Source organism: Aegilops tauschii, chromosome 7, assembly GCF_002575655.3.
Source record: "Aegilops tauschii subsp. strangulata cultivar AL8/78 chromosome 7, Aet v6.0, whole genome shotgun sequence".
NCBI classification, from domain to species: domain Eukaryota; kingdom Viridiplantae; phylum Streptophyta; class Magnoliopsida; order Poales; family Poaceae; genus Aegilops; species Aegilops tauschii.
The window spans coordinates 171,826,441-171,898,297 of NC_053041.3; the positions used below are offsets into that span (position 1 = coordinate 171,826,441).

Consider the following 71,857-nt stretch of genomic DNA (forward strand, 5'->3'; position numbering starts at 1 on the left):
GGATCTCTGCTGCAGTGAACGCTTCTGTCGATGGTGCACCTCAGGTGGGGTGGATGACGGCACGACAGGAGCAGGACATAACACACAGAGTTTTTTTGATGCCTATCTGAAAATGAAGTAAATCTATAAGGGCTCCTTAGAATTGGAGGATTCTATAAACACAGGGACAGGAAAAACACAGGAATAGGATAGGAATGCACGTGCAAAACAGAGCATTTGGAAACATAGGATTTCAGTCAACCTGGGTGTTTGGCTCACATGAATTGGAAGAACAGAGGAATGGAGAAACAAAGTGATGTGACGAGTGTACAACCGGCATAGCCTTGTGGACCTCAGCATCATTGGGTTGGACGTGGAGGATGGTGACGATGCTGGTGTGACTGTCGGAGGCGCGGAAGAAGATCCGAGGCCTCTGGAAATGGCGCCGAGGGTACTGCTCCGCTGTGATGGACGGTTCCGTCGTTGGAGCAGCTCCGCTAAGGTGTACGGCGACGAGGCTGAAGCATGACAAGACAGACAACGTTAATCTGAAGTGGGACCCTAATATCATCTGCAATAGATGATGTAAAATACATCACCAAAAAGTGCTAGATGTAAAACACATCAGCCATGCCACGGCCGCTCCGACAGATGCTATAAGTACTGTTCACTCTGATCTTAACTGAAGAAAATGAACTTCACAGTCGAAATTGAATTTTACTGTCAAAACTGATTGAACTAGTAACAGAGCATTGCAATAGATGTTTAGGGCGTTCGAGCACTAGTAGCAGAGAAGTAGTGATCTAAATCAGCAGACGCTCGAGCAGGGAACGCACTAGCAGAGAGCAAGTCGTGCAGTAGCACCGCGAGCGAGTGCTAAAGCAGCAACTCCTATAGCTGCCGGAGGTCGTGCAGCAGCAGCAGTGCAAGAGCAGAGCAGCAGCACGAACGAAAGCAGGAGCAGTGCAGCAGCGCGACCGACAGCAAGAACAGAGCCGCAACGCGAGCGAGAGCCGGAGCAGCTGCAGCTAGTGCCGTTGTGGAAGTCGCCGCCGAGGAAGCAACGACATGGGGGAGAGACGCCGTGGATGATGTGGCCGGCGATGGCGCCATCGATGGAGACACGCCATGTCTGCTCGGTATCGAGCACCGGCAGCCCCATGAGATTGAATAAAAGATAAAATGCAGCGGTGAGTGCAGAACCTCCTTGGTGGCGCCGAGTTGGCCTCGGCTTCATCGGAGGAATTGGTGAGGGTGATGCGGTTCCGGTGGGGCAGGTCAAGACGACGCTGTGGGGATTGAGGTGGCGCGATAGACGAGGCGAACGTCGGGGCAGCTCCTTGGAGGTGGAGGACGGGGCGGCTGATCCGGCGGGACGACGAGATCGACAACGGATCCTCATCCGGTGCGGTGGATGAGGGACGGCGAGCTGTTGCGGTGGACGACGTAGTCGGGGAAGAGTTTCCGGCTGGGCGGCGGTCGGGAGGCCGACGGAGGAGCGTGGGGTTTCGCGGGTTTTGGCGGCCTCGGTGTACGAATGGGGGCGAAGGGGGAGGGGGATCCAAGCTTAGGGACGCGCTTGTCCGAAATGTAGGGTAAGTTACCAGCGTACCCCCACCGATTTTGACACCGCGACGTGGAGCTTCATTTCCGGCTGAGGGGTAGAAGGGGGATTTCGCGTGTCTGGGCTGCGGGAGCGATTTCGGATGAGGAGGGAGTTCTCGCGCGCGTCCAAATTTCGGGATAACAAGGCGCGGCGCGGGTTGAAGAAGTGGGAGTTTCAAAGCAGGTGAGACAAAAGATACTCGAGCTTGAAAATTTCGGGATAACAAGGTGCGGATTCCTTGTTCGGCAGAACAAACTTAACGTGTAAAAAAACAATTCATACAAGACACAAGAGAGTCATGTCCCCTTTTACTATATTGCTATAGATGCCATTGAAAAAACTACAAGAAAAATGTAAAAAAAATCGGGAGAACAAGATTACCCTGCACAGTACCAAATCGATTCGCACTTCCCTCAACAACAACAAAAAACAAATCAATTCCCACCAAAGAAAGAGTAATGTCCCTTTTTATATGATTACAGATGCCATGATCTCGAATTTCAATTTTTGAATCCACGTTATGTTCAATTTGAATATATCGTTAGGTGACCTTGCGGTTTATAATTGATGTAGTCGTACATTTTGATCTTCCATCATAAATGAACATTTTACTCCACCATGTGAACATATATATTGTCGTCTACCATATGGACTAAATTTGAATCAATTTTCCTTATTTGAATACGATTGTTGTCAAGTTATACAATAATTTAAATATTATCTTGATAACAAAAAACATACATATAGCAGTAATCATATTTCACTATGAACTACATGTACCATACGCTCTCCAATTCAAATATTTGTATCCATTTTATGTTGAATTCAAATCATAGTACATTATTGGTCTAGGTAGCGAGATGTTTGGGATAATCTAAACACTGTTTTCATACGTATAATTTTTGGCTGAATTGGGACAAGTTTTGGTATAAGCCTCTTGCAAAACCGGAGATTCTCTCAACAAGCCTCGTGGTTCCGAGAGGGAACGTGTCACCTTTGTGTGCGAAACGATATACGCTGCCTCCCCCCTGATTTTATTTACAGAGGCAACATAGAACTATATGAGTGCCCTATTAAATTTTGGAATTATTTCGGGTTCATTTGGCCTTTTTATACATTAATTGAGTTTCTGGACTTTTAATGTGCATAATCTAAATATGAATTGCATGCACATGCTCCGGTGCACCAAAGTGGGTTGAAAAATCACATGTGTGTCCTTGGTTGAATTTCTAGGTCCCATGGAAGAAATGAGAATGAAATTCAAACATCTGGGCGTCATGACTCGGCCGAGAACATCGAGAAACTTTGATTTTAAATTCATGTAAATCCAAAACTCGCCTGGAAATCATGAAACTTGGCATGGTGTCATGTCATGGCACTAACATGTAGTGGTAAAAAATTGGGCCGATTTGGAAGCTCGTGGTTCTAAGAGGGAACGTGCCACCTTTGAGTGTGAAACGATATACGCTGCCCCCCCCTTGAGTTTCTTAACAAAGGCAACATAGAACTACATTAGTGCCCTGTTAAATTTTGGAATTATTCCGGGTTCGTTTGTCGTTTTTTATACATTAATTGAGTTTCTGGTCATTTAATGTGCATAAGTCAAATTTGAACTACAAGCACATGCTCTCGTGCACCAAAGTTGGTTGAAAAATCACATTTGTGTCCTCGGGTGAATTTCTAGGTCCCATGCAAGAAATGAGAATAAAATTAAAACATCTGGGCATCGTGGCTCGGCCGAGAACATTGAGAAACTTGGTTTTAAAGTTCTTGTAAATCCAAAACACGTCTGGAAATCATGAAACTTGGCATGGATGTCATGTCATGGTACTACCATGTTGTGGTAAAAAAATTGGCCGAATAGGAACAGATTTTGGTATAAGCTTCTTGCAAACCGAAGCTTCTCTCAAGAAGGCTCGTGGTTCTGAGAGGGAACGTGCCACCTTTGAGTGCGAAACGATATACGTTGTCCCCCTTGAGTTTATTTACAAAGGCAACATAGAACTACATGAGTGCCCTGTTAAATTTTGGAATTATTCCGGCTTCGTTTGGCCTTATTTACACATTAATTGAGTTTTGGTCATTTAATGTGCATAGTACAAATTTGAACTACAAGCACATGCTCCCGTGCACCAAAGTTGGTTGAAAAATCACATTTGTGTCCTCGGGTGAATTTCTACTCCCTCCTTCCATCTATATAGGTCCTAATGCGTTTTTCGAGGCTAACTTTGACCAAACGTTAGAGCAATAATATATGACATGCAACTTACACAAAGCATACCTTCAAATTTGTATGTCAAAGGAGCTTCCAATAATATAATTTTCATAGTATACATCTCATGTGCTATTAATCTTGTCAATAGTCAAAAGTTGTCTTGAAAAACACATTAGGCCCTATATAGATGGAAGGAGGGAGTAGGTCCCATGCAAAAAATGAGAATAAAATTCAAACATCTGGGCATCGTGGCTCGGTCGAGAACATTGAGAAACTTTGTTTTAAAATCATGAAACTTGGCATGGTGTCATGTCATGGTAGTACCATGCCGTGGTAAAGAAATTGGCCGAATAGGAACAATTTTTGGTATAAGCTTCTTGCAAATCGGAGCTTCTCTCAAGAAGGCTCGTGGTTCTGGGAGGGAACGTGTCACCTTTGTGTGCATAATTCAAATTTGAAATACAAGCACATGTTCCAGTGCACCAAAGTTGGTTGAAAAATCACATGTGTGTCCTCGGGTAAATTTCTAGGTTCCATGCAAGAAATGGGAATGAAATTCAAAATTCTGGGCGTCGTGGCTGGGTTGGAAACATTGAGAAACTTAGTTTTTTAATTCCTGTAAATCCAAAACACGCATGAAAATAATGAAACTTGGCTTGGTGCCATGACATGGCACCAACATGTTGTGGTAAATTTGTAGTCCGATTTGCGAAGGCGCACACATTAACAATCAACAAAGTTATTTTGGAACAAGTGCTGTCACGTTACAATCGGAAACACAAGTATTATTGAAACCGTGGGCGTTCTACTTACTAGTACCATTTACGTGCCGCCACACGTCCCCATTTTTTATTAGCTAGGAGGCGCCGTGTAGGGTAGCTATTTGAGTACGAGAGGCGTGCGATCAGACCCCTGCGCGTGCTTATCGGGAGGAGAGCCCTTTGACCTCCATCTGCCGTCCACCTCTCTCCCAAGGTCTCCATTAATGGCGCCCGAGCCTCTGTTTAATGGTGTGGCTATGTCTCACTCGACTGAGATTTAAGAGAGAAAAAAGAAAATCTGAAAGCACGGATCTTGATGTAAGATCCGACGGACCTATATAGCATCTACTTCGACTTATAGCAAGACTGATGAATATATAAGGACGATTAAATTTTTTTCGATCAAAGAAGGGCTTGCCCCTTCCGATTTTCACTACTGAAAACCACCACAATTCACAAGAAGTTCAGCACAACTCCAGCCTAACACGAAGGACTAAAAGCTACCAGATTGAAATCGCAACATCCCAAGAGGCCAACAAAGGCCAAACATCCGCGCTAGAACCCAACATTTCACAATCGACGACACAATCCACATCCTAAACCGATTATTACATCAAAAGAAACCAGGAAACTGAAGGAAGCCCAGCAGCAACTAGAAGAACAGCAATGCCAGGGTCGCCACAGCAAGAGTTTTCTTCATTCCAGCCTCGCAACATTGATCTTCCACAGAAAGATAAGGACGATTAATTGTCTTACATAATTAGAAAGATAATTAAAAAATCCACATGCGGCTATGCCCAAAATACACAAGAGCAAAAGAAGAAGGAATACAAGGATCTGGCTCGCTGATCTCTACTTTCTTGATGTGTTGCTGCAGGCCACGGGAACTAGTCTCCGCGGCGAGCGGTGATGAGCTCTTTCGTGTCCTCAAGACGCTGCTTGAGAACATCCACGGATTCCTCCACCAGCCTTTGGCGCTCGTTGCGGAGCATGTCATTCTCGTCCATAAGTTTCTTGACGATGACGCTGGTCCTCTTCAACGAGGCACTGGTTTCCTCCTGCTGGTCTGCACTTCGGACGATCTTCTCCCTCAGCAGGTCGCGCTCGGCCCGGAGCCTCTCATTGCCCTCCCTTAGTTGCCGGATGACGCCGGTAGCCTGTTCAAACGAGGCTTTCATGTCGTCCTAGAACCTCGCCCAGCCGGAGATCTGATCCATCTGGCTATGGACGATCGCATGCATGCGCTTGTAACAGTCGTCGCCTGCCCGTGAGAAATTTTCCCAGGCCGCCGCGGCGCGGCGGGACATCTCTGCTGCATTCATGGCGCGGCGGGACATCTTTGCTGCTTCCGCGGCACGGCCAGACCAGTTAGCTGCATCGACAGCGCGGCGGGACCTCCGTGCTGCTTCAGCGACGCGGCAGGACCTCTGTGCTGCTACTTCCGTGCGGCGGGACATGTCGGCTGCTCTTGCAGCAAGGCGGGACATCTCTCGTGCTTCCGCTTCCATGCTCGCCTCTCCCAGGTGGCAATCTCTCGACCCAGAACTCACGCTGGCCATGGCAGACGCAAGGGAAGGATGCTGAATGACTTGTTTGTTTTTGTGGATGAGGAGTTGAGGAGGAATGTGCAGTCATCTTGGCATACTAGTATTTATAACCGAGTACTAATACGCTCCTAAGTGGGAAACCGTTTAGGTTGTGATCTGTGTGAACAGGTTTGCAATTCAATATAGCGTGGTACTAATACGCTCCTAAGTGGGAAACCGTTTAGGTTGTGATCGGTGTGAACAGGTTTGCAATTCAATATAGCATGGAGTGATTTGGAATGTGACGAGACGCAAGCTCAAAATTTATTGACGGTTCTAGTTTCGAAGTGCGGCACTATTCCCGGATGGAGTACTTCTTTTTCTACTCCCTCCTTTCCGGTTTTATAGGGCTTATCTCAAAATTTTAGTTTTTCCATTTTATAAGGCTCAATTTGGTTGTTCCCCAACACATGTTCAGATTCCAAGGTGCATTAAATCATTGCATGCAAGTATTAAGAGAAAATTGACCAATGCATGTACTTTATGCATGCATGCATTGCAATTAATGCATTGATAAACATAATTTTTTGAGAAAAACAAGAGCATTAATTAGGTGCTTTTGCAAACTACAAAAAATATTCCACCATTCACCATCTTGGTTGGTGAGATTTTTGAATTAAGCCCTATAAACCGGAAAGGAGGGAGTACTGCTGTGTACGTGCAATAACTGGCACCGTCGTATACATATCTTACGGTTAATGGGGCGTTCGACAGGAATAGCCGCGTGGTGAGCTCTAGGCTAGTCTTTTTTTCAGACGCATTAAACCTATCTCTCGGGACTTCTCGCACGCACCATCGTGCCACCCATAAAAACTTGTACTCTGAGTTTAGTAGTACGTTATACAGGAACAGAAGAGGTGCATGCACGCACTCGTCCTCTCACACACGCATCTGTTTTTTCTTGAAAAGGAGGATGATGACCCCTGGCCTCTGCATCTGGGAGTCACACACGCATCTGTAGCTACGAATTGTAGTGTTCTCAACCATCTGATTGGCTCTATCATGGATGTACCTATATACTAAAACATGTCTAGATACATCCATATTTTGACAAATGGAAGGTATGTATTGTGGAACGGAGGGAGTGCTTGTCATCAAAATGGATAAAAAGGGACGTATCTAGAACTAAAATACGTCTACATACATCTCCTTTTATCCATTTTGATGACAAGTAGTACTTCTTACCCAAAGGAACTTTATATCCAAAAAACACAAAATATTCGTTCGACTGTTGGAAATTACTGATCTGATGTCGAAGTAATTGCTGCATCGCCACCAAAACCCACCATTTCTTAAGCTAAAGTAGACCAAGGTAATCCCTATATTAGCATATTACTAAGATAAACAGAAGGCACTGTAGAAACATTTAGGACGTGAGCTTGTCAATCTGAATGTGGAGGGACACAAGCTTAGCCCTGGCCAGCAGCTTGGGCGGAACTGTCAAGAAGGTCAGCTCCTGCACGTCGATGTCGCCGGGATCCTTGCTGCTTGCCACCTCCATTTCCACCTTGACGGCGTCGGTCGTGCCTTTGGGCTCCCCTGGCGGGCCGTTCGCCCACAGCTTGGCCACGTAGTGCGGCAGTGGCGACGCCCCCACTCTGATGTAGACGACCGACACGGCGATAGGCGCGCCGATGTCGAGCATGCCGCCGACCAAGAAAAACGCGCGGCGGTCCTCCTCCGCGAACAGCAAGAGTCGTGGCTCCGATAGTGGCACTTGCAGCTGGAGCACCTTGCCGTACTGGATCCTGTGCACGGGCATGGGATGCGCGGTGCTGATGTGGTGGTAGAGCGCCAGCGGCGGGCCTTCGTAGCCGCAGACGGGCACGGGGCATTTGCAGGGCGCGAGCGGACACACACTCTGGTGATCGGCGAGCTTGTGGTAAGTGACGTAGAGCCCACAGCCTTCATGCGGGCACTCCACCCTCACCGACGAAAGGACGGAGTCCACCGTCGTGTTCCGCACGTCGAAGCCACCGCCGCGCTCGCACTTCTGGCACTGCCGCTGGTTCCCGGGGCGCTCGACGCGGCAGTCCGCGCAGGCCAGGTGCCCTCCCTTGCACTGCAGAAATCAATCGAACAGCACATCAATCAAGAAACCTGCACCTTGCTCAATCAGCCGAACGGACGAGGTGTATTCGAACCTCATACACTGGAGGCGTCAAGGGGCGGAGGCACAAGGGGCAGTGGAGCACGGTGAGGTCCATCGAGACCTTAGAGAGCTCCATCGTCGGGTCCTGTTCGGTCTGCATGATCTCGCCCTCCTCGTGCACAACCATCTCTCGACTTGGGCCGGGGTATTACAAAGCTTTACCGTCACATATTTTATACTACTTCAAGGTGCATTAAATCAACACATGCAAGTATCGAAAGGAGAGTCACGGCATGCATGCATGCGTTGTAATTAATGCATCGATAAACGCAAATTATTGAAATATATCGAGTGCGGTGCTTTGATGTGTCGCGTCAACTCGTACATCAACGAGAAGTTTGATTATCCTCTCCCTCGCGGACTTAACTACACCCGCCTTTGGCTGTATGACAGGTTGGCCACACACCTGTCGGGCCCACCTGTCATACACGCAAAGGCAGGAGCGTCCCTCCCTCGCCCATGAGCGTGGTGGCTGGCAAGACTAGGAGAAGCTTTCGCTACACGCTCTCCCTCCCGCACGCGGTGGACATGCAGCAGTTCAATCAGTGTCAGATGGCCAGAAGCGTACTGTAGTACTCCTCCAGTGCAGTAGTACTCCATCATTGTTCGACTTCCTGAAGAGGCGAAGAGCCAAGCGCAGCCCGGACGCTCGTGTGGCAGTTTCATGTGTAGAGTAGTCTAGGATAGCGTGTACCGTGCCTGTAAGCTTAAAATCGTTGGGGTCGGCTCCATGCTATGTGGCCGTCTCGAAGTTTTTAAAAAAATTAAAATAGTCTTCTGGCCCTACCTGACACCCTGGTGATTGTAGTTCACACGCTCATCTAGTTAAGACAAGAATATATATTTTAATTTGTTTTTTTCGAAAAGGGGGGACTCCCCGGCCTCTGCATCAGAACGATGCATACGGCCACATATATTTTAATTTGTGGTGGGTAAATGTTAGAGGTTGCAGCAAATATATTGTACGCTGCGGGTCTTTCAGCCAAGTTTAGAGGCAAGCATGTGGGGCCAGTGCTATGATGTGTCGCATCAACTCGTACAACGAGGAGAAGCTTGATTTTACTACACACCTTCTCCCTCACCCATGCGCGCGGTTGCTCACAAACGAGGACAGGCTTTTGCTTAGTAGTACTTCTACAACAAGCTATCCGTCCCGCTCGCTGTGGACGGACATGCAGCAGTGGATTCGACACTATAGAAGCAGTAGTAGTAACATCATTGTTCGTCTTCTCGAAGAGGCGAAGAGCCAAGCGCAAACCGAATGTTGCAGTTGCGAACATTGGAGCACACATATAGCCAGGCTCTTGCATGAGACAAAATTGCTATGTGACTCCACTATTGTACTAGTACGTACAACTACTTGCTAGTATAGCCCTGTAAACCAGAAAGGAGTATTTGCCCTTCTAGAGATTTCAACAAGTGACTAGACTACACCGAGACGGAGTACATATGGAGCAAAATGAGTGAATCTGCACCGTAAATAAATACGTACTAGTTCTATCGTTTTCCTCTCCGAGGTGCACAATATTGAGTATACTGACTAGTCTCTTTTTGACACGCATTTACGTTTTTTTACACAGTACAGACGCAAGCGCTCATATACACGCGCATACACTCACCCCTATGAATGCACACACGCACGGCACTATCATCTTGAAATTTACGAAGTCACCATAGGCACCTCGTCGTCGACGGGTCCATAGGTGCTTGAATGCCAAGGAGGGAGAGGGTAGCGGTTCCTGAGACGTTGAACGGTCAATGATGCATCCTGAATTACATGCAGAGGGAATTAATTGGAGAAGCATAATAGAGCCAACACGATGTGAATGCAACAGAGTTTGGACTCTCATATGATAAAGGCGCCCCACCACTCCAATCCATCTACTCCCAAGTCTCTGTGCAACATTGCTCACTCCAATCCAAGACCAAGTGACCAGAAGCCACAAGCACCTATGGAGGCGATGGACGCGAGTGGCAGTCGGCTGTGCCAAATCATCCAAGGCGCCGGCCTGCGGCCCCGCACCGCGCAGTGTTTCCAGGCGGTGCTGGCGACCGCAGGCATCGTAGCCCTCGCCGACGCCGGCTTCGCCTCTCGCATGGACGACATGATGGTCAACTCCATCCGCAAGTTCACCGCCATCAAGAAGCGCGCGGACGACCTTGCCGTACTGCTCCAGACCGCGCGCCCAGGCTCATCATTGCCTGCCACCCTCATCGGCCTCCCATGGTGACGAACTCTTTCAAGCCCTGGTGGCCCTGCAGGTGCCGGAGGTCGCGACGAAGAATGTGCACCTCGAGGCCGCACTCGCCGCGCAACACCTTGCCATGCAAGAAACCGTCGACCTGCACATCCATGTCTACGAGGAAATCATCTACATAGGCCACTACAAGGCAAGCGAGGACAGAAAGACGTTGGCCTTCTTCCAGCGGCTGGAATCTTTGGACGCCATTGTTCAGAAGCACGTCCACCTGGCCACGAAAGTCGCTGCTACTTAGGCGCCATTCGGTGGGCCGGCGCCCTGAGTCGAGGAGGTGGACGTCATCGATGGATGCATCTCTTCTTGCCTCCTGTAACCAGCACTGCATCGCCTCGTGGCCTTAATGTTTTATTAGTATAGTACTCCCTCCGTTCCCAAATATAAGTCTTTTTAAAGATTCCAGCAAGTGACTACTACATACGGAGCAAAATGAGTGAATCTACACTCTAAACTATGTCTACATACATCTGTATGTTCTATTCCATTTGAAATAGTATCTAAAAAGGCTTATATTTATGAACCGAGGGAGTATATGGCATTTTTATTCCAGTCGTAACGTTTTCACTGTGAGGTGGGGCCGCAGTTGAGCAAACCCACCCCGCCCACCGGGCGTCGGCCGAGTTTAGAATTAGAAGAGAGAAACGAGGGAGGAGAGCTAGCTGTAGCACGGACGCTGTTGTCAGATGGGACTCATGTTTATAGAATAGGAGTACTGAGCACTCGTGCCTCTTTTTTTTGAGGGAAAAATTAGTCGTATGTCTAGTACCACTAGTTGGGTGCGTGCGACCTATAGCTGTCATCACTTTAGGTCTCCTTTTCGAACCGCGGCTACGCTTCACAATACATATTATTTCACGCATTTATCCTCCTATATGTACTCCTAGGCTATTTCCACGTGCTCCCATTCGCCGACATGTGGGACATAGAGCATCTGGGTCGTAGTGCATGCACGACTCGGAGCATATGTCGGGGTACTTTACATTTCAGACCTCACGAATTACATGCAAACCCCCCGCAGAAGAATAAATAAATGAATGAATTACTACATGAAACCGGATTATTTTCATGGAAACCGGAGCACGTTCATTAAATTTTGGACATAACACGTTTATAAAAAATGACCGGACCGAAACCAGTCTAAGGGCCTCTTTGATTTTTCCCGCAAAAAAAGGGCCTCTTTGATTCGCAGGATACTGAAAACACAGGAATGGGGAAAGTATGATGGCGATGAACCGAGACGAGGAGAACTCTAACTCAGTTAGAGGTTAGAGTTAGATTCTAACCCTGAACTAACTCTAAACCAAAGAGGTGTATGGATGGCAGGGTTAGATTGACAATAAATGCTCTATCTCAATCATTTGACTACTTTGGACCCTACTTCCTGCCGGATTTGGAGGGTGCTTGGATACGTTTTAGTTCCATGACTAAAAGTAGTGGGATAAAACTTGCTAGCCTCACCCATGCTTGGATCCAAATACTAAAGAGACTAAAATCAAGTTAATGAGCATTTATTATCCTCCAAACCCTCCAATCCAGAACTCGCCTGTGTTAAAGGAGAGGAGTTAAATGAGGAGAGAGAGGACTAATCCACATTTTAGTAGGGGTACCCCTGACTAATTTTTTTTAGTCTCAAGACTAGTTTAGCCCCTATTTAGTCAGGGGTGCTTGGAACTTTAGCCTCTTAAAGAGATTATTTTTAGTCAGACTAAAATAAGTCCCTTGGATCCAAGCACCCTCTTGGTGTGGCCGGCTCTTCTGTGGCCTCCTCCCGCTCACAATTGACATAAACGAACCATCTATACAAATCAAGCATGCAAAACATGATAATTTTTACTTTGTCCATACAAATGAGATATCCCACTTAAACATACAAGTCGTCAATCAAGCTTCACAAAATAAAAAAACACTTCATGAAACAAAGAATGAGCTAACTCATCACGGAAGTCATTCACGATAGGGAGGGAGCCCGGAGCCCCTCACGCACCGAGGGAGGAGCTCGCCATCGTTGCTCTAGAGGAAGGCTCTGTAGAGCCCAAGCCCCGGGAACCCCTCTGACGCCGGCCCTTGCGAGTTGAGGTCGACACCGGCATGGGTAGCAGGGTCGCTTGCCGCCGACTGGGAACTTAATCTTTGGGCCTCTAGAAATAATGCAAGCCTGTAACTAAAATACCTAGAAAGGTGAACTGAATCTTTGGGCCTCTAGAAATAATGCAAGCCTGAAACTAAAATACCTAGAAAGGTGAACTGAATCTTTGGGCCTCTAGAAATAATGCAAGCTTGAAAGTGAAATACCTAGAAAGGTGAATTGAATCTTTGGGCCTCTATAAATAATGCAAGCCTGAAACTGAAATACCTAGAAAGGTGAACTGAATCTTTGGGCCTCTAGAAATAATGCAAGCCTGAAATTGAAATACCTAGAAAGGTGAACTGAATCTTTGGGCCTCTAGAAATAATGCAAGCCTGAAATTGAAATACCTAGAAAGGTGACCTGAATCTTTGGGCCTCTAGAAAGATTTATTACCTCCTCAAGCAGCATCAAACAATTCCATGCGTGCACCACAAATCTATACCAAGTTTGATCAGGATCTACTTTTCCAAATCAGAATTAGCGCTAGAGCAAGCAAGATCAATGATATGGCCGTGAGACAGAGAAGGAACGAACAAACTCACCCCTCTCGCGACCTCCCTGGTAGATGCGTCGCCGCCGCGCACGACAGAGGGAGAAAAACGACTGGTGAAGGGGGAGCGGGGTGACCTTCGAAGACCGGAGGGAGAGGGCGGCCGGAGTAGGGCGGCGGAGGCCGGAAGGAGAGGGCGGCCGGAGGAGAGAGAGGGCGAGCGGCCCTATGGGGAACAGAGAGGAGTCGTGCGAGAGGGAGGGGAGCGATCTGGTGCGGGCAGGGGAGATTTTTTTAGTTCTCTTTTAGTGGGCCCGAGGATAACTAACCCAATTAGAACCTCTCCACCGGGCTAGTTTTTTTAGCTAGGTTAGAGCAAACTAGCTCAAACTAACCCCTCTTGTTTCGATAATTTGAGGCTATTTCAACCCAAACTAGCTCTAACTTAGGGATCCAAACCAAGAGGAGTGTTACTGTACATGCTACAGTGTGGACCATAGCACATTGTTTTTTATGGCCATATCACCACATTGTTTTCTACTGCTGGTTCACTGGGCTACCGTGGTTCGCACTGCTGGTTCACTGGGCTGCCGTGGTTCGCACTCCTCTGACCTGAGTAGCACTGTAGTATAGTACTAGTATATACCGCATCATTCTTTGCTCCTTCTTACTACTCCGACATGTGGGAGAGCCAGCATCCGGGTCGACGTGTCATGCACCAGATTAGAGCGCGGAACGGAAGGGGGGCATCACCCCGGTCGGAGCGCCAATAATTCATGACTATAGTGAGTGGTCATATCACAAGTCTTTCCAGTAGTAACGCGCCGTCAAATCGCACAGCCCCACTCGCTCACCCTCCTCGCCTCTCTGTCAAACCGCCTACCCGAAAGCTGCCGCGCGTACTGCCCGGGAAAAGCCCCGCCCTCAACTTTTAACTACGCGAAAATAGTTCGAGCTTGTTCGTTCTATATAAATACAGTACTTACTGTATGTTTATTCACCCGTGGGGTTGTTCAATGAATGGAGGGGCGGGGAGCACAAGTGAACAATATTGTAGTACTACTAGTAGTAAGTAGGAGTCGTACAGTAGTCACCTTAAATAGAGAGTTTCTTTTCTTTAATGCCACATGCACAAATTGAAACGCTTGTTGTGGTGAGAAAAAAGATAATCACTCCACTATATATGGATGCAGGGGCCTGAGCGCTTGCTTTACTAGGGTTGCTCTCTTCATTCTCTCATCCTCTCCAGATATAAACAAGACAGCGGTAGCGACATTTTCTCTCTGCCCAGCGCTGGTCACAGATCCGGCCGGATCCCTACGGTCGGTGTGTGTAGAGGACTAAAAGGTGCATCATTCACGCGGTCATCGCCGCCGAGGGAGGAAACCCACAGCTGCCGGAGGGGCCCGATCCTCTGCCCGTGCCGTTCTCTCCGACACAGCGCCGGCTCGGGAGGTCCTCCGACCCTTCTTCCTCCCTGCCGTATTGTCCGCAGATCCGACCTGCCGCCGCCGACATCCCAACGACCCTTAGGTATAAGTTCTTCGAAAGCGGCCTTGCTCTACTGCCCCAGCTCCCCACGTGTCTGCATGTGCATCTTTTTCTACTCCCATCAGCTCTTCCAAAGCCACCTAAATTTTTAGTATTATTAGAGGTAAAGCTACTTCATGCATTCGAATCTAGGGCTTTGTTCAAACAACGAAGAAAGGGGGGAAAGTTGCAGCATGAATCTAGGACTTGATTCAAAGAGGAAATAATATGGTGAAAGTAGTAGAGACCGGATACCCAACCGGTCTCTTGGTTGAAAAGGGAAATAATGGGAAAACGCGGTACAAACTGGATAAGGAACATATCTATTATTGGTTGAAAAAAGGATAGAAAGTGGCGGCTGGTGGACAAGTCAACAGAGTATGTCCAGGATTAGATTTGCTGCCATCACATAGTAAAAGGTCTCCAGGATTAGATTTGCTGCCCTCACATAGTAAAAGGTCTCAGGATTAGATTTGCTGCCCTCACATAGTAAAAGGTCTCCAGGATTAGATTTGCTGCCCTCACATAGTAAAAGGTCTCCAGGATTAGATTTGCTGCCCTCGCATAGTAAAAGGTCTCCAGGATTAGATTTGCTGCCCTCACATAGTACAAGGTCTCCAGGATTAGGTTTGCTGCCCTCACATAGCATGAACAAACTCGTCATCACCACTTTATGCCTCCTTGTAGGTACATTGTGCTGATGCGTCCACTGTCGCATGTCCTTATACCAACCTTTTGTTGTTGTTAATGTAAGGGCGCATGTAAAATGAAGCGATCACACTGTTACCTTAGGGACATGTCTAACCAGTGTTATTGTTAATCTAATGCCTCCAGTGATAAGATGCAATTAAACTGTGTTACAAATGGCACTCCTGCTGTTTTCCCCAGTATGATAAGTAAGTTGCTCCTTTACGCTGCTGAGTGTCCTGGTGTCCCCACGGTCCCATGCCCTTAAACCAACTCTTTAGCTGCTGTTGATTTACTGTGTTGGGTAAACAAGCAATGCCACCATTAAAGTAATCCCATATTTGAGGAATCTCATTGTTGATCGTAATGCTTCTGGTAACATGAAGCATTGCTGACGTTTTAAAATTTCTACTGTCCTTGCGTGATTGCCATGAACATAATTAAGATGCTTCTTTTCATTTTGTATATGTTTCGTATATTCTTATTGACCAGCAACTGTTTACTTTCTATCTTTTTGTGCAGATAGGGATATCCATTTCACCTTTTTGCTATTGTGACCTTTTGGTGAACTGCACAAAACACTTTTTTTAGAATGAGTGTCTTGTGCAGTTCAACTAAAATGTCACGTGGGCAACATCTCTCAATTTTGGTGGAACTGCACAAAATGGTGATTGGAGTTTCCAAAATCTCCGTCAAGTTCTGCTGGTAATCTCGTGCAGCATTTTATTAGCCTTTGCAAGATGGATCCGTCACTGTCACCACAATGGCACTTTATTTTAGTGGAACTGCACAAAAGGATAAGAAAATTATAGTTGCACCTTACATGAGCCGGACAGCCAACCTTAATGTTCCTCAATTTTAGTGCAACTACTAAAGAAGAACCTGCCAGCTCACAAGAGCAAGTACTTCTTGCTAGCTGAATGATGCAATCTTTGCTTCATTTCAGGTGAACTGCAGAAAAAGGCGCATGGATTGAATCATGGTACTCCAGGCAGACCTCATCCAAGTAGAGCTAGAGGTTGAGTTCAAGGAGGCCGCTATTAAAGCGAAATCATGCTCTCCTGTCTCCTTGTTTGTGCTGTGCAAACAGGAATACTCAACTACAGATGCTGTGACGGTCAAGAGCATTCGCCAAGTTCTTCGATTGTATGACATGGCTAGCCAAGATGGATTTAATCCCGATATTCACTTTATCAAAAGGCTCTAATGGTTTGGTTCTGAATCTTGCAAGCTGGGAATCAGCGAGATGTGTAGGCATCTTTGTTGTACTTATTATTTGAATCTTATTTGTTGGTTCTAAATCTTGCAAGCTGGGAATCAATGAGATGTGTAGGCATCTTTGTTGTACTTATTATTTGGATCTTATTTGTTGGTTCTGAATCTTGCAAGCTGGGAATCAATGAGATGTGTAGGCATCTTTGTTGTACTTATTATTTGGATCTTATTTGTTGGTTCTGAATCTTGCAAGCTGGGAAACACGGCATGATGATGCAGAGGACAACAACCATAACAAACAGTTCAAACTTGGTAGTATTATCTTTGTGAAACTGCGACAAATGTGCTGATCGTGTGCGTCCTGAGAATAATAATTCTAATTGTTGTGCATGTTGATCCTGTGGCACTGATAGAACGAGTGAATGCATTGCTTGTTTTAAGTATAAATTTCTATTAAAGCTAATTAAATTTAAGTAAAGTGACCACTAACTCCTGTTATTACAGTACCAATACAGACCCGCTCGTGAACCGACGTGTGGCCGAGGGTGCATCTTCTGCCGGGCGTGCAGCGGACGAGGGAGGGGTAGTAACTGTTGTCGCATGTACACACTCAGCTTACTGTTGAATCCAGTTCCCCTAGAGCTGAAAAACGAACTGCTGCCGCCGCCTACACACTCGTTCACTCGAAGAGACTCCAATGGCGATCCGAGGGGTGAGCCTGCTGGATATGGACTTCAGCAAGGAGTTCCCCTTTGAGTTCGCCGTTCAGTCCTATGGCTGCACCAAGTTGAATGTGATGTACACCAACGATACAGACTCGGTGAAGCTCTGCCTCGCCTCAGTCCTATGGCTGCACCAGGTTCTGGAGCATTCGCCCGTTTCATCGGCAGCGCCGACTGCACCTTCGCTACGGTGGAGAGAAGGAAGAACGCGACGATTCGGCCATCTGGTGCAACAAGCTTGTCGACATCCAGAAGCAATACAAGATCATCAGCAACGGGCAGGAGAAGGACTCCGTGGTTGACCTCGCTGAGACCATCATCGACCCCTGATACGCCCACATGAAAGAAGACGACCTGAACACATGGGAGGTACCTCTGAATCTAGCCTACATAACCTACGCGGCCAAGGACGCATACGCATGCTACGACATGTACAGGCAGATCTTGGACATGAGGGCGTGTCTGCTTCCCGTAACCGACGAGTACACGGACAGCCGCAGCGTCATGATCAAGCGTGCCAGGAAGGTCTAGATGTTGTACTTTATCTGTTTATAAGCACCTTTATCATCTGAGTGTTTCATGCATTAGCCTATGTGTCGTAATTATCTGTTTTGTCCGAAATATTTCTTTTAAGAACCCATTAACCTGATTGCTTTTTTTAGTGGCTATTTGCTTATGTATGTAAACTAGTTCACTTGTCCGTAAAAAAAACTAGTTCACTCGGCTGCCATGCTTTGAATCTCCTTCCTCCCAACATATTCCCCTCCTCAGGTGGACCCAGCAGGTCTCTGAATTTTCTCCCACTTTCTTTTTCGATGTAAACTGAGTTTTCTCCCAGTACTTTCCCCTAGAACCAACTCAACTGTCTCACGTCTAGCCTAAAAAATAATAATACCCCACGTACTATTAACTCATCAAATTAAAATGATATTTTATTTCGTAAGTTGAAAGTTCTTACAAAATAATAATAATAATTGTTTATATATAACTTCGCAAGTTAACTCCTAGTGATTGCGTACATAAGGTTGCAAATATTTTACTGACGTGCAATCATGTGTTTATGTTTTTATAACATTTCTCCGTCTAGCCCAACATGATATTTTCACCCAGCCCAGCAAGTCCGCGGATTTCGAGAAAAATGCAAATGGGATTTAAACGGGCTGCATAGATGCTACATCATTGTTTCACCCAGCCCACCAAATGGACTAAAAAACAAATGGACTGGCTGACATGTGGGCCAGTAGGTCGAAGCCTAAGAAGGCGTTGGATTTACATCCAAGGGTCAGCATTCTTCTTCAATCTCTCGCCTTCTTCCCCCAGCACTGCCGAAACCGCCTGCTCCAGCCTTCGGCGTCCAGCGGCGTTGTTTTGCGCTCCTCAGCGAAACGCTACCCCGCCGACGGCCAGGCCATCCCTCCACTCCGCACCTCCTGTTATTCTCTGCCAAGTGTAGGCCCACCCCGCACCCGAACCAGTCAAGTTTCCCACTCCTCTCCGTCTGCGACTCCACTGCCGCGTCTTCCCCATCTCCGGGTCGTTCCAGTCTGGGGCCTCGCCGCCGTCCACCGCCTCGGTGCGCTCGGCGCGACATGGTCAACATACGAGAGTCATCGGAAGAGGACTGTACGTGGAGAGCCTGACGGCTGGGACCCACGAGGTCCATGGTCGCACGCAAGGAAAGTTCCTCCTTATTACGCACTGTACGTGCACTGTACGTGGGAAGGGCTTCTGTATTTCGCGAAAAAAACGTTCCCCCCGCTGACAGGTCGGACCCACCAGCTATATCTTCGCACGCAAGGAAGTGCCTCCTTATTACGCACCAAAAAATGAATACCCCCTGCTAGCTGGGACCCACCATAGTGGGTGGCTAACTTGTGGGCCTACTAAGTTGACGAGGATGGAGGGCTTTGTCAACTTAGTCAATATGAACGATTCTAGCTCCAGTGACCGTACGATGTCCATCCAACGGCCATAGTGCTTCTTCAACCTCTGGTCTTCTTGCTCCAGCCGCCCAAAGCAGCGCCGGTCGTGCCGCGTGCTCCTGCCTCTCATGGCCGGCTGTGATGCCGCGGAGGCCTCACCGCCCCTACTACTCCCACCGCTGGCCCAGGGTATCCCTCTACTCACCCATACCCCCTGTTATTCTGCGGCGACGGCAGCCTCACACCACAGTCGAACCAGTGAACCCTCGTACTCCTCTCCGCGTGGGCATCCACTGCCGCGTCTTCCCCGGCTCCGCGTCGTCCCCTTCCTAGGCCTCGTCGTCGTCCTCCGCATTGGTGCTCTCGGCGCGGCGTGGTCAATGTGGTCAACGACCGACTTCCATCGGAAGAGTACTGTACATGGAGAGGCTAACAGCTGGGTCCACGGCCACAGCCCAGTTTTTTTGTGATTTGCCAAGTAAGTCGCTTTGTCAGGCCTGTTGGGCTGCAAATCTTTCAAAACAAGGAGAGCTTCATTCGGTTGTACATTTTTAAAACACATCAAACCGGCAATTAGTTTCAAATATCTTTTTTTCATTTCGAGATTTTAAATTACATTAATTTTTATGCGTGGAGAATTTGTTGGATTTTATATTGATATACATTTATTTTTAAAATCAGTTTGAATATGAGTCGAAATTTCGGGATTAAAAACAGTTCGGACCGCACCGAAATATGCAAAATTTCGTATAATTTTTTAACCGTGGCCACAATATGGGTTGTAATGCTAACAAAAAGAATATGGGCTCCAAAAAAACCTTAAGAATTAGCAAATGGGCTGTAAATTATTAGAAATAATGGCAGATGGGTTGTATGCTATTTTCCACAGATTTGAGGCTTTCCTAATAAAAGGTTGACGCACAAGCAGTGACTGTTGGATGTCCATCGAACGGCCGTCGTGCTTCTTCAATCTCTGCTCTTCCTGCTCCAGCCGCTCAAACAAGCGCCGGCGGGACTGCCTGCTCCCTCCTCCCCGCGGCCGGCTGTGCTGTCGCGCAAGCCTCACCGCCCCACCGTACTCCCATCGCTGGCCTAGCCATCCCTCTACTCACCCACACCTGCTGTTATTCTCCGGCGACGGCAGATGAACCAGTAAACCCTCGTACAGTCGTACTCCCCTCTGCGTGGGAAACAACTGCCGAGTCTTCCCTGCCTCCGTGTCGTTCCCTTCCTAGGCCTCGCCGTCGTCCACCGCCCTGGTGCTCTCGGCGCAGCCTGGTCAACGTGGTCAACGACCGACATGCATCTGAAGTGGACTGTACGTGGAGAGGCCGACAGCTGGGTCCACGGCCGCACGCAAGGAAATGCCTCCTTATTACGTGCAAAATAATGATTCCTCCACCTGACATCAGGGACCCACCGAAAGGGCCTCTGTATTTCGCGAAAAAAAACGTTACCGCCGCTGACAGCTCGGACCCACCAGCTATATCTTCGTACGCAAGGAAGTGCCTCCTTATTACGCACAAAAAAATGAATACTCCCCCTGTTAGCTGGGATCCAGTATAGTGGCAGGCTGACTTGTGGGCCTACTAAGTTGACGGGGACGGAGGGCTTTGTCAACTTAGTCAATATGCACGATTCTAGCTCCAGTGACCGTACGATGTCCATCCAACGGCCGTAGTGCTTCTTCAACCTCTGGTCTTCTTCCTCCAGCCGCCCAAACCAGCACCGGTCATGCCTCCCGTGGCCGGCTGCGATGCGGCGGAGGCCTCACCGCCCCCTACTACTCCCACTGCTAGCCAGGCCATCCCTCTACTCACCCACACCCCATGTTATTCTGCGGCGACGGCAGCCTCACACCGCAGCGAACCAGTGAACCCTCGTACTCCTCTACGCGTGGGCATCCACTGCCGCGTCTTCCTCGGCTCCGCGTCGTCCCCTTCCTAGGCCTCGCCTTCGTCCACCGCCCTGGTGCTCTCGACGCGGCGTGGTCAAGGAACGGCTTCCATCGGACGTGGACTGTACGTGGAGAGGCTGACAGCTGGGTCCACGGCCGCAGCAAGGAAGTGCCTCCTTATTACGTGCAAAATAATTATTCCTCCACCTGACAGCGGAGACCCACCGGATGGGCCACCGTATTTCGCGAAAAAACATTTCCCCTGACTGCTGGGACCCACCAGCTACATCTTCGCACGCAAGGAAGTGCGTCTGGGCAAAAAAAAACGATTCGCCCCCGTGACTGCTGGGACCCACCGGCTACATCTTCGCAGGCAAGGAAGTGCCTGACAGTCGGGACCCACCTGGTCGAAGCGTACGTAGTGTTGTCATTCTGGTTGTCGCGAACGTGTACATACATATATACTGGTGGATGTAGAGGCGCGCACGTGTCGTAGTAGAGGCGCGTACGTGTCGTAGTAGAGGCGCGCATGTAGCATGTACACGTACGTACAGCGGCCAGGGTGCAAGAAAGAAAATACGGCCACGTATGTGTACATACGGGCGGGGTCTCGAACGCCTACTCGCGCATACGTACGGCCAGGGCTCGTGTACATGGCTGGGTCGGAACAGAGAAACAGCGTCGTCGTCGTGTTCATGGGGAGGCAACGGAATGCGTCATGTTCATGGGGAGGCAACGGAATGCGTCGTGTTCATGGGGAGGGGTGTGGCGTACCGCAAAACGGAGGAAACGGACCTCCTACGGTCGAAACGGGGGTCCTGTTGATCGGGAGGAGTGTGGCGTACCGCAAAACGGAGGAAACGGACCTTCTATAGTCGAAACGGGGGTCCTATTGATCGGGAGGGGTGTGGCGTACCGCAAAACGGAGGAAACGGACCTCCTACGGTCGAAACGGGGGTCCTGTTGATCGGGAGGAGTGTGGCGTACCGCAAAACGGACGAAACGGACATCCTACGGTCGAAACGGGGGTCCTGTTGATCGGGAGGGGTGTGGCGTACCGCAAAACGGACGAAACGGACCTCCTACGGTCGAAATGGGGGTCCTGTTCATCGGGAAGGGTGTGACGTACCGCAAAATGGGACTCCACGGGATACTGTTCATCTCCACCGTTGACCTCCTCCAGCCTCCACGGGCTACCGTCGACCTCCTCCAGCCTCCACGGGCTCCTATTCATCCAGCCTCCACCGCGCGCTACTCCACCGGCTACTGTTCAACCACCCCTCCACGGGCACCCCTCCACCGTCTACTATTCATCCAGCCCTCCACACCACGGGGTCCTGTTCAACCACCCCTCCACGGGCACCCCTCCACCATCTACTGTTCATCCAGCCCTCCACCACACCACGGGGTCCTGTTCATCCAGAGGCAACGCCACCGCTCACTGTTCATCCAAACCCCCCCGCAACGCTCACTGTTCATCCCAGAGGCAGCATCGATCGGCTTCAGTTAGCAGCAGTAGCGAAGGAATCGCTCGATCGGGTTCAGTTAACAGCCATCGATCGATCGCTCGGGTTCAGTAACGCGTAGCCTGCAGTGCAATCGCTCGGGTTCAGTTAGAGCCCAACGCCTCGCTCGGGTTCAGTTAGAGCCAACGCCTCGCACACACGCGCGTACGTGTACGAGAGAAACGCGCATCGCTCGGCCCCCGACCTCCCACCGTAACCGGGAACTTGCCGAAATTTTCCTCGCTCTCGCTTCTACCATGGTTTTTTCCATCATGGACGGCCCAAAGAATGTCATGCAGCTGCGTCTCCGGCCCGCCCAGGACGAAAAGCCCATTTTCTGTCATGATTTTTTGTCATAGAAGTAGGAGCCCACCACATCTATGATGATACCGGGTTTTGTCACAATTATCGTCATAGAAGTGTCATATGTATGACAGAAAAAAAATTCGTTCGGCCCAAAATGTCACGGATGTGTCTTTTTTTTGTAGTGCAACTATGCCCGGATCCGGAGTTGAAGGTTGTTAAACGGGGTAGACGTAAGACAAAGCGTCTTAGAGGCAACATGGACGGATGGGGCCATGGTGGCCGTCGCGAAGCGGGCAACGACCAATTCCAAGAGCCTCGTGAGAGCTCCCGTTGTGGGGAGTGCAAAGGTCATGGCCACAACAAAAGAAAATGTACGAAACCAAGGAAAAGGTCCAAGAAAAATGATGCAAGCACACGCCAACAAGGAGCTACACAAGGGAGCCAACCTAGTGGTAGCCAACCCAGTGGTAGCCAACCTAGTGGTAGCCAACAAGTGCCAAGGCAACCAAGTGGTAGCCAACCTAGTGGTACCAACAAGTGCCAAGGCAACCAAGTGGTAGCCAACAAGTGCCAAGCCAACCAAGTGTTAGCCAAAGAGGATCTAGGCAACAAAGAGGTCGGCAACTAGGACTTACAAGAGGCCGTGGTGGTGGTAGAGCTCATGGTGGTGGTCTAGGCCGTGGTGGTGGTAGAGCTCGTCGTGGTGGTAATGGCCGTGGTGATGGTCTAGGCCTTGGTGATGGTCTTGGCCTTGGTGGTGGACTTGGCCGTGGTGATGGACAAGGGCAAGTTCGTTATAGAGGAATGTTTGGATACCTAGATGGACCGTTTCCGTATGTTCCTCACTAACTATAATGTATCATATGTTCTTGTTTTTCATATGTTCTTCTTTTTCATATGTGCTTCCATTTGTTCTTATTGTCCTTACTAACCATTATGTTTCACTCATTGTAGGTATGGCGGCTTCCCAACCCAACAAACCAACGATGAAGGAGGATGGTGAAGATGAGATGGCGGGATGGTGGGAGAAGGCTGCGAAGAAGCTTAGAGAGGAGGATGCAGCCAAGCTAAAGAAGAAGAAGGAAGAGGAGCTTGAGAAGGAGAGGAAGGCAAAAGAGAGAGCGTCAAATGCGATGCGCGCTAGGGAGCAAGCGTTGGTGAGGAAATGTGAGGAGGCACAGAAGAAGCGTCTAAAGGATTTTCAAGAAAGAACCATGAAGCTTTGGGCAATTGCAGCTGAAAAAGAAGAGAGGGAGAATCAGATATTCATGGAGAGGGTGGTTAAGGAGGCTCACCTCATAAGAAAAAGGGAGGAGGAAGAGGAAGAAGAGAGGAAGAAGAAGAAGGGAAAGGGGCCTTGCTCTACGCAATAGAGCTATGTCATCCTCTTCGATTTGGTTGTGAACTACTATGTGTCATGAACTACTATGTCTCCTCCTCGATTTGGTTGTGAACTACTATGTCTCCTCCTCGATTTGGTTGTAAGAACTAATATGTGTCGTGAACTACTATGTCTCATCCTCGATTTGGTTGTAAGAACTACTATGTGTCGTGAAGTACTATGTGTTATGAACTACTATGTGTCGTGAAGTACTTTGTGCATATGTTCTCTTCACAGTTGTTTGCTTGCTACGTATCAATCCTACTTCACATCATCTTACTATGTTTGCATATGCTAAAAAATTCACTAAGTCCAAGTGCAACGCCTACCTCGAGGGCGTTGCACTGTACAGTGTGGCGCCTCCAAGCTAGACGCTGCACAGGTCTGTAGCTATCCAGAGAGCAACAGAAGGTATGGCAAGTTACAGACATGTGTGGCGCCTAGCTCGGAGGCGCCCCACTGTACAGTGCAGCGCCTAGACGCTAGGAGTTGCACTGTACAGTGTGGCGCCTCGAGGCTAGGCGCTGCACAAGTCTGTAGCTATCCAGAGAGCAACAGAAGGTAGGCCTCCAGTTTGGGCCAAAAATTTCGCTAAGTGTTTGTGCAGCGCCTAGCTCGGAGGCGCCACACTGTACAGTGCAGCGCCTAGCAGCTAGGCGCTGCACTGTAGAGTGTGGCGCCTCCAGGCTAGGCGCTGCACAAGTCTGTAGCTATCCAGAGAGCAACAGAAAGTAGGCCTCCAGTTTGGGCCAAAAATTTCGCTAAGTCTTTGTGCAGCGCCTAGCCCGGGGGCGCCACACTGCACAGTGCAACGCCTAGCTGCTAGGCGCTGCACTGTAGAGTGTGGCGCCTCCATGCTAGGCGCTGCACAAGTCTGTAGCTATCCAGAGAGCAACAGAAGGTAGGCCTCCAGTTTGGGCCAAAAATTTCGCTAAGTGTTTGTGCAGCGCCTAGCCCGGGGGCGCCACACTGCACAGTGCAACGCCTAGCTGCTAGGCGCTGCACTGTAGAGTGTGGCGCCTCCATGCTAGGCGCTGCACAAGTCTGTAGCTATCCAGAGAGCAACAGAAGGTAGGCCTCCAGTTTGGGCCAAAAATTTCGCTAAGTGTTTGTGCAGCGCCTAGCCCGGGGGCGCCCCACTGTACAGTGCAGCGCCTAGCAGCTAGGCGCTGCACTGTAGAGTGTGGCACCTCCAAGCTAGGCGCCGCACAAACACTTAGTGTTTTTTTGTCATTCAGACTGGGTCATTTTCAGCCACATTTCAACATTTCGTATAATAAACAGTAAGGTTCAAAAAGTGTTCAACAAAGACATCATTTCTTAGAAAGGACCATCAATAAGTTCAAGTTTAACATAGAGCTACCACCACTCCAAGTTCAACGACATAACAAATTCCACATTACTAAGAGCTACCACCACTCGAAGTTCAACATTATAAATAAAGGACGATGACTAGTGCTTTCCGCGCTTGCTGGCTCCTCCCCCCCTCTTGATGCTTATCTTCTTCACCTTCCTAGGAAGAGGAACCCGCTCCGGCTCCGGCTCCTCCACGTCATCTACATCGTCATCCAAATAGTCATCCAAAGCCGCCATCCGCAAGGTGCCGACCGTCCTTTTGCTTCTTTGGCCTCTTTGGGTGAAGTCTTCAGGTGTGTACTTGTTGATTCCCTTCCTAGGCTTCAACTCGTATGCAGACCGAGCCTGGTACGTCCCCACGGTCATATCATCAGCAACCTATGCATCAACAGAAGATATGGAAAGACCGTGTGTGAGGATATAGTTAGCAATGCATCAACAAATGGATATATATCGTCATGCACCTCTTGGGTGACCACACCCACATCCTCATCCTCCAAAGGTTCACCATGGCCCTGCCCCGAAGCGGGATCTGATGGTGTCGCCGACCTAGACCGTTCTGGTGATACATACTCGGGGTCACGACAACCGAAAAGGTTTGATAGCCGCCTTAACTTTTGGCCCTGGCGCTGCAACATGTACAAGTGAATGAGACATGGAACGTAGCAACATATGTTAAGTGCTAGTTTGAAGGAGATGTGAACCTTAATGAATGCTCGAAGTGCACCTTCCCCATCGCTTTTGCCAGCCGGGGTTGTTTCCAGAATAGTCTCGGTCTCATCAGTTGTTTTCTTGATCTGGGCACGCTATGAACAGAAACGGTATCAAAGTGTTAGGCAAGCGAAGATGTGAATAGTGCGAATGGAAAAGCAAAAAGGGCAAACCACAAAGTTCATCATTGGAGCTGAAGGGATCACTGAGTTGCCTTTCCTGACTAATGCGTTGTACTGGTGCTGGGCTACCTCATAAAAAACGGTGGGTTCTTCCAGAATCTCCTCAGCATACGCCGGCTTGCATACCTCCACGCGGGTACTTGCAAGAAACCATGTGAGATAGTTGTTGAACGTGATCGGGCAGTGCTCACGAAGCTGGGCTCGTCTTCCAGCCCTTGCTTGCTCCACACTAAGCGCGAACTGTACGACATACTTCCTGTGATGGTTGGCCCAATCCTTGATCTTCCGCTGCTTTTTCCTATCCAACCTCCAAGTTAGAAACAGAATATTAGCATCATCGAAACCGTCGAGAAGTTGCTAAGTGCTCAAGGTTAATTATATCTTATGCGTGTAGCAACTTGTCCGTGTCCTCCCACTCCGGTGGGTGTGGCTGGAACAAACCAAACTGGCGGAACACCCGATGTGGCAGGTGAAGCTCAACCGCCCAGTTGCATATCAGTGGGCACCGCATATGCCAGAGATCCCTATCCCTAGTGCACATCGGATTCAGCCTGAACTCCATAGGGTTACCAAAACTCTCTCCTTTTCCATACGGCTCCCATTCCACCTGCAAAATGGGATAGAATGCAAAATTGATATCGAGTTACGATACAAGCATGATAATCACTTATGCAATGTCGGTTCACCTCCTCAGGCGTGATCGCGTCCAGCTCGCTCTTGTACAAGTTGTACATGACCGAGGGATCATCCGTCGTCTCATTTAACACATCCCACTTGTGAGCCCAAGTGGGGAGCCGTAGTGGGTCGTCTTTGTCGTCCCAATCCTCGTACTTCACGGTCTTCGGTTGTCCAACCGGCAAACGCTCCCAGCTCCATATGGAAAGTGCGAGCAGACAACCACCAATACCTCCAGTGTGCCTACAACAGGCTTCGTCCAACTGCACATAAAAGAGAACATTGATAATGTATCAATGAAGTGAAAAGGAAACAACTTCATACCTGTCGATACAAGTAAGCCAGTGTCGCCGAACCCCAACTCCATTTGCTATCGAAGACGGTCAACGCCTTCAGCCACATCCATGGAGCATTCTTGCCTGTGCCATCAGCAAACATAGTCCTGCATATCACGTACCACATGTAGACACGAGCATATGTCTTCACCGTGTCCTCATTAGCATCCTCAGGGCAAGTACTGAAGTTCGATGATATCCACGTGAAAGTAGCGCCGGCTGCGACTCTTTCCTTCTTCTTGTCTTCTGCTTCTGGTTCCCGAGGCTCCGGAGGAACCATACCGATAAGGGCATGCATCTGCGCGCGCCACCCATTAGAATCGGTGTTCATACATAAAGGATTCCCATCGATAGGAAGACCGGTGATCATAGCAATATCCTGGAGCGTCACGGTCATCTCCCCGGTCCGAAGATGGAAAGTGTGTGTCTCTGGCCTCCAATGATCAATAAGCGCGGTGAGTGCTGCAGCATTGTTGGGTGGCGTCGACCGGCGGACCAACTGAATGAAAGGGAGAAGTCCTGCCTCCCTTACATACGGTGTGTACCGCTCATCATAGCGCATCCATCCAAGGGTGACCTCGTGAGACCGAAGCTTCAGAGGTGCAAGCTCCTACAAACAAACAAATCATAACATTACATATGGGGCATTTGTGTTTGAAAAAAATACGAAATTCATAACACCGGCCACTTTCAGTATTACCCGCTGCTCCACCGACATAGCGTACGACCGGTGTTGTTTGTCCCAATGATCATCGAGAAGCCAAACCATCCTAACAATTTCAACAAAGCATTCTTGTCAACACGATTATCTTTTCAATTCAAAAAAACTAAAGTAGGCCTACTAGATGCAAAATTCAAAGCATATGTATCCAAAACATTCTTGCCAATACAAATATAATTTCAATAAACTAAACTAGGCCTACTTCATGCAAGATTCAATACAAATATCTTTTCCATATAAATAACATGTCAACCTATGTATCCAAACTATATAAATAACATGTCAACCTATCTATCCAAACCACATTATAATCTAACAAGGGTTCCCCAAATCTAATACATGCAAGATTCAAACAAAAGTTCCCCAAATCTAATACATGCAAGATTCAAACAAGGGTTCACCAAATCTCCGAAATAGCATACATTCTACGGATAGAAAGAAGGGGATCGGAGAAAAGTACCTTCTAGGATGGATTGGTGAAGGAGTCCACGGGCCAAATCGTCAGATCTGAAGATTTTTGAAGATGGGATTGAGAGGGGGAGAGGAGCCAGCCGCCGCAGCGATGCTTCTGTAACTGCTGAAGAATGGGGTGGGTGCGGGAGGCCTAGCGCGCGGCGGCTGCATCTAAGTCAATGTGCAACGCCCGAGGGCTAGGCGCTGCACATTACACGTGGGGCGCCTAGCTCGGAGGCGCTGCACTGCGGGATGCGGGGCCCAGGGCTGCCACGGTGGACAGAGGTGCAACGTCCCCGAGCTAGGCGCCGCACCGTAGGGTGTGGCGCCGGCGTGGCGGGCGCTACACAAAAGGGTCAGGGGTATGAAATAGTTTTACGGGCAGTTAATTCTGTGAATTGATTTTGTCCAGAGGTCAAAATTGTCAAATTTACCCCAGAAGACATTATTTTCCTCTGGGGCGCCGAACGACTGGAGATACTCTAAATACGTAAACCCCCCTCCCCTCTCCCCCACCCCACCACACACAGAAGACAGCGGCCAGAGAAGAGGAACTGAAAAGAAAGAAAACGGGGAAGAAAAAGGAGGCAAGCAGTGCACAGGTCTAGTGGAAAATGGCGGAGGCGGCGTGCTCGACCTCGGGCACGTAGCTCACGCGCAGCTCACCGTTCCCCGTCGCGCTCTCCAGAGACCCCGCGCCGCCGCCGGCGACCACCAGCTCCCCCGTGCGGCGGCTCCGCGTCTCCACCCGTCTCGTTCTCCCGCTAGGGTTTCCCCCGATCCCCAATCACTGTAAGCCGCGAAGACTTTTTCTCGCTAGTTTCCTTCTGGTTCAAGCTCACGGGAGCGTGCACGTGGTCCCCGAGTGGGTGGATTTGGGGGTCGCGGTCTCGGATCTTGCGCGATCAGTGTAGCGCTGTTCCCAGCTAGGGTTAGTTCGTAGAAGCATAAGTTGGGAACTGGAATTCGTGGAGCTTTATGTGATTTGGGTCAGCGAGCTGCTTCTGTAGCGAGAAGTTATAAGCTCTGAGCGCGCCATGTGGAGTAATTGGCCTATTCTGTGCAATAATCTCATCTTTAAACATTTTGTCTTTTTCCCGGTTCCGATAGGGATTTTTTGGGTGTGACTTGGGTTTATTCCTTGTGTGCATTGCCTAGCCATGACCTGATTGGTTAGCTTTTGGTTGCACTTAATTGGTCTGTGAATTGTGTTATAGGGTGGGATGTCTTGTTAGTGAAGCTTGATCAGTATCACGCATCTGATTGCTTTTCTCAAAGAGTGGCACTATTTTTTTAGACCAAATGAGTGGCGCTATTTCGTTGTTATTCACAGAATTTGTATCATGTGGAGCGGTCCCACACTATCATGAAGCAAGAAATACCATTTTTTAACTTTAGCTCAGCATATAGTGATATCTCTGCTACTTTCTCCAGAGCAGCTTGAATGCATGCCATTGTGATGCCTGCTATTAATTTACATAGCATTACATGTGGTGAACATGCAAATTCTATAGCAACTTTTTTGGAAGTTCTGTTATTGGTAGCTATGTAACTGTAGAGTATGCCTGTTTGCAATTCACTAAACCTGCTGCTCTGCATTAACAGTTTGCATCTACAAAGATTAGCTCTGAAATTCATGCTGCTGTATCTGTACTCTCTTTCGAACTTGGATCCATAATAATTTTCATTCCAAATTTTGAAGACAAAATCTCTAAAACCCTCTATAAGCATCCATGATTTCTCAGACTAAAAATAGGAGGGGCATGGCAGCGATCTCCATAATCTAAAAACAAAGGAGTATGATCAGAAACCTCGCTAGCAAAGGCTTGCGACATAGACAAAGGACAATGTTCCTCCCATTTAGGGCAGAAGAATACTCTATCTAGTTTTTCAAAGGTAGCATCCTCCAAATTATTTACCCACATGAAATTTCTCCCATTTAAAGGCTTCTCTCTCAACTCGGCGTGTTAAAAATGATGTATTAAACACAAAACTCTAGTGATCAGTATCATTGGATTTGTTTTTTCACAGCTCTTTCCAATTGTGTTAAAATCCCCACCTACTAAACATGGTAGAGGATTATCATGATGTATTCTAGCCAACTCATCTAGGAAGTTAGCTTTTCCTTCCAAGTGCGCATCACCATAAACAGTAATGAGATCTGAATTAAATTTGGCAATCTTACCAAAAAGTAATGTTCTAATAAAGTACTCTCCCCTCTCCACTTGGATAATATCAAACACATTTTTACTAATACCCACTAAAATCCCACTGGACCTCCACCTAGGATGATTTCAATGCCACTATTTTTTTCCTACCACTCAAAGAGTTTAGTTCATTGTTAGGAAAAAATGTTTTGTGGTTTCCAAAAGACCAATAAAATCCAATCTATGATCAATTATCATTTCCCTAACATATCTCTTTTGGAGATCTTGTCCCAAACCTCTAACAATTCAATCCAAAAGACCTCTCACGTTACAACTTGGATGGACCTAAGGCATGAGTCCGGGAGAAGGTTTCGAGGAGTCGCATCACAAGCCTGCGACCATCCACCCCATCCCACGAGGCCTTCCTAACGCAAGACTCCGTGCTTTGTCGAGACGACGAAACCTATTATTAAAATATTGTTTTATTTGTTTTTGTCCATGTACGTATGCACCCAAGCTAACTATACTTAAAACCGCGTTACGAAGAATACCTCTAGTTGGGAGTTGTTTTCATAACAACAAGCCTACAATCACACCTTGTTATATTTCGTTGAGATGGTCCTAGATTTATGAAATGGAATTTGATCCTGAATTTTTCGTTTCCACGTCAAAAGTGTATGTGCCACCTTGAATTGGAATCCTGATTCCACTCCGATTCCAACATTTGCTTTTCGAAAACAAGACTCTGACCCAGTTTTTCTTTTGTTCGATTCTCCTAGAATCTTGAGAATCGGGAGAAAGAACTCGGCCTCCGGCATTTGTTTAGGGATAACACACCATGGCCCTGGCCATGGCCCCAACGAAGCTGAAAGCCCAGCCCATCGGGTACCCACGGCCCTTGGCCCTCATGCCTCAGCCCTCACCCATTTCCACTAGCTAAATACTGGTAAACCTCCCTCCCCTCTCCCCCACCCCACCACACACACAAGACAGCGGCCAGAGAAGAGGAACTGAAAAGAAAAAAAGGGGGAAGAAAAAGGAGGCAAGCAGTGCGCAGATCTAGTGGAAAATGGCGGAGGCGGCGTGCTCGACCTCAGGCACGTAGCTCACGCGCAGCTCATCGTTCCCCGTCGCTCTCTCCAGAGACCCCGCGCCGCTGCCGGCGACCACCAGCTTCCCCATGCGGCGGCTCCGCGTCTCCACCCGTCTCGTTCTCCCGTTAGGGTTTCCACCGATCCCCAATCATTGTAAGCCGCGAAGACTTGTCTCGCTAGTTTCCTTCTGGTTCAAGCTCACGGGAGCGTGCGCGTGGTACCCAAGTGGGTTGGTTTGGGGGTCGTGGTCTCCCGTTAGGGTTTCCCCCGATCCCCGATCACTGTAAGCCGCGAAGACTTGTCTCGCTAGTTTCCTTCTGGTTCAAGCTCACGGGAGCGTGCACGTGGTCCCCGAGTGGGTGGATTTGGGGGTCGTGGTCTCGGATCTTGCGCGATCAGTGTAGATCTGTTCCCAGCTAGGGTTAGTTCGTAGAAGCATAAGTTGGGAACTGGAATTCGTGGAGCCTTATGTGATTTGGGTCAGCGAGCTGCTTCTGTAGCGAGAAGTTATAAGCTCTGAGCGCGCCATGTGGAGTAATTGGCCTATTCTGTGCAATAATCTCATCTTTAAACATTTCGTCTTTTTCCCGGTTCCGATAGGAATATTTTGGGTGTGACTTGGGTTTATTCCTTGTGTGCATTGCCTAGCCATGACCTGATTGGTTAGCTTTTGGTTGCACTTAATTGATCTGTGAATTGTGTTATAGGGTGGGATGTCTTGTTAGTGAAGCTTGATCAGTATCACGTATCTGTTTGCTTTTCTCAAAGAGTGGCACTATTTTTTTATATCAAATGAGTGGCGCTATTTCGTTGTTATTCACAGAATTTGTAGCATGTGGAGCGGTCCCACGCTATCATGAAGCAAGAAATACCATTTTTTAACATTAGCTCAGCATATAGTGATATCTTTGCTACTTTCTCCAGAGCAGCTTGAATGCATGCCATTGTGATGCCTGCTATTAATTTACATAGCATTACATTTGGTGAACATGCAAATTCTATAGCAACTTTTTTGGAAGTTCTGTTATTGGTAGCTATGTAACTGTAGAGTATGCCTGTTTGCAATTTACTAAACCTGCTGCTCTGCATTAACAGTTTGCATCTTCAAAAATTAGCTCTGAAATTCATGCTGCTGTATCTGTACTCAATGTACTGTATTTGATTATCGAAATCTATCAGGTTTGTTTTCCTACATTAACTACTGGCGTACTGGTTTGCCTTTTATAACTTATAATTTATAAGTGTTAGTTGGATTACGATTTATTTATCTTCTTTTTGATTGATCTTATTTTGATGGCAAGCAGAGTTTGCGAATGGCTTCATCACAGCATGTTGAAGTGGAGGCTGCGAAGCTACTTCAAAAACTCATTCTGGAATCAAAGGATGAGCCCGCTAAATTAGCAACAAAACTTTACGTGGTATGCAGCGCAACGAATATACAGGACATGAAAAGCCTTAACTCAACCATAACCTTGTTTCTTTGTTCAATGTTCTAGATATGTCAACATATGAAGTTAAGTGGAAAAGAGCAGTCTCTTCCCTATCAGGTCATATCTAGGTAAATATTTCTTCTGTTCTTGGCTATCTTTTCAGAAGTTTTTTTTGCCATCAATTTTACTGTAAATGTTAGTCAAATATTCTGTTAGAAAAAGATTACTCCCTCCGATCCATATTAATTGATGCTGGTTTAGTTGTATTAACTTTGTACTAAACAAGTGTCAACTAATTTGGATCGGGGGGAGTAGTTAAAGTTCTACCTTGTGTCTTACACATGTTGTCTTGTTATTCTTGACTTTCAGATTTGATAATTGTTGATGTGTTGTTCTTATGTTCGAAAGTTCTGCTTATTTAGATTTCACACATCAGTTAGTACTCATCAAACTAGATTTCACACATCAGTTCTCATTGTCAATTGTGGAATAGTATACAAGGAGGGGGCCTAACCATCTAAATGCTTTTGCAGCGAGGTTGTAGCTTGGTACTCTCCCTAGGTACTAAATGTTGCTCCAACTAGTTTAGGTGAAGAAAATAGGAATAAGCAGAAAGTCCAGAGGCCCCTGGACACAGGCTCAATGAGGGAGACAGGAGGATATTGAAGCTCAGTGATGGACACTTTCCTCATCTATGTAGTGAACTGTTAATACACACTTACACAGTAGTATGATATCCACAACCCCAAAATGCATGGGCAAATTGGAGTTCAACATCCTCCCTCTGAGCAGCCTTTCTCATGGAGATGGAGATTGAGTAGGGAGAGAAGTCGTTGGAGGATGGCAAGAGGGAGTGGCAGAGAAGTGCAAGTAGGAGTAAGATGGGAGTAGCGAGCTGTCATTTGGAGGCTTACCACTGATAATATTTTTCTTTTGGTTGACTTGTTAGCCTGTAGTAATAGATCTTGATTCTTGAAATCCTCTATCCTTGATGGGAGTAGCGAGCTTTTTAAGACTATTTGATTGTGTTTGGCTGGGCTGTGGATTTTCTGAAAGCAGATGCAAGAGATGTGCCGTGGGAAAGCTGCTGTGGACTGTGTGTTGTGAGAAAGCTGTGAAGCCATTTGGCAAACTAGCTGTCTGAAATGCGGCTGCGGGGATAAATGTCTGAAATACCCTTGAAAGCTGAGACATTGGATACATACTGTTTAATGATAAAAACATCATTACAGGTTGACCTAGTTCGTAAATATAGCTATTCAAATTTGTTTTAATGCATATTAACGAAAATGTATATAGCTCTACATATCACAAAATAGATGCACTAGTGCCATACAAAATTTACATATCAACAGACACATTAATCTGGTTCCAGTCTGACCATAGGCTACTACTGCCATACAACATAAACATATCACCAAAAAATGCAATGGTCGTACATCTCCAGTAGGGAAAATCTGGAGAAAGGAACGACATGTACATGGGCGAGGGAAGCGGCAGACCGGCAGTAGTACACCTCGAATGGGGGATGTAGCAGAGGAGGTCAGGCAGCCATGGTCGGCGGCGACCTTGCTCGTCTGAGTAACCTTGGACACTGGTGGAGGTAGATGAGGGGGTGGGGGTGGAGCGGGGAAGAGGAGGCCAATTGACCGAGGTGGATGAAGGGATGGAAGCATCCACTGGCGGTCTTGCGGTAGCGTGCCGTCAGCGACATGGGAGCGAGCTGGTGACCAGCAGCTGGCCGGCGGTGCTAATGAACCCTAGAATCGCCAGAGGTGGGGGACGAGAAAAGGGCCTTGCTCGATGGGCTTTGTAGAGCTGTCTCTCGTGGACGTACCGGCAGGATTATTTTGGCGGCGAAGGTGAGTAATTTGATCTCAAGTGGATGTAGGTTCGGGGAGCCATGCAGCCAAAGCCAGAAAAGCACCTCTTCGGCCGCTTTCACTCGTACATGTGTTTTGCGATGGCTTTCAAGGGAATCGCGTTCACTCGTTTTGCCGTTTGGTTGCGATTTCAGCTGCGAAGGAGAGAAATCCACAGCGAAAGCCAAACCAAACGCAGCCTTTGCCTTAGACAATTTAAGAGTGTAGAACCTTGAGCGCACCTTTTGTCTGGAATCAATCATGAGTGTTGTCAACTGAAGCTATCGTTTTCCATAAATTTGGGGTTGGTTTTGCACCAAAAGAATTAAGTATCTTTTGTTTGGTAGAGCTTATACTCCATTATGATATTGAGTGCGTTATGGTTTATACTCTATAGTAGGTGGTGTCAGATGATTTACCAAATGTACTGTTTGCAACGTGTAGTATAAGTATAATAATACAAATAATCCAGTTTGGTTAGGTCTACTTTACCTGAGTGTTTGTAATTTCAAATGAAAGGATTCTGCGTATGTCAGAAAGTTCTATCAAACTTCCAATTTTTCTCTAGCTTGACTTCTCTCCTCTTTCTAGTTTCTAAGATGCCTGTAACATCCGTAATTTTTGCCTGCAGGGCCATGGAGACTGTCGTAAGTCAACATGGAATTGATATGGATGCATTGCGATCATCACGAGTTCCATTTGCCGGCGGTCCACAAGCAGTAGATTCTAGTGGCGTTATGTCTAAGGACAAGGAGATCATTGGTGGTCAGTCTTCCATGGTTGGAAGTGATGCATCCCAGAGCAGCGGTCAAGCTGCATTATGGCATTTGCCACCAGGTAACCAACCAACTTGAAAAGGAAACTGCACACTGTTTTGGAGATGTGATATGATTTTTTTATATTATTAGGTTCAGCAGATATGGCAAGGCCTGGGGTGTATATTCCAGGCAGGGTTCCAGCAGGACAAAATAGGGGCGATGTCGCAGGATCTGATATTCATCAAGGCTCCATGTCGCAAAAGAGTGGCAGGTCCTCTGGAGTCGAAAGCCCTGCAAGTCTGCAAATGGAGGACACTAGATCTATGAATTCACATGATTCTTTGAAGTCTGATGAAAAAACAAGCAAGAAAGCTTCCTCTTCCAAGAGAAAAAGGATGGATTCAAAAGCAGCAGGGGATATGCAATCTGAAGAAAACTCAAAATCAGATGGTATCTCAAGTGGACAAAATATTAGAAAAAGGAAACAGGTTGGCAAAGCTGGTGCACAAGGTCAGCCCTCCAGGGGAGCTGAGCCTGAGCAATCACATATACTGCAAGGTGCTACTGCTCAGGTGCCACCCTTACCTGGTGGTGCATCATTTTTCAGGGCTCACCAGGAAGGTCCACCAGCTTCTGCTGGGAGGACTATTGACAATACTAAACCATCAAACCCATTCGCAATGTCACAAGTTTCAAATTTTGCTGAAGGGCTGGCTTCTGGTAGTATCCCCACTGAGTTGCAGAAAAGTATACTGGGAGGAACAAATATGTTTAACACTGGTTTTGGCTGGAATCAGAGTTCACAAGGTTCAGCTATTAAGAATACTCAAGGTTCTGTTGCCAACTTAATGCGGCCAGGAGTTAATGTTGAAGGTACTTCCATTAAAAAATAATGACATAACAGCATTGTGAAAGACTTGAATTACAAATATTTACCTTAATGAGCTTGCTTACACTGCAGGGAAAATTAATGTAGGGTCACAAGGAGCTTTTAACCCTACTCCCACATCGCAGATGGATTTTCCCAAAATCCCTCCTTACATGTCTTCTTCCTTTGGAGGTGGCTCACAGTTTCTGGACAAGGGCAAGGACTCGGCTTCTGGCAATATCGGCACTGAACTTCATTCTGCTGCTAAAGTTGGAGTTAACATGGGGATTGTGCATGTAAGGCCTGTAGTTTAATCCTTAAAGACCCGGGGTGTTAACATGCTATTTTGGCTACAGTTTGGCCCTTCTAAAAAACCTTTTAATTGAAAAGCTAATATTTTTTGCTGTGTTCGCCAATGGTAACTTGTTACGGAAATGCCTAGTAGTAATGGTATAATGCAGGGTATTCATTTGCATAAGATTGTAATCGAGCTTCGAACACAAGTGTATTGCACGCCGGTTTCGTGTATGTCTATTTGCGTGCCTTGATAGACTTTCTGCTAGGTTTTAGGTTGATCAACCGATAAATAAGCTGTTTCTGCCTGCAAGATTTAAGAATTTTGTTGTCTGGTCATTTAGTGATATTTTAATTGATTTCTGTATCTCAAGTAGAGGTGTTTTATTTGATGCATCTATGTAATACGACTTTGCAGGGCAGTCCAATGCAAGAAAGGCAAAATATTACCAGAGCACCACAGAGGGCCGAATCATCTTTGCAAGAAGCCAGATTGTCTTCGCTCCCGAATAGAAATGTTGGGCCATATCAAACGTCTCACATCTCTCCGAACACACCTTTCAAAGAACAACAGTTAAAGCAGCTCCGAGCACAGTGCTTAGTATTTCTTGCATTCAGGTACATGCTTAGAGCACTGTAGGATGATTGGTATCCGAAGTTCATCTCTGTAGTACTAATTTAGCTACTCTTTCTTGTAGAAATAATATGCAGCCCAGAAAGGTGCACCTTGAAATTGCCTTAGGTGGAGGCCCCACTGCAGAGGGTAAGAACTAAGAACAGAAAACATTGTGTGAGTTGACAGGGTTTCTGTACTCATGATGAGCTTATAATTAAATAAACAGGTGGCGGCGCAGGTCAGGGAGGTAACGAGAGCAGAGTGGCTGATGGTTCTGTAAGGGAAAACGGAAACAGTCAGGAAAACTCTGCTATTTTCGGCAGCCAAAGTGATATGTCTAGACTCCCATCCACATCCGCAGGCAGCATTGCAGAGGCTGATTCTTCACTGAAGGACTCGGAAATTAAGAAGAAGATCAATATAGCTGAACATGAGAAGTCATCGATGGAAATAGAAAATATCCAGCAAGCTGTTATGCAGGGAACTGGTTCAAGTTCTGAAATGCGCTCCCAAGAAATAGCATCCCCTGTGCCATCTGGACCACAGCAGTCATACTTTCAGGGAGATAAAAGAAGAAATGCCCCTGAGACCTACAGGACGGATGCAGAAAATTTGAACAGGAATTTAGGTTTCGGAGGCCAGGGACCATCTTCTTTGGGTGGTAATAGACAACATCCAAATTTTGAAGCTGCTGTTTTGACCAAAGATCGATTACAGGATGAAGCATCTAAAGAATCATATCCACCTTCGAGGCTTCATCACATGCCTATCGATGGTTACAGCTCCAATTTACCAGGAAAGGATCTAACTCCAGATACAGATAGAAATGAAGTTGAACATTGTACCCAGATGGGGGAGATGTCTGATCGATCAGCTGATGAAGGAGATGACGATCTATTTGAGCATGATGATTTTGCATCAACTCCTCCAAAATACACAATGACTGAAAAATGGATCATAGATTATCAAAAGAGAAAATATGGAGAAAATGAAAAGAAGGTATTAGAGCAGCAGAGCGCACATAAAAGGATGTCAGCATCCTATCAGAAGTTAAAGGTCTCTCTCTGCCTTCCTCACATTTATTCTTGAAATGGGGGGAGTGTCATTTAGAAATACTGTGTACATATTTATGAGTTTTTGTGAGTTCCTGTTTCATATGTTCAGTTTTTCCTCACTGTAGCAGTGTTGGTTGCAAAATTTTAAGTTCTTGTTCATCCTACAGGAAAGTGTTAGTTCATCTGAAGATCTTACTGCAAAGACAAAGAGTGTCATTGAATTGAAAAAGCTTCAACTTCTCTCACTTCAACGTCGTGTGCGCAGGTTTGCTTGCCATTGGAGACCATCAGTCTTCAGTTTCTCTCCTTGTGCTTACCGCATGTTTCTATGGCTGTAACTTCCCTATTCTAATTTCTTGCTTATATTGGGCAGTGAATTCTTGTCAGACTTTTTCAAGCCTAATACAGCTGATTTGGAGCGTGTAAAAGCAGTAAAGAAACACCGGCATGGACGCCGTGTGAAACAGCTTGAAAAAATTGAACAGAAAATGAAGGAGGAAAGGCAAAAAAGAATACGCGAGAGGCAAAAAGAGTTCTTTGCTGATATAGAGTCTCACAGGTTGGATGACTATATTTGATTATTCATTCTGACCCCTTTAGTATGGAGATGTTATTTAATTTTTTTCTTACGCAATATTCTCAAGTATTTGTGGCATCTATGCTCCGTTTGTACAGTACTGATGATTTGGGGTCTATTTGCCAATGCAGTGACTATCAAGCTTTACTTTCATTTTGGTATTGTGTATAGACTAATATCATCTGCATTAGAGCCACAACAAAAGCAGTTTACATTATTATTCTTGCAGCTAAATAAAGTCCATGGTGGAGCACAGCAAAAATAAGCTGGCCCTTAAATAATCAAACATAAGTAAGCTAAGCTGAAATAAGTAAATGGTGGTTTCTTAAGTAAACATATTGCTAAAAGAACTGGATTAGAATAGCTGATTCAACCTAGTCAGTAGTCACCTTTGTAAACGCTGTCTGTCTGTGTTTACACCCCCTCAACATTTTACCCATGTCATTTGGTAATAATGCCTTGCCTTTGTAACTTGCAGAGAGAGACTGGAGGATAGTTTCAAGGCTAAAAGAGAGCGTCTAAAGGGTTTCAATCGATATATAAAAGAGTTCCACAAGAGGAAAGAGCGAATTCATCGGGAGAAGCTGGATAGGATTCAGCGGGAGAAAATTAACTTGCTTAAGAACAATGACGTCGAAGGGTATCTTAGGATGGTCCAGGTGAGTCTTATTTGCTTTGTTTCTCATCATGTTCTTCTATATTAGCTTAACCCTTCACACGTCAAACAAAGAAAAGCTTAATCCTTCATTTTAGTTTCTCAATATTTGTTGGACTAAGTCACATCTGCTAAGTGTTTGCTGCTTTGCAGGATGCAAAATCTGACCGTGTTAAGCAACTACTACGAGAGACTGAGAAATATCTACAGAAACTTGGGGCCAAATTACGAGGTGACAGCTCAATGGACGGCCGTTCTTATGTTTCTGGTAAGGGCGTCACTGCAAACGATGTTGAAGACGAGAGCTACCAGCCACAGGTTTTATTATCTCTTTGTTTTAGTCAACGTCTAGGTGCATTTTTGTTGAATATATACTTAATTTTGTTCTCTTTCCAGAATTATCTTGAGAGCAACGAGAAGTACTATCAGTTGGCCCACAGGTACTACATGGATTAAATAGACTTTCATGCTTCATTTAGTAAATCCTTATCAATGTCTGCCTAGCGTAAATTATGTACTACCTAACTTTCTAATCCTCCATCTTATTCATACTTCTTTTTGAACTTTACCATCTTATTCATACTTCTTTGCCACTGAACTTTCTAATTCTTTTTTTTTGAGATTACTGAACTTACTAATTCTGCTTTGTATTCATACATATTTGTTTATTTTTTCTAGTGTGAAGGAGATTGTAAATGACCAGCCTACTTATCTTAATGGTGGGAAGTTGCGGGAGTAAGTTGTGCTGCTATTTTCCCTGCCTTTACCTCCTTTTCATTTTAAGTGTATTTTTGACATTATTGTTACCGACTTGTGTGCTGTTACAATCTGTTTAACCATCCAGTACACATTTCCTTGATCTATTACTTGCTGTATTACAGGTACCAGATGAACGGTTTGCGTTGGCTGGTTTCATTGTACAATAATAATTTGAATGGAATTTTAGCTGACGAGATGGGGCTTGGTAAAACAGTTCAAGTAAGATCCAGTACAACGCCATCTCAGCATTTATTGTTCGGCTTGTATGTTATCTGATCTAAACAAGTGTCTGAATTCTGCTTACACTGCCCTTGCTACTTTGTCAGGTAATCTCTTTGTTGTGCTACCTTATGGAAACAAAAAATGACCGGGGCCCATTTCTTGTGGTTGTACCATCCTCTGTTCTTTCTGGATGGGTATCTGAACTCAACTTCTGGGCACCTAGCATAAATAAAATTGCTTATTTTGGTCCTCCAGAAGAAAGGCGCAGACTGTTCAAGTAAATTCTGAATTTATAGTTCGATACTTTGTTGTTCATGTGAACATTTTATTAACCAAGCTAATTTTTTCAGAGAGATGATTGTTCAACAGAAGTTCAATGTCCTTTTGACAACATATGAGTACTTGATGAACAAACATGATAGGCCAAAACTAAGCAAAATACAGTGGCACTATATAATAATCGATGAAGGGCACCGTATAAAGAATGCGTCTTGTAAGCTCAATGCTGATCTGAAGCTTTATCGGAGTTCTCATCGGCTATTGCTGACAGGAACACCTCTGCAGGTTCTAAAGCTTGCACTTATACTTTCACACTTGATCCTGTATTTGTTGCTTTTCAAGGAATGTATGAACGGCTTGCTCATATATTTATTTAATGTTCTTGGGTCTCTGTATGAAGTATTCTATTATGCATATATGTCAAGTTGCTAACTTCACGTAACTTCTTCTTGAAGAATAATCTTGAGGAGCTGTGGGCACTTTTGAACTTTCTGTTGCCTAATATATTTAACTCATCCGAAGATTTCTCTCAGTGGTTTAACAAACCATTTGAAAGCAATGGTGATAACTCAGCTGATGAGGTAAAGCTGCCGTTTTTCATGATACAGCATTGTTTTCTTGGAAGGAAACTGTGTTTGACTCCAATCATCTTTTTTCTTAAAAGGCCTTACTTTCAGAGGAGGAAAACTTGCTGATCATAAACCGTCTTCACCAAGTTCTTCGGCCCTTTGTACTCCGAAGACTTAAGCATAAGGTATTGATTTTATTCGCTATCTTTATGCTTGTGTTGAAATCACTGGCACTGTAGGAATTCACCATGCAATTTATTTGAAATTCCAAGTTCCAACAGGAGATCTATGCTATGCTTAGCTATTCAACCTCGTTATCTCAAACTGAGGGAGTTCCAGCCTTCCAGAATTGCATCCGCTGATCACATTGGCAGAACCCTTGCTTCTAACCGAAACCTAGTAATAGTAGGGAGACAGATAAGAAAATAATTGCTTGATGTCTTTATTGATGTGAGGGCCTAGCCTTATATAGCTGGCTACATAGATATATGGAAATAAACTAACAATCTTGGAAGCTTATCTAGTTATTTAAAAGAAATCTAATAACCAGTAACCAACTAGAGATGAAATTTGTTACGTATTTGCTTAAGGCAGACCAGGGGGTTAGACTTTAGGCATTGGCTGTATGCCTGACCCCACTTGTCACACATTATAAGCTCATATTATTTGAGCAGTACACATGTTCCTTAAATATGTGTTACCTATCAGGAGTTACTCACAGCATGTAATTCGGCTTTCAATATGTCAGCTGATTCAGTAGACATTGCTTGATGTTCCTTACTTCTTTTTCCATTTGAAGTCTTTATATGTTGCATTTGTTGGGATGATTCATATTTTTGTATTGTACGAATGCTGAGCTGGGCATTGCAGTGGTGAAGAGCTAAATATTGTCCATAACTAGGTTCAACAGCACAACGCAACACAATATAGCAACGTCAAACTGGTTCTTGTTAGCTTTGTTGCTCTACATGATCTGTAATTTAAAAATTCTATGGACAAGATTTCTCTATGTGCTTGTACACATCCATCTAGCTGCCTGAATGCCAAAAAATGTTGCTTATTCTGTTTCTCAATATATGCCACTTTGGCATATCAGTACAAGCACGGTCACACTTTTCAAGTTTGACGACCAACATATTAAAAACACCTAGATTTTCACATCAGAAAAACACTAGTAGCTCTTCCACTAGAGTTGCTCTACAAGTTGTAGATGCTTTTATGAATGTGGATTTTCTCAACTAGTTGCCGCTGCACCCTACTCTAGCATCCATCGCGAAAAGTTCTAAAAAGATGGGAATTTCGTAGATGTACAATTTGCTATAATATGTGCAGCTGATAAATGACCATTTGTGTATTGTGCGAAAAATTAAGAGATGAGTGTATAGTATAGCAACTATGGGCGTGTTTGGTTCCTTGGGTTGCACCTGGCTCGCACCCACCATGCAATTTTCTGGATGTTTGGTACCCTGCATGTCCAACTGGGCCTGGCCCGACAGATGCAAAACGAGGCTCCCAGCCAGGCTGAGGGGAAACGCAAGTTTCGGCCGTTTCCCCGAGCCTGCATCCGCGCATGCACCCACCCACTCGAGCAAAGGGGGTCTTCTCTCGCATCCTCTTCTCTCCTGCTACTCGCGCCGCTCTCCTCGCTTTTCTCTTCTCTCCTGTGGCTCGCATCTCGCCGCCCCGTCGCCTTTGTCGCATCGCCGGGCGCGTCCTCATCTCCGGCGGAGGGAGTACTCTCCTCCTCCCTTCCCTCTCCCATCTGCCTGCATCCATCTATTCTCCCTCCCATCTCCAGCTCTCTGCCGCTCGCGCTGTTCTTGGCGCTGCTCGTGGCGGATGCGTGAGCGGAATGGATCGGCGGCCTCGTCCGTCCGTGAACGTGAACGAAGGCAAGGCGGGGCTGGAGGTTCGGGAAGGGGCGGTGGCTCATCTGACCGATGCGTGCTGATCCCATCTCCCCCCCTCTTCTTTTTTATTTAATCTTAGACCTGACCCCAACCTCATTTTCCTCTGTCGATTAGAGATGGTTGGGTTGTTTATATATAAACGTGGCTATTGATTAGCATGAATTGGGCAGAGATCTGTCCCCAACCTCATTTTCCATAGGATTATACATGGCTGGTGATTGGTATTTAGGCTGAGATTTGTGTGATCTGTCCCTTCATGAAAAATGTCTGCAGATTTTTTTTATGTAAATAGGTGCAGCACCATTGTTATGTTCCTTTGTTGGAGTGTAATGGAGTAATATGGACAATATGTATTTGTAGCTCTATCTAATATGTGAACACTAAGATGTACTGTGTATCTCATGCAACTTCAGATGCAACATACCAAACAAAATCTAAGTTGAGCCTGGCCCATATCATGTAGTACACCAAACACGCATGTCAACTCTTTTTTGCATAAGCTCAACCAGGCTAGCCCCAGCCAAGCTCCTTCATGCAATGCATCCCAGATGCACCCAGGGAACCAAACACGCCCTGTATGTGCACACATGGTCACACTCACTCTTAAAGCAATCTGTGCGAGCATTTTGTATATCTATGACTTTTTTTCGCTTTTTGATAAAGAATTACGTGCTTTCCATCTTCACATTTTTGTGAAATGCATGAGATATAATTTTGCCAACTACTATACAAACATATAATCATTAAGACCATGAACAGGAAAGCATCTTTCATTTATAAACGGTGAGTGCTCCATATTTCTTAGTTTATGATTACTAGTAAAAGGTACTAACTCTGTTCCTAAATGTAAGACGTTTTTAGAACTGCAAAAACGTCTTACATTTATGAACAGAGGATAGAGTATACGATTCGAACAGAAATCATGGTATTTGGCAATGTTCAAAAAATCATTAACTGGTAGCTGCTTGGTCGGCTGGTGATAAGGGATTGATAGGTGAATCGGCCAGTTAACGGCAAATATATCAGTTAATTGGCCTATAAGTCAATTAATCGGCTACTCGGTGACCCACTGAGTAGGGATTAATTGGCCAGTTAACTGATTTATCGGCCGATATTCTGACAATACTTAATTAGGATAATTTTCGACCATGTGGTGTAGACGTGCAACTTTGCTTTTTAGAGGTTGGTGAACCAATCTTGCAATCGGTTCATTGATTTTTAAAATTTGATATTTGAAGCAAATTTGTTACGCCAAAAGTCAAAATTTTGAATATGAAAACTGAAATCTTTTGTGATAAAATTTTCACAAAAGAATAACCGAAAGTATTGAAATTATGCCTGATAATTACGCCAATAGTCAAGGAAACTCGATCAAACTACATATTAATTGGTTCTTATGCTAATGACCAGCTGAAAAATTGGTTTTGGCAGGAGCACTGTAGATGGTGTGTAAATCAAGTTCAAAACTGCTGTTTACAAGTACTCCCTCTGTAAATAAATATAAGAGCGTTTAGATCACTACTTTAGTGATCCAAACGCTCTTATATTTCTTTACGGAGGGAGTAGTAGAGATTATGATTACTTTACGTTGCAACTTAGTTAAAAAAGCAACTCATATGGCCATGCCCCTTTTTCTCTTGGTTTTGAATTGATTTTTGTTTAGACTTTAGAACCGTTGATGTCGAATAAATTCGAAAGAAGCACCAATCATTGGAGCTCCAACCATTTGTACTTCTTTCAAACTTATTCGACATCAACGGTTCTGAAGTCTAAACAAAAAACTACTATTGTGATGCTGTGTGGGAAACTAGCTCGTCAGGTTGGGGATTTGATATTGCTTCCCAACTGTTTCTCATCTTTGTTTGTATCTGGATCATCTGGATGGTGCAATAGTTTCAATTGCGTTTTACTGTCTTCAGGTTGAAAGTGAATTGCCAGGGAAGATTGAAAGACTTGTAAGATGCGAGGCATCAGCTTATCAGAAACTTCTGATGACAAGGGTGGAAGACAACCTTGGTGGAATTGGAGCAGTTAAGGTGCGTAGCGTGTGACTGTTCTGAGTTGTTTATTTTAATGTTTCACTTGTCAGATATTTCACAGGTTCTTATGTGTCTTAAATTTTTTAGGTCCGCTCGGTGCACAATTCTGTCATGGAATTGAGGAACATATGCAACCATCCATACCTTAGCCAGCTTCATGTTGAGGAGGTAGAGCATGATTCTGCCCTGTCGCGACATTCTGGCTATTTTTGTTTCCTCTTGGGCATCACCAGCCATATGGATTCTCTATGCAGATTGAGGGTCATCTACCTAGGCACTACCTGCCATCTATTGTGAGGTTGTGTGGGAAACTTGAGATGTTGGACAGATTGCTACCCAAACTCAAAGCTACTGGCCATAGGGTAAGTGGATTTTACTGGTAGTTTGGTAGGTTTGTAAAGATCTCCTACTCGTATGTCGCATGAATTGTATTTTCTCGAACAAGTCACATATCAAACTTGCATTATCTGAGTTGAAGTTGTCGTTCGTTCCTTGTTCCTTCCTTGGCATGCAGGTTCTACTTTTTTCTACAATGACAAGATTGCTTGATGTGATGGAGGATTATCTGGTATGGAAAAAGTATCAGTACCTTCGGTTAGATGGACACACTTCTGGGCATGAGAGAGGAGCACTTATTGATAGATTTAATGATCCTGATTCTCCAGCTTTCATTTTTCTGCTAAGGTAAAATATTGGTTCAGTATATTGTGGTGTAGGAGGTAATATATAAATAGAACATAGTGAACTCATGAATCCTTATCGGCCAATTTAATTAATTAATATTTGATACCCAAGGCTTACTTCACTTTTTCTGTAGTATCCGAGCAGGAGGCGTTGGTGTCAATCTTCAAGCAGCTGATACTGTCATCATATTTGATACTGATTGGAATCCTCAGGTAGCTAAAGTTCCTTAAGTGTTGTCACTCTATGTTGTAAGATTTGTTTTACATAAATATATCTTTTCCTTGATTATTCAGGTTGACTTGCAAGCACAGGCTAGAGCCCACAGAATTGGTCAAAAGAAGGAGGTTCTTGTTTTACGTTTAGAAACTGTAAGTGCACACTGACAGTTCGCTTATCACCTGGAGTAAATATGTAGAAACCGAAATGAACAAGGAACATTTGTTTGCTAACAAGGAAATGGTAGTTAAAAAATAGAACAAGTCGCCAGTTGAGTCCTTAGTGTTGCATAGGGTTTGTTTGAGCATCTTAGATCAATAGTTAGATATGTGGCTTATGTGGTATTCTAAATGAAGAACTGGTCCAGATTTACTCAATGGCACTCCACCATGGGGATGGGCCCCCATGCATGAACAGCACCCTCCTTGCACTTTCTTCCTCACTTCATGTAAAAGGGTTAATTTGGAAGTGCAATGTTTTGACTCATCATGCATCATATGCTACTATGCCCACACTGGAATCTGGATTCCAAACCCACTAAGGTCACCACTCTAAACAGGCTGGATGTTTGGAGCCTAGATACATATCTGTACGTCACAGTATTGTTTTTATTGGTGATGATAAAGTCATCCTAGTATTGTTTTTATCTAAATTTTGAGTAATTTTCATGACCGCAACAACAAAGCCTTTATAATTTTCACGACTACGTATAAAGAATCAAGAACCAGCACCATTGCTCGCACAAGTTTCTGGAACACGCAGTAATAAACTGTAGGGCCGTAGCTGACTAATTTTGTCATATAACTCACATTTTTCTTGAAAGCTTCTCAATTATATACCTGAAAGTGTCCTTTGTTTTATGTCATTTCGTGTATTTAGGTATTTTTGTGGTATTTAATATTGCTTGTTTTCAGATTTATTCAAGAAATTAGTGATGTGCGTGGTCTATCTTCATTGTATTATAGCTTGGGTTTTCCTCTCTTTGCGCCAATTTGTGGCTGTTGTGTTGCTGCGCTGCTTTGGAACCTAGCTATAGGGATCTTTACTGTTTTCTTGTATATTTTGGTGATATAACTCCAAAAGAAGTTACTTTCAACTGCTCCCTCCGAGAATACGCTTCTGAATATCTGTCCATGGAGAATTTCACGAGTGTAGTTATTGCTGTGTTTCCAGTCTCTGTTCTTACTTAAATGCTTTGTATCTGTCAATTAGTAGGGGTGCGCATGGTCATTTCTCATTTACTCTCTCAGATTTAGTGCTCTCTTTGTCTGGTCGCTTGATGAAGTAACTATCCATATGTGGAAAAAGGTACTGCACTAGCTACCAGATCGTGACTGCTCTCTACGGAGCCTTTGTCTTCTTGGCTGTTTATTTTTCTAAGCTTGGACAGAACCCACTAGTGATTTATGACACTGCCACAAATATGATACGAATAAATGCTGCCTGTTATGTTCTAACCAGAACCAATGCATTGTATTACTTCAACTGAAAATTTCAATACGCCTGTTCCTGACTTGGATGTACCTTGTTGAATTTAAGGTCCGAACTGTAGAAGAGCAAGTCAGGGCTTCGGCAGAACATAAATTAGGCGTTGCTAATCAGAGTATAACTGCTGGATTTTTCGACAACAACACAAGGTCAATTCTTCTACTCGGTTAAGATTTTAGCTTTTCTAGCTCTCTTTTTCCTTTCCTTCATGCTAGATAGTAACAATTGCAGTGCTGAAGATCGGAGGGAGTATCTTGAGTCACTTCTACGTGAGTGTAAAAAGGAAGAATCAGCTCCAGTGTTAGATGATGATGCTCTGAATAATATTCTTGCCCGCAGGTAAGACTGAGTTTGCTGTTAGTATTATTTAAGCATTGTTTTAACAATCTCTGTCACTCCTGGTACTTTTAACTAATTACATGACATATCACATTTCTCTCCTTGCAGCGAAGATGAGATCGACATATTTGAATCTATTGACAAGCAAAGACTAGATGATGAAATGGTATACTAAATTCCTTTACTTTGTACATGTTTATTTCTGCTAATATTTTGTGCATCCCAATTTGATTCTTGTACCCCTTGTAGGCTGTATGGCTAAAGGTTGTTCAGGATGGTTCAGTTAGTGGGCTAGACCCCTCAGTATTGCCACCCCGCCTTGTGTCTGATGATGATCTGAAGCCCTTCTGTCATGCTATGAAGATTTACGAGTCTTCAAATGTAAAAAATGTGAAGGTAAATGTGAGGAAGAAGGGCGAGCTTGGCGGCCTTGATACAAAGCATTACGGAAGGGGAAAACGTGCTCGTGAGGTCAGTTGCATTATCATCTTCTGTATGTCTCTCTATTATTGGTTGAAGTATTTGTTTGCTAATTTCATTATATATCCTTTGTAGGTCCGGTCTTATGAGGATCAATGGACCGAAGAAGAATTTGAAAAACTTTGTCAGGCTGAATCTCCTGACTCACCTCAACCTGGTGGTGTATTGAAGGATATAGATATCTCTAAAGAGAGTAAGTTGGAGGTACCTGCAGAAAGTTCAATAGACCCAAAAGAAAGTTCAATAGATCCAGTCGAAGCCAAAACGGTGCCAGTCCTGGCTGTTCCGGACTCCTCACCACCAGTCCCGTCTGTTCCAGACTCCTCACCAGCTAAGCGGCGAAGAGGTAGACCTAGAAGGTCAGACGTTTCAGTATCTCCTGTTATGTCCCCAGCAAAAGCTGTCCAACAAGAGGCAGGAACTACACTTGGCAGTTCTGCACCAGCAAGTACCATCGATTCTGCAGCACCAACTGCTACCATCCATTCTACTGGTCCAGATGTTACCACCCATTCTGCTGCACCTGTTGCTGCCATCAAACCAGATATTGGTACAGAAGTTAAGGCTACTGCTTTTGTTGCTGCTGTACCAACTGCTACCATGAAACCCGAGATTGGTACTGAAGTTACGGACCATGTTGTTTTGGAAGGGTCTATAGCAAAGGAAGTTGGTCCGGCGGTAGAGAGCGGTCATGACCCAGTAGCTGCCAGTGCAGCCCCTCATCCACCAGCTCCTGCTACATCTAGAGGCAGAAAGACCCAAGCAGTTGAAACCCCTCGCAGACGAGGCCGAAAACCAAAATCTCTTTTCTCATCTAGTGCTGGTGATATTAATATAAACCCTGTGGTTGCAATTGGTAGTGGACCTGCTTCTGTGGGTTCTCCATATCCTCAAGGGGATATGCCTGCAAGTCTCATGTCAAGATTTCAGAAGGATTTGGTTACAGGTAGGCCTGTTACGTCATTGCCAGAGGGAGTTAAGGGCATCTCCGCCCCTGAAAGTACGACGCCTGTTGCCGAAGATAAACACACTGGAACTGCAATAAGCTCGGACAATGCCAACTTACTAATGCCAAAGATCATTCACAATGAAAATGTTGGATTTGTTCAAGCGAGCTCTGAGCAAGTTTTTTCTGCATCAGTACCTACTTTAACTGCTGTCTCAGGTGGAATATTGAAAGCATCACATATTCTCTTGGCAGATAAGCCTGCCGAGAAGCAAAGTGCTTCACGCCGTCGCAGAAAGAAAGCGCCTGGTGGTGAGGATACTGGAGTAAGCACTAGGCAAAGAGCAGCTATGAAGAAATCTGATGGTATTCCTGGTACCAATGACAATGTTGGTGCGGACATGAGCACAGCTGAGAAGCTAGGAGCAGTGAATGTAAAAGATGGCAGTTCACTTCAAGATACTCCCAAGGAATTACCAAATATAAACTCTCCTCCATATGACAAGTCTGGGTATGACTCTCAACCAAGAACACCTATAGCAGTCCCCATTAGTGAAGCTGCACTTCCTAGTGGTTCCGGTAATGCCCATGTTGCTTATTCTGATATAACTCCTAGGATACCTACCAATCCTGATGGTCAAGATAAACCAGTAAATCTGCACATAGGAGCACCTCTAGCCGCAGCCTCACAACCTCAAGTGCCATGTAAGACAGGGAACGACCATGTTGCAGTGTGTTCTGTGGTCACTACCACACATTCTGAAACGGTTACTGAAAAACCATTGCTAAATCCTGTTAGTGAACTAGCAAATGTCCAGGTCGAACCACCTAGTTCTTCACTTAATTCAGGTAAAAACATCAGTACAGTGCCTTCAGAGGTCAATAGTGTCGCTCCCAGTAAGGCATCAGGTAGGAGGAGGAAAGGTCCTGCCTCTGAACCACGCACCAGAAGTAAAGCCGCAACAGCTGCATGTGAACGTCGTGCTCGACTAGCTGGACCAAAGCAGACAGGTGATGCGAGAAAATTAGAAATATTGGCAAGCCCAAGCACGGCGGTTTGTGTTTCTTCAGTTGAGCAACAGGAAACCGCCCTGGCAGAGCCTCCCACCGCTTCTGTCTGCGAACCGCAGAAGAATGCTGAGAGTCATGTACGTGGTGGAATGTCTACTCCGATGGGGATACTAGATGCCCCAAAGCAAATTGCTACCCAGTCAATTACAGCATGTACTGAAGAAACAAATAGCAGTCTAAGCACTCAAACTCCTGCACTTCCCATATGCAGAGAAAGTAATCTTTCCATGGGTGACAAGCAAGGTTCTCTCTCTCTCTCTCTCTCTCTCTCTCTCTCTCTCTCTCTCTCTCTCTGTGCTGTTATTATTCATTGTTTGGTAGTAACAATGGCTCATGCTGATGCCCATGATGCCTTTTTTCAGGTGTTGGAGTTTATACCATACATGGACAAACAAAGATGGTTTTGGCTGCAGAACTGGCATCTGCAAATGATGAACATAAGCTGCATGAAGTACATGATAAGACTGCTGATGGTAATATACTCCAACACAGTGCTGCAAATGACACACTCCAGGATAAAACTGATAGCATTGCTGGTTTGGACCTAGCCTCTCGTCATAGAATTGGTGATTTGGAAATGGAGAAGGGTGATTCTAATACAGTGATGTTACCAGACTGCCAAACCCCTTTTGATGCCTCAGTTAAGGATATTAAGGATACTCTTGCCCCCACAGAAGCTGATGTCAGTGATCTGCAAAGTGAGGCTGCTGCTATTGATGTGACTAGTCCTAAGCAAGATACTATGGTAGTTGAAGCACTGCACACTAATTCCGGAGGTTCTGCTAGTCATCTGCCTGCTGCTTTACAATCAACGGACTCAAACCAGCATGCAGAACGGAAAGGAAGTTCAGAGAACAGTGGCTCTAAATTTTTTGCATCTGGGAAGAAAACAGAGGAAATGGAAGGAACTTTGGATAAGAATACGGATAACAATCTTATTCAGGCAAATGCCGATATAGCTTTAGGAAGACATTCTCCTTCAGAGGACAAAAGAGAGGACAGTTGTGCCCATGTAGTTGATGGTGGCCTGTTGGGAAGCAAACAAACTCTTCTTGAAGTCGTTTCTGCTGTAAACACTGATGGCTCTGAGGAAGCACTCAATGCTTCGTCTACCCATTCGAATAAAGATGCCACCTCGGTTTGTGAAGTAACAAAGGATCCTGAGAGCCATGTAAGAGTGTCTGTACTGGCCTCTGCTGCTATGAACGCTCGTGATGACTGTGAGGAAGTTCACAATGTTCCATCCACCCATTCTGATAGAGGGGGCAGCATGGTAGAAGTTGATGCGTCTAGAGATGATGCTACCTCTATTTGCGAAGTATGCAAGGATCCTGAGAGTAATGTATCTGGTGAGTTGTCGATGCCAGTAGGGTTAGCGGAGCTCGAGTTAGAACTGCCAAACCAATCCAAATCTTCTAGCCAGTCAAGCGCAGTAAATGCTGATGAAACAAAGGCCAGTATCAACATTCAGACTACTTCATTGGTAGAATCAGGAGAACAAAAATCACCCAGAAATGGTGCACATGGTACTCCCTATCTCTATCCCCTCTTTCCCCCTCCCTCTCTCACCAACCATGATCCTGTACACATTCCCCGGTGTATGCTGATTGTTATTCTTATCCAGCTAGTGTATCTTTTTTATGTTTTGCCAGAGTTGAAAGAAGGGATGGAGTTGGCCGGGCCTAAGATTGAGTGCACAATACTAATGCTGAGTCCCGATGATAAGAGTATGCTCTGTTATTACTTTCTGTTGTAGTAGAGACGGCCAGGGGGCTCATGCACATCTGCACCTTTTCAGGTTCTGAGGCTCATAGTTTGGCACAACGGGAGATGGTTTCGGGTGCAGAACAAGCATCTATGAAAGGTACAGTTTTAAATTTCTGAATTAATTAACGCATGGTCAATAATTACTCATGGGTTATCTAACATATGTACAGATGATAAAAGAAACAAGATGGTTGATGTTACATTTTCGTCTGGTGAGGAACAAGAAATACAGCGAGCTGATGTAGACTTGCCCACTTGTCCAAGATATGCAGATTGTGAGGGTGAAAAGGACCATTCCCCTAAAACTATTTTGGCAGGCAGCCAATCTTTTTGTGAAGCCTCAGATAAGGACGTTGCCCCAGTGAAAGATGATCACACTGATCCGCAAAGTGAAGTTAATGTTGTTGATATGAATGGTGCCAACCAAGACTCAGCTGAAACCGAAGCTATGCAGATTGATGGTGTCTCCAAAGGATCTTCAAGTGATTTGCCTGCTGCTTTACGATCGACCGATTCAAATCAGCCGGCAGAACAAGATGGATTAGAGAATAGTCCCTCTATATCTGCTTGTCCGAAAGAACATGAGAAATTGGAAGAAACTTCTGATGAAATTGGTGGTGGCAATTCCAATCGTAGTCGGACTGATGGTGATTCTCATATTATGAATCTAGTTGGTTATTCGGAAGACTCAGATGAGGACAATTCTATCCAGGTAGCTGATGTTGGTGATGTGGGAAGTAAAGAAACTACTCATGATGGCATCTCAGCTGTCCCTAGAGGAGCAGAACCAGGAGATGGACCCTGCACAGAGCCTACTTGTGAAACTGCTGTTCATGTGCACGAATTCAATGTGGACGTTGCTATTTCTGAGGATGGTCATGGCACAATGGCCCTTGGCAGCGTCCAAGCGTCTACGACGGAACTAAAGGATTTGGAGAGTGGAAGATGTCTAGAACATGGAACAGGTACTTCTTTATCTGCTTGCAATGTTCATCAAAGCCCACTGAAAGAACTTAGTTATGGTATTTCAGTAATCCCTGACCCTGTTGAGCATGATGGCACAGGAACCCCTGTGGCTCTTCAGGAGGGAACTGCTGTCGCTGCAGAACCAGAAGCAAAGAAAGAGGTCGACGAACCTAAAGATGTTGAGCCGGCTGCCATAAAGCCAGAGGCGGTGGAGCATGATGGTACAGAAGCCGATCCAAGTAAAGAAGCATCTATACCTCCTCAAGAGGAAACCACTGCTGTAGCCTTGGTTACAGGACCGGAACAAAATGAAGAAGCAGATGCACCTACTCAAGTCAAACCAGTTGCTGTTATACCTGGTACGGGACCAGAAGAGAAGAAAGTAGAGGCATCCACCCAAGAGGATAATGCTGAAGCAGTTGCCGCAGAGCCAGAATCTGCTAGAGCCCAGGAAAATGCGGAAGCTTCTACTCAGCCTAGTCCTATGGAGATAGAGTCAGTTCAGGAAACAGCTATGCTGGGAGAAGCTGAAACCAGGCAGCAACTGCCACTTCCGTCTGCCGAGGGTGTGGTGGCCGAGGCTAGTGAACCTCCAAGCATAGAGGTGGCTGCTATGAAGGAACCAGAGTTGCTGAGCACTGAACCAGCACCTGACGGTGAAAATGCGAAGCTTGGAGAAGCCGAAGCTGAACAGCTGTTGCAGCAACCTTCATCCTGCGAGGCTATGGCAGTCACAGGAGAGCTTCCTAGCGCAGTCGGAGCGAAAACGGATGGAACTTCAGACGTGGCAGCTGATGAGTCTCCTGCTGTCGTGGGAGAGGAGGTGCTCAACACTGAAACTGCACCTGATGGTGAAAATCCAAGGCCGAGCGAGGCTGATACGGCGCAGTCGCCACATTTGCCCGAGGAGGGCAAGGCCGTTGCAGCTACCGAGCCTGCCAACCTTGAGAAGGCGGAGGCCAATGATGGAAAGTAGTTAGTGCGCAAAAATGGAAGCAGATGTTGCGTTGAAGAACATCTGCCGTTAGATCAGAGAGAGCATGTTTGGGCTGATGAAACTGAGAAGTACCTTAGACTTTATGCAAGTGTTGTATGTAGAACATAATTAAGAAACCTGTTGTATTCAGAGGAGTTGTTGGTACATAAGTTATAACTACCTTGTCGCTTTGCAATACTAGTACCTTGTTGGACCTGATGCAATTGGTTGAGATCCTCTACGGCAGTACTGCCGATGACACCACGGGTCTGGACCCTGGCGCAGTTGCAGTGCCAGAACGGTGTGGTTTTACGCTGTTTTGCCTGCCATCAGCGCAACAAAATAACAACCACCGCCGACGAAGATTAGGGTAGATTATGATGATCTAACCTGAAGACATACGAAAGTAACGAACTACGACCAGATCCGAACAATTCCACCCAGAACAGATACCCGGAGACACACATTGACACGCCCACCGATGATGCTAGACATACCGCCAGGACGAGACATCACCGCATGAGGGACCAGTGCGCGCGTTCTCTCTGTAGGTCGAGAGTCAGGTCAGACTGAAATTCTGAAATTGTGTCACGAAGAACATGGATCATTAATAAGCCAAAATTCAAGTCGGACCGTATATGGCCCAACTGTGGTGTAGGCTGTTAACAGGCCGAAAGACACACCGGACTGGAAATTGGCCCAACTTCAGAATGTGCCGCTGAAAGACCGAATTAAATACCGCCTAGAAACTGGCCCATCTTTAGAATGGGCCGCTAACAGGCTGAAAGAATCAGCAGGACGCAAATGAATCCGATGACAGTTAACGGGCTGGAATTGATGACGGGCCGCAATGGGGTCAAATCGTCAATTGGCCGGTATGGTCCGAATTGGCATCACTCATATGGGTCGTGGTTGTAAATGGGCCAGATGCAAGTAGGTTGTCAATGGGCTGGCCCGCTAACTTTGACTGGACCAACCTTTTTATGTAAACGGGCCACTATTTGGTCGTGCCACATGTCGTCGTTTAATTGGCGTTTGTCCATTGGATGGGCGACACATGTCACAACACAAAGCTGACGCGTGGTTCCATTGGCGAATGAGAAAATGACATGTGGAATCGTCATTGGCCGGGGCTGTTAACGGGTATCAGATCCAAAATTGGCACTGCCACGTGTCGGTTACCCTTGACGAAAACAATTCCATGACGCACTATTTATCGTCACGGGAGTGGACACTTCTGTGATGATAAATGAAGTACTGTAATGGAACACTTCTATGACAGCACATGTATGACTATCTTGATTCCGTCAAAACTCGTCACGGATGTACATGTGTAACACCCCCAGTGTCATGCTACAGTAATCTCATGCCTGATGATGCCATGTCATCATAATGAAGTTGCTAATCCTTTGTTTCAAACCAAACTCAAATTCAAATTTAAAATGCAAGTCAAATATTTATTTCTTCAAGCAGTAAAACAAAAATGTTCACATTGTCCTATAAATTCCCCTGACCATTGTTATGTTGAAACCAACCTCATTTGAGTTCTCAAAATGCCCATGGGAATTAATTTAGTGGTCCAACAACTTTTAAATTTGCCTTTTCAATTTCTAAAATTGGTTAGCCAACTCCTTTTGACCCCAACCTTTTTGTTCCATCTCAAGATATTGTGCTAGATTCACGTGCCAAGTTTTGTTCAAAACAAAACTCATTTCGTGCTAAAAGAAAATGCAAAACAGAGGAAGAAATTGAAAAGCAGTTAAAAAAAGGAAAGTAAAAAAAAGGGCCAGAAGCTACTGTGCAACTAGGCTCTAGTTGCACAGTGCCACGGCCCAGCTCATCTGGGGGCTTTCCCTTACCTCTGTTCACCTGAGGCGTGGTGGCCGCCGTTCGACCGCCCGCGGCCAAGGATGGCCACGCGGCGGCCATCCGCCGCTCCCCCGTCGCCTACTAGGTCGCCCCCGACCTAAACCCTAACCCTAACGCCCGCAGTTCCCCTCTCCTTCGCGCCGCTCCTTGCTCCCCCCATCATCCCGAGCGCCTCCGTCGCCGCTCGCCGCCGCAGCCGCGGCTACCGACCTCGCCTCGCCTCGCCGACCTGTCCAGCAGCTCCGCCGTCGTCGACTTCCTCGTCCCCGTCCACGAGCGCAAGCCGGGGAGCACCGCAGGCAGCGGATCGAGCCGCCCTCCTTCCGCCTCTGCTCCGGCGATCCCCTTCGACTCCGGCGACGCCTGCTGCTGCTACTAACCTTCCAGGGGCTTTACGTAGCTGCCCGGTGAGCCTCGCCTCTCTCCTCTTCGTCTTCCCGCCGTTGTCGTGCCCGTAGGTGCCGTTCCCCACATGTCCGAGCTCGCCTCCACCGAGCTCGTTGCCGGCCACGTTCCGGTGACCGAACGACCGCGTAAGTGTGTCCATCATGCTCGCCCGCATGCGTAGACGTCGTACGTGCTTAGGACCGCTTGTTTTGCTCGCCGTTGCGCCGTTTGCAAGCTCGCCGTGCCTCGGGTCTCCGCCGTCCATGTCACCGGCGACGACTCCGGCCATCCCTGCTCGCGTCACCACCCGTGTTGGACGCGGCGTTCTCCACTCGTTCGAACACAAGTCACGGCGCGTGTTTTGGCTTGCTGTAGCGAAAGTCCCGACGAACTCCGGCGAGAAACCGCCGCGGACGCGCTCGCCGGAGCTCCTCCGGCGCCGGCCCTGACCTGGCGTGGCGTGGGGCCCGCCCAGTGCCGCTGACAGTGGGCCCCTGCGCCTCTGTTTGACTGCGTTGACCACGGTCAACGCGGGGTACTATTCCCCAGCCACTGACATATAGGCCCCACCACCTAATTAGGTTAGTCAAACGTTTTTAAAAATAAACTTAATTAGTTAAAACCTGATCAGTCACTGACAGGTGGGCCGAGTAGTTTTACTAACTAAATTTAGATTAGTTTGAACTCTGTTTAACCCACTGTCTATGACAGGTGGGTCCCCCGTGTCAGTTTTGACCAGTCAACCGGACTGTTGACTGCTGACGTCACTCATACGTCATGCTGACGTCATATTCCTTTTTCTGTTAATTAAATAATTCCAGAAATTCAAATAATCTTTGAAAATTCATATCTTTTAAACCGTAACTCGGATGAAAATGTTTTCTACATGAAAGTTGCTCAGAACGACGAGACGAATCCGGATACGCAGTCCGTTCGTCCACCACACCTCCCTAACATATCGAACTCGCAACTTTCCCCCTCCGGTCCGTCTGTCCGAAAACGCAAAACATCGGGAATACTTTCCCGGCTGTTCCCCCCCTTCGCCGGTACCACCTACTGTCGCGTTAGGACACACCTAGCACTGCTCATTGTCATGTCAAGCATCGTCATGTTTATGTTTGCATTGTATTTACTGTTTCTTCCCCCTCTTCTCTCCGGTAGACTACGAGACCGACACTGCTGCTGCCCAGTTCGACTACGGAGTTGACGACCCCTCCTTCTTGCCAGAGCAACCAGGCAAGCCCCCCCCCTTGATCACCAGATATCGCCTATTCTTCTCTATACTGCTTGCATTAGAGTAGTGTAGCATGTTACTGCTTTCCGTTAATCCTATCCTGATGCATATCCTGTCATTGTTGCTACAGTTGTTACCCTTACCTGCTATCCTACTGCTTAGTATAGGATGCTAGTGAACCATCAGTGGCCCTACTCTCTTGTCCGTCTGCCATGCTATACTACTGGGCCGTGATCACTTCGGGAGGTGATCACGGGTATATTCTATATACATTATATACATGACACATGTGGTGACTAAAGTCGGGTCGGCTCGTTGAGTACCCGCAAGTGATTCTGATGAGGGGGCTGAAAGGACAGGTGGCTCCACCCCGGTAGAGGTGGGCCTGGGTTCCTGACGGCCCCCGACTGTTACTTTATGGCGGAGCGACAGGGCAGGTTGAGACCACCTAGGAGAGAGGTGGGCCTGGCCCTGGTCGGCGTTCGCGGATACATAACACGCTTAACGAGTTCTTGGTATTTGATCTGAGTCTGGCCATTTGGTCTATACGCACTAACCGTCTACGCGGGAGTAGTTATGGGTATCCCGACGTCGTGGTATCAGCCGAAGCCTTCGTGACGTCAGCGACTGAGTGGCGCGCGCCGGATTGGACTGGAACGCCACTAGGCTAGGTCTGCTTCCGGCCGCGTACGCAACGTGCAGGTGTGCATAGGGCGATGGGCCCAGACCCCTGCGCGCATAGGGTTAGACCGGCGTGCTGACCTCTCTGTTGTTCTTAGGTGGGGCTGCGACGCGTTGATCTTACGAGGCCGGGCATGACCCAGAAAAGTGTGTCCGGCCAAATGGGATCGAGCGAGTTGGGTTATGTGGTGCACCCCTGCAGGGAAGTTTATCTATTCGAATAGCCGTGTCCCTCGGTAAAAGGACGACCCAGAGTTGTACCTTGACCTTATGACAACTAGAACTGGATACTGAATAAAATACACCCTTCCAAGTGCCAGATACAACCCGGTGATCGCTCTCTAACAGGGCGACGAGGAGGGGATCGCCGGGTAGGATTATGCTATGCGATGCTACTTGGAGGACTTCAATCTACTCTCTTCTACATGCTGCAAGATGGAGGCTGCCAGAAGCGTAGTCTTCGACAGGATTAGCTATCCCCCTCTTATTCTGGCATTCTGCAGTTCAGTCCACTGATATGCCCCTTTACACATATACCCATGCATATGTAGTGTAGCTCCTTGCTTGCGAGTACTTTGGATGAGTACTCACGGTTGCTTCTCTCCCTCTTTTCCCCCTTTCCTTTCTATCTGGTTGTCGCAACCAGATGTTGGAGTCCAGGAGCCAGACGCCACCGTCGACGACGACACCTACGACACTAGAGGTGCCTACTACTACGTGCAGCCCGCTGACGACGACCAGGAGTAGTTAGGAGGATCCCAGGCAGGAGGCCTGCGCCTCGTTCGATCTGTATCCCAGTTTGTGCTAGCCTTCTTAAGGCAAACTTGTTTAACTTATGTCTGTACTCAGATATTGTTGCTTCCGCTGACTCGTCTGTGATCGAGCACTTGTATTCGAGCCCTCGAGGCCCCTGGCTTGTATTATGATGCTTGTATGACTTATTTATGTTTTAGAGTTGTGTTGTGATATCTTCCCGTGAGTCCCTGATCTTGATCGTACACATTTGCGTGCATGATTAGTGTACGGTCAAATCGGGGGCGTCACAAGTTGGTATCAGAGCCGACTGCCTGTAGGAATCCCCCTTTCCAACTCCTTGGCCGAAGTTGAGTCTAGTCAGTGAAAACTGTTTTACTAACATGGCTATGTGGCTTACGGGCCCACGTCGCCATTGGGTGGTAGTAGGATCTTTTATTCCTCAACCTATACTCTGGGACTCTGACATCTCTTCTATTCGGGTTAATTGAATTTTGCTAAATCTGACATTAGGATCTCGTTATCACTTTCACCCGGAGAGCCCCTTATTACTGATGATCGTCTGCTGCACGTGAAGACCCTGAAGATACTCTCCGCTGATAACCCGAGAACTTGTGTTCATCGCTTTTGCAATTCCCTTTCATCGATAAACTCCTATGGATAACCACGTATACTCGCCATTCTTACAATGTTTCCCAGTTGATCTTGTTATTACAAGATACCCCGAAATTCTCTCTGTTGTTCCGAGAATCCTTTGAGCTTACTGCCTTGCTGTTCTTTGTCACCTGAATACCCCTACGGATAATTCTCGCACTTACCGAGTATCCGGTCATCCCCAGTTGATTCAAGTATTCCACATTAGTCTTCAAAATACTATTCGATCTTTCGAAAATCCTCAGGAGCCTATTACTCTTGAAATTCTTGTTTGCTTGCATTATGGTTAATCCCATAAGTCTCGTAATCTTATTGGCATCTCTTGTCATTATCATTCTGAGTCCGTTGATTCTATTTGTTGCGAATGCTCGCAATCCTCCATCATCTCCTAGAATTCATTCTTCCGGCTCAGACGTCATTTTAAACGTGAGCTGGATCTCGACCTATCAAATTGCCATCGATTGTACCCCTAAGCCTACTCAACTTATCCATCCTTGATCAGAGCGTTGCTTCTGACCCCATGATTTGGAAATCATAATTCTTTTGCATTTGAACTTTGAGTTAGTCAGTTGTTTCTATAATTAGATCTCCTTGCGTTCTTCTTCCTCTGGTTGAGTACCGATGCTCACATCAGATCCCTAGTGGACCATCGGTTCCTTTGTTGGATTTTATCCGACAGTGTCCTTCATATTGAATAACCTTGTGAGCCTTTCCATGGGTATATAATGCCTTTGGTAAATTGTATCATCTGTTTTTGAACAATGCTCTTCTTTCGAGCTTGTAATATTTACTCCGAAGTTTGTGGTATATGTTCCTAAGATGCCTTGATGAGTTGAAACCTATGCCTTTCATAATATGTGTGAACTCGAAAGTTTTCATGAGTCATACTCTTCTGGTATTTTGCCAGATAAAAATTTTCAACACTGCAACTTCATCAAACGCGAGAAGTGAATGAAAGGTTATGCATTGAAGAAGTGGGAGTCGACCTTGAACTTTGCGTTCATGCCCATGGACACGATGTAGATCTTATCATTAAATCTTTTCTTAAATTAATTATTCCCTTGGTATAAGTTCATCTTATATCTGGGATCTGGCCTTTTGCAATCGTGGTTCCGACCATGTTCTCCTTTAAATACCATTTCTCGTGCAAGTTTAAGCACTTGTCTTCTGCAGAGTAATACCCCAGTCCAACCTCTACTTTGATTTGTCGTCGAGTATTATCCCCCTGGTATCTCAAGATTATCACGGAACTGCATAACTTCTTATGAGTTCTCCACCAAGTATTACATTCTCATTGATTCCAATTGTTCATGGGCTTCGAGTTATTAAACACTCAAGGACATCGATAACTGAATCGAGTCCGCATCACGATTAAACAACTCTTAGTAATCTCCTTTGCTTACGAGTTCGTACTCGATCACGTCATCCCTAGCCTGCTCAGCTATGCCATTATCGTGCCGATTTTAACTGTGCTACCTGGTCCTTATTCCCAGAGCACAGCTTTCGACGATGAGCTAAGCTTACGTCGATCTTCCTCGTCATATCACTTCTCCTTGAACAGCAAACTTGATTCCGAGTTTGTGTCCTAACCGTGGTTCCAATAACCTTTCGCTTTCATCATTCCTTTGACTTGATGTCATCGTCGATCGATTACATCTCCATGAAACCTCTTGACAAAATTTGTCATGATCATCATCAACATTCTGAGTTCCTCCAGGATATCAATTGAATTCATGATGAGAAATACCATCCTTGCCCCTCGATGATTTGTGTTATCATCGGCAACATTCTTGCTTTCCCTTCAATACAAACTTGTTCATGTTTTGTGTTGTACCTTGAGATCCTTGTTATCCAACTTATGTTATGTTCTACCTTGGAGTATTGCTATCTTTTATGTCAAGGATATTGTGAGAATTTCTCCACCTCTTGAGAATTCTTGATATAGTAATACTTCTCGCCATCTCCATTTGATTTCTGATCCCCGTGTTGTTTCTAACCTGAATACCGACAATTGAACTAGGATGCGTGAATTCAAAACTTCTAGCAATCCTATTGCTTTGGAGCTAATGGTCGATAGTTCATGCTTAGACTATTGGTTATCGAATCACCGTTCCAACATTGATCATGCTACCTAAGCCCATATTTTGGGTGCAACTTTCCACCAATGTTTAATTGGGTATGTTTTCCTCGAGCATACCTCATTATATCATTCGATCTAGCTAATGTTATCTCCTTGGTCACATAGTTGTGGAAATCTATTTTTTGGAAATCTCGAGGAATTGTCCCTGAGTCCATCAGCCACCCCCTCATCCTCCCCTTGGTTTAGTGATGAACCCTTGTTTTGGAACTTGCTTTCATAGTTCATTTCCCGAGAATCTTACAATGTCATCCCATCAATTTGTGTTGCACCTTTCCTCTCAGACATCCTGAGCCTGAGGTATCCTGACACCAATCAGATCTGAACCTCGGTCAGATATGATGGTTGGAACATATTTCCAAGAGTTATAACATTGGTCTCTACATAACTCGATAAGGTGGTGTCTTTGCTTAGCACCCCTAGCCAGAGGACCTTTTGTTATAATTTCCTTTTTAGCAAGGTTAACCATTCTTCCATGAGGAAATTGAAAGACTTATTCTATATGTTGTTCCTGATGAATCCTTGTGTATTCCAAGTCTGTCTTTTGCTTGAAGACCATCTCAATGCTATCTCGAAGCATGTCTGTGGTACTCCGAATTTTAATAAGAACATTTGAAGCACAATGCTAAACTTTCTTTATCAATTATCCAAACACCGTTGTATGGGTAATGGAATGAAATTTCTCTCCTCTTTCCTAAAGGGTTTTCTACGTTATATCCCGACATGGATATCATGCTCTGCTTACCCTTGGGAAGAATATACCCTTGAAATATGTGTTTAAACACATTTTCCTTTCCATTGTTCTGTTTAATCTGATAACGATATTTTCCTTCCCATTCTTTTGTTTAACCCTTCTTGAGTTCTATATGATCTAAGCAGTAATATTCTCCTGCTTATGTAAACACCTCGGTGTACAATTCTGTCAGCAAGACCCTGTTACTATTGTTGATGACATCCCGGTAGCCATCGATGGACGAGAACTTTGCCTAATGGTCCGCCTCGTTTCAACGAGCAGGAAAATGGTTCTCTTCGTCCCTCGCCCTTGGTACCGATGTTGTTGCCGACATAAAAGACAGGCTATCCTCTTACATGCCTTACTTACATGATCGTGCAAGACATTACTGCCCTTTCTACTTTTAACCCACATGGTGGGCCCAAAACCCACAGTTCCACAGGATCGAAACCTGACTCTCTTGTACACCCCCTGTTCCCAAGGTTATTCCTCACGCTTGGCTTCGTATGTAATTCACGTGCCACCTTTCGTGAGATCATCAATTTTGGTATCAGACACAACACTTATTCCCATTGCTCTGAACCCCTTTCACCCTCTGTTTCAGGCAACGGGCGGTTGCCTAACCGCTTGGAGCTTCTTGTTGCCCCTCCTTACCTTGCTCTCGATAACTTTCTTGAATTTCAACTCGAGAGATACTTCTACCTCATTCCCTGAATTGTACACCAGATAATTAATCCTATAAGGGCCAGTTCTCCCGAAGTTACTCTTTACTTCCCCACTTAAATCTCGGGACGAGATTTCTTGTAGTGGAGGAGATTTGTAACACCCCCAGTGTCATGCTACAGTAATCTCATGCCTGATGATGCCATGTCATCATAATGAAGTTGCTAATCCTTTGTTTCAAACCAAACTCAAATTCAAATTTAAAATGCAAGTCAAATATTTATTTCTTCAAGCAGTAAAACAAAAATGTTCACATTGTCCTATAAATTCCCCTGACCATTGTTATGTTGAAACCAACCTCATTTGAGTTCTCAAAATGCCCATGGGAATTAATTTAGTGGTCCAACAGCTTTTAAATTTGCCTTTTCAATTTCTAAAATTGGTTAGCCAACTCCTTTTGACCCCAACCTTTTTGTTCCATCTCAAGATATTGTGCTAGATTCACGTGCCAAGTTTTGTTCAAAACAAAACTCATTTGGTGCTAAAAGAAAATGCAAAACAGAGGAAGAAATTGGAAAGCAGTTAAAAAAGGAAAGTAAAAAAAAGGGCCAGAAGCTACTGTGCAACTAGGCTCTAGTTGCACAGTGCCACGGCCCAGCCCATCCGGGGGCTTTCCCTTACCTCTGTTCACCTGAGGCGTGGTGGCCGCCATTCGACCGCCCGCGGCCAAGGATGGCCACGCGGCGGCCATCCGCCGCTCCCCCGTCGCCTACTAGGTCGCCCCCGACCTAAACCCTAACCCTAACGCCCGCAGTTCCCCTCTCCTTCGCGCCGCTCCTTGCTCCCCCCATCATCCCGAGCGCCTCCGTCGCCGCTCGCCGTCGCAGCCACGGCTACCGACCTCGCCTCGCCTCGCCGACCTGTCCAGCAGCTCCGCCGTCGTCGACTTCCTCGTCCCCGTCCACGAGCGCAAGCCGGGGAGCACCGCAGGCAGCGGATCGAGCCGCCCTCCTTCCGCCTCTGCTCCGGCGATCCCCTTCGACTCCGGCGACGCCTGCTGCTGCTACTAACCTTCCAGGGGCTTTACGTAGCCGCCCGGTGAGCCTCGCCTCTCTCCCCTTCGTCTTCCCGCCGTTGTCGTGCCCGTAGGTGCCGTTCCCCACATGTCCGAGCTCGCCTCCACCGAGCTCGTCGCCGGCCATGTTCCGGTGACCGAACGACCGCGCAAGTGTGTCCATCATGCTCGCCCGCACGCGTAGACGTCGTACGTGCTTAGCACCGCTTGTTTTTCTTGCCGTTGCGCCGTTTGCAAGCTCGCTGTGCCTCGGGTCTCCACCGTCCATGTCACCGGCGACGACTCCGGCCATCCCTGCTCGCGTCACCACCCGTGTGGGACGCGGCGTTCTCCACTCGTTCGAACACAAGTCACGGCGCGTGTTTTGGCTTGCTGTAGCGAAAGTCCCGACGAACTCCGGCGAGAAACCGCCGCGGACGCGCTCGCCGGAGCTCCTCCGGCGCCGGCCCTGACCTGGCGTGGCGTGGGGCCCGCCCAGTGCCGCTGACAGTGGGCCCCTGCGCCTCTGTTTGACTGCGTTGACCACGGTCAACGCGGGGTACTATTCCCCGGCCACTGACATATAGGCCCCACCACCTAATTAGGTTAGTCAAACGTTTTTAAAAATAAACTTAATTAGTTAAAACCTGATCAGTCACTGACAGGCGGGCCCAGTAGTTTTACTAACTAAATTTAGATTAGTTTGAACTCTGTTTAACCCACTGTCTATGACAGGTGGGTCCCCCGTGTCAGTTTTGACCAGTCAACCGGACTGTTGACTGCTGACGTCACTCATATGTCATGCTGACGTCATATTCCTTTTTCTGTTAATTAAATAATTCCAGAAATTCAAATAATCTTTGAAAATTCATATCTTTTAAACCGTAACTCGGATGAAAATGTTTTCTACATGAAAGTCGGGTCGGCTCGTTGAGTACCCGCAAGTGATTCTGATGAAGGGGCTGAAAGGACAGGTGGCTCCACCCCGGTAGAGGTGGGCCTGGGTTCCTGACGGCCCCCGACCGTTACTTTATGGCGGAGCGACAGGGCAGGTTGAGACCACCTAGGAGAGAGGTGGGCCTGGCCCTGGTCGGCGTTCGCGGATACATAACACACTTAATGAGTTCTTGGTATTTGATCTGAGTCTGGCCATTTGGTCTATACGCACTAACCATCTACGCGGGAGTAGTTATGGGTATCCCGGCCTCGTGGTATCAGCCGAAGCCTTCGTGACGTCAGCGACTGAGTGGCGCGCGCCGGATTGGACTGGAACGCCACTAGGCTAGGTCTGCTTCCGGCCGCGTACACAACGTGCAGGTGTGCATAGGGCGATGGGCCCAGACCCCTGCGCGCATAGGGTTAGACCGGCGTGCTGACCTCTCTGTTGTGCTTAGGTGGGGCTGCGACACGTTGATCTTACGAGGCCGGGCATGACCCAGAAAAGTGTGTCCGGCCAAATGGGATCGAGCGTGTTGGGTTATGTGGTGCACCCCTGCAGGGAAGTTTATCTATTCAAATAGCCGTGTCCCTCGGTAAAAGGACGACCCAGAGTTGTACCTTGACCTTATGACAACTAGAACTGGATATTGAATAAAATACACCCTTCCAAGTGCCAGATACAACCCGGTGATCACTCTCTAACATGGCGACGAGGAGGGGATCGCCGGGTAGGATTATGCTATGCGATGCTACTTGGAGGACTTCAATCTACTCTCTTCTACATGCTGCAAGATGGAGGCTGCCAGAAGCGTAGTCTTCGATAGGATTAGCTATCCCCCTCTTATTCTGGCATTCTGCAGTTCAGTCCACTGATATGCCCCTTTACACATATACCCATGCATATGTAGTGTAGCTCCTTGCTTGCGAGTACTTTGGATGAGTACTCACGGTTGCTTCTCTCCCTCTTTTCCCCCTTTCCTTTCTATCTGGTTGTCGCAACCAGATGTTGGAGTCCAGGAGCCAGACGCCACCGTCGACGACGACACCTACGACACTGGAGGTGCCTACTACTACGTGCAGCCCGCTGACGACGACCAGGAGTAGTTAGGAGGATCCCAAGCAGGAGGCCTGCGCCTCGTTCGATCTGTATCCCAGTTTGTGCTAGCCTTCTTAAGGCAAACTTGTTTAACTTATGTCTGTACTCAGATATTGTTGCTTCCGCTGACTCGTCTGTGATCGAGCACTTGTATTCGAGCCCTCGAGGCCCCTGGCTTGTATTATGATGCTTGTATGACTTATTTATGTTTTAGAGTTGTGTTGTGATATCTTCCCGTGAGTCCCTGATCTTGATCGTACACATTTGCGTGCATGATTAGTGTACGGTCAAATCGGGGGCGTCACAACATGCTTGACATAAAACGTGACCTACTGTGACAAACACGTATTGTCACAGAAGTGTTTTTAGTGATTAAGAGCATAAATGCTCTATCACCCTACCGCCACCGCCGCAGCGCACGCTGCCGCACGCCATGCCGCCACCTGTGAGGTGCGTCCCGCGCCAACGCCCTCGGGCAGGACAATAGATGGCCCACCACCGCCCAGGCCGGCCGGGCTTTGCCCGTCAGCACGCGCTGACGACGATGAGTAGGGGCAGGAGGAGGAGGGGGGTCTGTTGGCGGCGGATGTGAGGCTCCCCCGGTCGCCGCGGGGGTCACGCGAGGAGGGGCGGATGAGGGGAGACTTGATACGTCTTCAACATATCTATAATTTTTTATTGTTCCATACTATTATATTATCTATCTTGGATGTTTTATATGCATTCATATGCTATTTTATATGATTTTTGGGACTAACCTATTAACCTAGTGCCCAGTGCCAGTTGCTGTTTTTTCCTTATTTTTGTCTTTTACAGAAAATCAATACCAAATGGAGTCCAAACAGAACGAAACTTTTTGAGGATTTTTCTTGGACCATAAGACAACCACGAAGGTGGGCCCCTCGAGACCCCCTAACCCTAATTCCAGCTCTATAAATATCCAAATATTCCCCGTATACCAGGGGGCACACCAAAAATACTTTTCCGCCGCCGCAAACTTCTGTTCTCGTGAGATCCCATCTTGGGGCCTTTTTTGGTACTCTGCCGGAGGGGGATTCGGTCATGGAGGGCCTCTACACCAACCTTGCTGCCCTACCGATGATGTGTGAGTAGTTTACCACAGACCTACGGGTACATAGCTAGTAGCTATATGGCTTCTTCTCTCTCTTTGATCTTCAATACAATGTTCTCCTCGATGTTCTTGGAGATCTATTCAATGTAATCTTATTTTTCCCTGTGTTTGTTGAGATCCGATGAATTGTGGGTTTATGATCAGATTATCTATGAATATTATTTGAGTCTTCTCTGAACTCTTTTATGCACGATTAAGATAGCTTTGTATTTCTATCCGATCTATTGATTTGGTTTGGCCAACTAGATTGATCTTTCTTGCAATGGGAGAGGTGCTTTGTGATGGGTTCAATCTTGCGGTGTCTTAAGGCGTTACTCCGTTCTTGTTAACTTAATACACTAGATGCATGCTAGATAGCGGTCGATGTGTGGAGTAATAGTAGTAGATGCAGAATCGCTTCGGTCTACTTGTCACTGACGTGATGCCTATATTCATGATCATTGCCTTAGATATCGTCATAACTATGCGCTTTTCTATCAATTGCTCAACAGTAATTTGTTCACCCACCGTATGCTTTCTTCAAGAGAGAAGCCTCTAGTGAAACCTATGGCCCCCGGGTCTATTTTTATCATATTATTTTCAGATCTATAAAACCAAAAACCCAAAAATACCTTGCTGAAATTTATTTATCTTTACTTTATTTTACACTTTTACTTATCTTTTATATCAATCTCTATTAGATCTCACCCTTGCTAGTGACCGCGAAGGGATTGACAACCCCTTTTTCGCGTTGTGTGCAAGAGTTTGTTAGTTTGTGCATGTGCATCTATTGGAGACTTGCGTGTGCCTCCTACTGGATTGATACCTTGGTTCTCAACTGAGGGAAATACTTATCTCTACTTTGCTGCATCACCCTTTCCTCTTTAAGGGAAAAATCAACGCAAACTCAAGAAGTAGCAAGACTCGCCGGCGGCGGCGCGGAGGGGCGGCGGAGGAGGAGCACCCTTTCTCCCCTCCTCTCGTGTCGTCCCCGCGGGCAACTAACAGGGCTAACCCTACCTGCTGACCCTTTCTCCCCTCCTCCCACCCCCTCCCCCGTCACCGTCGGCAAGCACCGCCGGGCAAAGCCTAGTGGTGTCGGTGGCGATGGGCACCTTCAGAACGGCCTGGCCGGATGGGGACATCATGCTCACACGGGGCCGGCGGCTCGACGATAGGTGCGGGTGGCAACAGAGACACACACAAGGGCTTGTGGCGTGGCAGTCGCGGGAGGTTGTCCTCTGGTGGTTGGGGGCTCCATCGAGTGGCAGTTCTGGCGATCTGGCGGGCGGCACGGGAGGCGGGTGGTGCCCTGTTGGTCGTCCTCGTGGCCGGCAGGGTGTGCTGCGTTGGAGGTGGGCCAGGACAGCGCCCCCATGCCAGACCTGGCACGTCGGTTGGGGGCCTGTCCGGTGCGTGGGGCTGGCGGCGCCCGGCGTGGTTGCCGGTTTGGACGGGAGTGTGATGGCGGGGCCTGGGCGCACTCGGGGGGCTGTTGTGTGGCGTGATTTGCTCCAACTGCTTCTTCCCCTAGTTGGGGGCATGTGGAGGTGGGTCCGACGGCTGTCTGGCGGAGTTCGGCTGGGGCTGGAGGTGGTGGTTGGGTGCAGGGCAAGCTGGCCATTGGCGGCTGCCCTGGCGACCGGAGTTGCCGGCTGCCTTGGGCATCCCGGTCTGGATCTGAATGTTAGATCTGATGGGGCAGTCTTTGCTTCGCTCGGTGGTGCTGTCCCACTATTGGCCGACAGTGCCACCGCCCTTGGCCATTTCTGGCGATGTCGAGTTGGGGTCTGTGGATGTTTGGGGTGGCGGCGGGGTTCATGGTTTGTGGTGGTGGACGATTTCCAGTAGCGTGCAGGTATTGGGGGTCTAACTTGGTCTGTATCAGAGCAAGCCCTCGCGTTATGGCCCACTTGCTTGCTCTCTGTTTGTGGCGTCGGTCTGAATTTCACGCCTGGGGCATTACGGTGTCATCGTTCGGATCGGCGGCTAGTACCACAGATATGGCGGCGTCAAGTATGGTTGGCAGTGGCCGTCGGTAGTCTTCGGGTTGAATCCCCCTGGTCCACCATGACCAGCTTGGGATGCGGGTGGGGGCGCTGACCCAGACCCGGTGGCTGATGCCGGGCTAGGGGAGAAAGACGACGTCTTTCGCTTCTACTACCGTGGTTGGGTGGTCATGATGTGGATAGTTGGTGATGCCTTGGGACTTGGATGCCGGGGTGGTGGTCCTGGATGGCAGGCGCCACGGTTGGCTTTCAGGCAGGCTCCATGGTGGCGGCGGTGGTGGCTACACCTCTTGGTTGTGCAGGCGGTGAGGGGTGTAGTGGCGGGAGGCCCTGGTTTGCTCTGGCAGTGCCCAGATCTGGCGTGGATGAGTTGACCCTAGTTGTGGTGGTGGCCGGCATCCCTCCTATGGTGGTGGCTAGTGTTTGAGCGAAAGCTTTGTGCTTCTGGCGCCGGCGAAGGTGGCGCCCATGGGTGTCGCTTGCTTCTTGAAGACAACGTCAGGATCTCGCCCTTGTGCTAGGGCTTCGAGAGAAAACTCTTGTCCGTATGGACTCGGCAGCCGCGTCGCTTCGCGACGTCACCCTCTTGGGGGCGTTGACATGGTGCTCAGGTGTCCGTGCTCGGACCTCCTGTCATGACTAGTAGGTGGGTCATCGCCAAGACACACGCACTGGCAAGCGGGGCCCCCATGACAGAGAAGCAGAGCGATGAGCCAAGTCGTGGAGGCGCTGCATCTGGGCCCTAGCATGATGGGTCGAACGAGCGCGCGTGTGTGTGCAGCATGCGTGTTGCCGTGTGTGGCAGGGTTAAGTAGCGGAGTGGGTAGTGATACAGATAATCGAGAATTATTGTAACCGAATAGACGAAGCGAGAAGCTGTCCTTCTCCTTCCTCGGCCTCCTTCCTCTCCAAATTATTCCCACCTACTCTCCTCCTCCCTCTTGATCTAGATCGGATCGGTAACAATTGGTATCAAAGGTCAGGCGACCTAGAGACGGCCTACTGATATATCTCCAACGTATCTATAATTTATGAAGTATTCATGCCATGTTTACAACAATTTTATATGGTTTTGGTATGATTTGAATGGAACTAACCCGGACTGACGCTGTTTTCAGCAGAACTACCGTGGTGTTGTTTATGTGTAGAAATAAAAGTTCTCGAAATTGGACGAAACTTTTTGACGATTTTTTTGGAAGAAAAGAAAAATACTAGAGCAAAGAACCACTGGAGGGGCCCCCCCTACTGCCCACAAGGCACCAGGGAGCGCCACCCCCTGGCGCGTCCTCGTGGGTAGTGGGGCCCCTGAGGCCCATCTTCACATGAAACTGATGCGAAAAATCCTATATATTTAGAAACCTCCGAAAGTTAACCTAGATCAGAAGTTCAGCTACCGCAAGCCTCCGTAGCCACGAAAAACCAATCTAGACCCTGTTCCGGCACCCTGCCGGAGGTGGAAATCATTACCGGTGGCCATCTTCATCATCCCGACGGCCACCATGATGAGGAGGGAGCAGTCCACCCTCGGGGCTGAGGGTTTGTACCAGTAGCTATGTGTTTAATCTCTCTTTCTCTCGTGTTCTTGAGTTGGCACAATCTTGATGTATCGCAAGCTTTGTTAATATACTCGGATCATATGGTGTTTCTCCCTCTGTATCTTGTTATGATGAATTGAGTTTTCCCTTTTACATTTTGTT

General features: G+C 46.8%; 1 protein-coding gene across 5 annotated transcripts; it reads left to right on the forward strand.

Annotated features, from left to right (window-relative positions):
* Positions 1-29,280: 29,280 nt before the first annotated feature.
* Positions 29,281-55,059, forward strand: LOC109743145 (uncharacterized). Of its 5 annotated transcripts, none has more exons than XM_073505761.1 (37): positions 29,281-29,565; positions 33,110-33,193; positions 33,319-33,432; positions 33,511-33,572; positions 35,938-36,143; positions 36,215-36,937; positions 37,026-37,228; positions 37,645-37,844; positions 37,925-37,989; positions 38,069-38,898; positions 39,065-39,162; positions 39,271-39,456; positions 39,953-40,133; positions 40,283-40,447; positions 40,526-40,569; positions 40,808-40,864; positions 41,011-41,107; positions 41,215-41,387; positions 41,461-41,674; positions 41,845-41,970; positions 42,054-42,143; positions 45,788-45,904; positions 45,995-46,075; positions 46,162-46,269; positions 46,422-46,591; positions 46,725-46,803; positions 46,885-46,959; positions 48,347-48,444; positions 48,527-48,634; positions 48,743-48,800; positions 48,884-49,105; positions 49,190-51,374; positions 51,494-52,657; positions 52,784-52,858; positions 52,930-52,995; positions 53,069-53,863; positions 53,963-55,059. In XM_073505761.1, the coding sequence occupies exons 3-37, from the start codon at positions 33,328-33,330 to the stop codon at positions 54,838-54,840; spliced, it is 10,104 nt and encodes a 3,367-aa protein (XP_073361862.1). In that variant the 5' UTR covers positions 29,281-29,565; positions 33,110-33,193; positions 33,319-33,327; the 3' UTR covers positions 54,841-55,059. The 5 variants fall into 5 exon arrangements, with proteins under 5 accessions (XP_073361862.1, XP_020157810.1, XP_073361863.1 ...); XM_073505762.1 differs by having other exon boundaries at positions 29,288-29,565; positions 36,224-36,937; XM_020302221.4 differs by lacking the exon at positions 33,110-33,193.
* Positions 55,060-71,857: the final 16,798 nt, after the last annotated feature.

Bases quoted from the DNA above. Each gene is read 5' to 3' on its own strand.
- LOC109743145 (XM_073505761.1), top strand. From the start codon at position 33,328: ATGGCTTCATCACAGCATGTTGAAGTGGAGGCTGCGAAGCTACTTCAA. The intron at 37,845-37,924 runs GTACATGCTTAG...TCTTTCTTGTAG, and splicing joins TTAGTATTTCTTGCATTCAG to AAATAATATGCAGCCCAGAA. The intron at 46,804-46,884 runs GTAGCTAAAGTT...TTGATTATTCAG, and splicing joins ATACTGATTGGAATCCTCAG to GTTGACTTGCAAGCACAGGC.